The 72089-nt window shown below is 39.4% G+C and overlaps 2 protein-coding genes across 4 annotated transcripts; both read left to right on the top strand.

Moving 5' to 3' along the window:
* Positions 1 to 9376: 9376 nt before the first annotated feature.
* Positions 9377 to 11866, top strand: LOC307124150 (serine/threonine-protein kinase pim-3-like; the record flags this gene model as incomplete). The annotated part of the gene is made up of 8 exons (XM_079813197.1): positions 9377 to 9392; positions 9765 to 9965; positions 10063 to 10344; positions 10519 to 10601; positions 10722 to 10772; positions 10945 to 11317; positions 11486 to 11665; positions 11775 to 11866. 8 exons carry the CDS (start codon positions 9377 to 9379, stop codon positions 11864 to 11866), a joined length of 1278 nt encoding a protein of 425 aa, XP_079669323.1.
* A 19796-nt stretch (positions 11867 to 31662) lies between these two features.
* smad1 (SMAD family member 1) lies at positions 31663 to 55127 on the top strand. Of its 3 annotated transcripts, XM_079813492.1 has the most exons (8): positions 31724 to 31773; positions 33775 to 33836; positions 41526 to 42110; positions 47336 to 47614; positions 48637 to 48753; positions 51179 to 51400; positions 51639 to 51895; positions 53633 to 55127. In XM_079813492.1, the coding sequence occupies exons 3-8, from the start codon at positions 41711 to 41713 to the stop codon at positions 53774 to 53776; spliced, it is 1419 nt and encodes a 472-aa protein (XP_079669618.1). In that variant the 5' UTR covers positions 31724 to 31773; positions 33775 to 33836; positions 41526 to 41710; the 3' UTR covers positions 53777 to 55127. The 3 variants fall into 3 exon arrangements, with proteins under 3 accessions (XP_079669617.1, XP_079669619.1, XP_079669618.1); XM_079813491.1 differs by lacking the exon at positions 33775 to 33836 and having other exon boundaries at positions 31663 to 31773; XM_079813493.1 differs by lacking the exon at positions 33775 to 33836 and having other exon boundaries at positions 31664 to 31773; positions 48667 to 48753.
* Positions 55128 to 72089: the final 16962 nt, after the last annotated feature.

Below are 72089 nucleotides of genomic sequence, written 5' to 3'. Positions count from 1 at the left end.
AGGAGGCTGGCCTGTTCCAATTTTCTTGCCTATAAGAGCTGGTGAGGGTGGCTAAGCTCAGAGTGAAAAAGTGGAGGATAGCCAAAAGGTGGAGCAGGACTCTGAGACGGGACCTTCTAGGAGCTCCTTTGATGTATCACCTCTTGAAATTCTGTACATAAACATAATATAATCAATAGGATTTCTGTACATAAAAGTAAATTCATTACTACGGTCACAGTTTTGCAACAGATGCCCGAAGGCCGTTGCAAAGCCAGGGTGATGACTGACCAAGGTGGTGCCGGAGGGACAAGGGAACTCGATGGAGCCAGAGGGATCAAAGAGTAGCTGAGGGAACGACAAACCCAGGTGGAGCCAAAGAGTTGGAGAGTCGAGGTGGAGTCCTGGTCTTGGAGGGCTGAGGTAGAGTCAGGGGTTCAGGGTCCTTCATGGAGATATGAAACAAACATCACATGTCTATGAAAACATGAACATATGACTAGAAAAAACAACTGCTAGATTATGATGCATAAATGGTTATTTTGTTTTTAGATGTTTTTTAAAAAACGTATCAAATAACCCAATCAATCATATCATTGTAATTGAACTGAAACTGTAAATAAACAGCACCCTACGTAGCTTTGCTAGCAGGTTAATAAACTCAACCAAACGCACCCTATATTAGATTAATCAGTGCAAGTTACCAACTCGCATCAGCACAAAAGGATGCGAATGCGCACGTGAACTTGGCCGTGCTAGTTTTTACACATTTTGAATGCGCTCTTCCCTTAACAACAACGCCCATACACAGGCAAATAAAGCATAAGATAATTTACAAAACTATTACAATTTTGTTCTCATTATAATGTTATGTACATGACAGATTGGCTCTGCACATCTTGCACTTAATTTTACTTTTCCTGATCAAAGTGACTGCGCGTTTTCGAAGGCATAATGAGAAACAACTTTAAATAAAACATAGGTCTACTGTTAAAAAACATGAGAACGAAATAACGTTGCTGCATTAATATCATCAATGCTTTTGAAAGAGAAATAGCCTATCTAAAAAGAATATAACCGTCTCAAATAAAAGGCATTTTTCTATCCTGATATTAGTCCTCTGGCTTGAATGCTCTGTTTCAAGGGGCGTGTCTGATGTGAGACTTCAGTGAAAACGGCCACTGTTGTGATTGGCTGACATCTGTGCATTTGAAATGAGTATTAGATTATGTGGCGGAGGGGGCGTGGTTTAGCGAGGTTTGCAAGGGCTGCTAGAGAGAGAGACGGACTGCATGTGGACCAGAGAGACCTTAGAACAGGAGAAAGATAGCTGAGAAAGTTTTATTGTACTGAGTTGTTGAGAGCGCAAGTTTATTTTCTTTGTATCTGAGAGTTCTGCATAAACACGAGTCCCAGTCACGCTGACCCTGTCGTCTTCCTCCTTATTCTACGAACTTTGTAACATGTGGAACCCCTCTCGAATACTTTTACTACGTTTTTTTTACCATTACAGCTGTCGAGAGGAACGGTTCATGAAAATGTTGATTATAGCATTATATTTAGATCTTTTCCTATCACATGAAAAGCTGCAGTGATGAGGATTGAGTACATAGACAGTCTGTTGATCGCGTGAATGCAGTGATCTCGTCATTGCAACGCGTTTTCTCTCACGAAATGCTTTCACCACAACTAACAGCAAACACAACATCGATATGAATACAGTAAGAGCCACGTTGTTCAGCATAACAGCGCCATTCGTTATAACAGCCGTTTGGGCAAGTGTGCAGATAAACTCGCGACGTGTGATTCACAGCTCCGAACATTATAAAGAGAGTGTTCTTTGATTGCTAATCTACAGTGATGGGAATAACGGCGTTATAGATAAACGGCGTTACTAACGGAATTATTTTTTTCAGTAACGAGTAATCAAACAAATTACTGTTTCTCCTGTTACAACGCCGTTAGCGTTACTGAGAATAAAATGCGGCGTTACTATAATTGAGCTCACTGAAGCGGTTTTCTTTCGAACAGGCTCTCTGTCAGTAGGACTTGCAAAGTTTTTTCTTTCTCTGGTTGGTGTGTGTGTGTGTGTGTGTGTGTGTGCATGCTATGCGTGTTTGGTACCGTCTATGGGTGGTACACTGATGATGATTGGTGGGTGGGAGACAAGGTTGAGGTTGATAGGTTGAGTTCACACACACACACACACACACACACACACACACACACACACACACACACCTATGACACACACGCACACGCATATACACAGTCACACACACCAAGTCCGACGACTTCAAATGTAGCTTTCGCAAACTGGAAGTATAAGCGCTAATTTTCCCTCGTTGAGGTGAAAGGTGTTTATGTTAAATGCGACTTATGCACATGAATAAAGAGTCTCTCTACGTCGGTGGCAAGTAATTCTAATCTAATGAAGCCTCACATCATCACATGCCGCCACAAAATTAGTGGCTAAAAACTCAGGAGATAACGTGAGCTCCACTACCAAAAGGAGTAGTACTGATAATATTTACACAATATTTACACTATAGTAGGTCTACTGATAATATTTACACAATATTTACACTATAGTAGGTCTACTGATAATATTTACAATAATGTATTGAATTTGATGGGTGTCTCTCACATTGTCCCACAGCAACATTACAATAGTGTATATTAATATACAATGTTTTATAATAACAATTTATTCTATTTAGTGTCCAATTCATTCATTTAACATATTTAATATTGGGGGCATCCAAGTTTTGAAAAAAAAAAAAAAAGTAACTCAGTAGTTACTTTCCCTGGTAATTAGTTACTTTTATAATGATGCAACTCAGTTACTAACTCAGTTACTATTTGTAAGAAGTAACTAGTAACTATAACTAATTACTTTTTTAAAGTAACGTGCCCAACACTGCTAATCTAGCATCTAATCACAATTTAAATCACAGATTTGTTTCATGCTACTAAGAGAAACGATGTGAAGTTGATCGTTTAGTCACTGGCTTGATTCACGGATGCATAAACGATTTAGAAAGAAAGTCTGTGTGAACTTGAATGATTAGCTACACATCAGAAATCACTGATCACAGATCAGGTATTAATGAACACTGTTACTCACTGTTTGTGGCGGTGCTGTCGAATCCATATCGTTAAAGCCTGTGCTGACATCGCGAGTAAAATAAACAAAATCCATTTTCTCCAAATTCTCTGGCAAAAGCAGAGGAAGGGCAGGTAACCTTTCCCCATATGACGGCATATAGGGAAGATTCCAGATCGGCTCGTCTGAGCTCTCATTTTCTCTAAGGCAGAGCAGGACAGCCAGAACTCGGTTTACACCTATCACAATTTCTAGCCACTTGGGGACCATATACAGGCTAGGGGAACTCATATTAATGTTAAAAAAATCATCATTTTATGAGTTTTCATGCCATGGGACCTTTAAGGCGGGCGTACACTGTGTGAGTTCGGACACTCGGGAGGCAGTGAGATATTGCACATGTTACGAGTCAGTTGACCAGATAATCGCGTCAAAGCCGCTGGTACACGGAACGAATGTACTGCACCGTGAGCCGGCAGCAGTCGCACAAGCTTTCGCACTAAACACGGAGACTGGAGGTTTCAATGTTTCTGCTATAGGTTCAGAAAAAGAAAAAGAAAGAAAATCTTTCTTCGTAAGTTGAATATGGAAGGCGGTCTGCCGGAAGCTAGATATTTTACTTTATAAGGTTTTAAATATTAATATTTTTCTTACACAAACCCATCGATTCGCTTCGGAAGGCCTTTATTAACCCCCCGGAGCCGTGTGGATTACTTTTATAATGTATGGATACACTTTTTTGGGCTTCAAATTTTGGGCTCCCATTCACTGCCATTTTAATGCTTGAAAGAGCCAGGACATTTTGTAATATAACTCAGATTGTATCCGACTGAAAGAAGGATGTCATATACACCTAGGATGGCTTGAGGGGGAGTAAATCATGGGATCATTTTCATTTTTGGGTGAACTATCCCTTTAATACCGATATTGATACTATTATATTTTTTGTTCATATTTTTAATTAATTTTATTTTCATTTTTTCTGCTTTGATCTGTAGTCTTATTAGTTTTAGTTTTGTTGTGTTGATGTTTATACAGTTTTTATTTTTTTATGGTTTTAGTTTATTTCGATTTTAGATTTCGATTTTCAATTTAATATAAAAGAAAATGAGAAATGTTGCCTTGTCAACTAGCAGAAATAAAAAAAAGTTTTTTTAAAGGGTCATGAAACCCCCCGTTTCAGCAGCAGTCAGTTCTCATCACAGTTTTGAAAAATGCTATAAAAGTGTGGGCGTGGTTTAGCGGGGGAGTGGAGGGGGACGAGGGGAGATTGCACATCAACGGCTTCTGATTCAGACAATTTTATTTCGCTCTCATTAAAAGCATCGAAGCTTCCCACAAATGCATGCTGCAAGTTATCATTAAGTTACATGCAACACAATATACAAATGGTTTTGTAAGCTCACCATTACACAAATACATATATATCCTGTGACACCTATAATTCAATGGACAATTAAATGCGCAGCCATTCGCAATTTGTTCTCTGCATCGAAAATATATATGAACACGCTGTTGCATACCTTTGATAACTTTTGAGGCTTATTTTGTGGAGTTTTTATAAGCCGTTTGGTCGGTTAAATGGCCGTTTACACTCACAGTGTGGATGAATCGCGTTTGTGTGGATCTATTGAAGAGAACGTAGGCAACGCAGAAACTCATACAAAGCGGAAAAAACACTTGTTTTTGATCCATTAATGCATCTCTCACTTATTGTGTGCGATCTCACTGTTTGAAGCACCAGTCAGAAGAAAATGCAAATCAACGTGTGCTGTCATAATTCTCATTGGACAAAGACACCCAGTCTCATGAATAATTATGAGTCATCGATGAGTCATCGCCGTACTATAGTATGAGAAAACGTCACAGCCTATGACGTTGACATGAAGATGAATTTAAACCAGGTTGAAAATAGAGCAAAAAGGTTTAAAATTAACTTGTTTTCTCCCACATTCAAAACTAACAGATGGTAACATTGCCTTCCATGATGTACAACACACATACTTCTGTTAAAATCTCAGAAAATTTGGTTTAGGGTTTCATGACCCTTTAACAGTGGTTTTAGTTTTAGTTAACGATAATAAGGTGGTCAGTTCCCCAGTTCCATGTGGAAAACTACCTTTTCATACAAGATGTTGATTATTGTGATTATTATTTTTTGGTGATGATTTGCATTCTATGCGTGTATCGCCACCTGATTTTCTTATTGTTCTGAGCATTAAAAAAAATCTTAAAGGGGACCTATTATGCAAAATTTGGACATAAATGTGTGTTGGCAGTGTGTGTACACAACCACCCTATAGTGGTAAAAATCCACAAACTCCTTTTTTTTAATCCCCATAAATCATAAGCAGTGTCTCCCAACTACCTGTTTTCAGCCATGGGGCTGGTGTGACGTCTCATCAGCCACAGGCCCCGCCCATGAATGTTGACAGACACTGGCGTTTTAACATAGATTAATTATTATTATTACGTCCAGGGCTGAATGCGGATGTGTGTGTGTGTGTGTGTGTGTGTGTGTGTGTGTGTGTGTGCAAACCAAGCCTGTAGCACTCCTCTCAGAAACTGAAGCCTCCACGCCATGATCGCCCCCCTGGTGGTTGGTCCCAGTATAGCTCCTAAACCCCACCTCTCCATGTATTAGAATGGACGCGAGACACACTAAACAATTAAATTACACTTGAAATAATTGTTTCCTAAAGATGGTTTCTGTCATATCAGGCAGTTTTTATCACGATGATTTCATTTCAAGTGTTCGTTTTTTAAATAAGTTTAGTTTTAGTTCGTTATTTGATGTTATAAAAACGGGGGATGTGACTTCATGATTGACAGCTGAGACTGACGGCTTCTCTGAGTGAAGTAGTCACTAAGGCACTAACAGACTTTTTTCGGGATTTTTGGGAGGAGATTGGAGCTTTAGCTTTCATTTCTACATTTCCATAACTGTTTATTTCACACCAACATAATGAATTGTTCTGCATATGTGAGAATGTGGGCGGGCTTTTGATAATCGCGCCTCTACTTCCTGATCTCTACTGCGCAGACTCGGTCCCAAGATGTCAGCGCCGTGTGCAGCCTCCGAAAGCTTAAACTCTGGTCAGCGGAAGTCAATGAAGTCGCGTCGTCCATATTTTTTTACGGTCTATGGTGCAAACCAATAGGATGTGAAACAACAACAGATTCACGGTGGTAGCTACTTACAACTTTCAGCCTCTTGTGTGTCCTGCCTTTAGAGACTAACTTGATAGCAACCTGTAGACGCAAACCACAGTAAATCACACCTGCCTCACTGTGACATATGTCATTTACTAATATCAATTCTGAGAACATTTCTAAAGGTTGTTTGAATGAAGAGGGAAGAAAATGTCTTACTGGAAATCCATCAGACCTGGCGGTCCCAGCATACACAGAGCCAAATCCGCCACGCCCCAGCAATGGGCCCTTCGCATATGCTTCTGCAACATATAAGATCACAAGAAATGTCTTGAGAAAGACTTATTGCAGTATCTCAATCTATAAAAGAATGCTACTTTAATGCAGATTTTACATCAAAGATCTTGAGAATATTTTACAATGGCAAATCAATTAATAATTGAAAAATAACTTCTTTAATATGAGTCTATTCTGACCTGTGCGGGACCGTTTGGCAGGTCTCTTATATGCGGTGGATGGGCTCCCATCATCTGGGGCTTGCTGGCTGTCGCTCTGCCTCTTCCTCTTCCTGTTAGCCTGATCTTTTGACACAGACGAGGCCAACTTGGAAGGCAGCGGTGCTAAATAGCCAGGTAGCTCTTGTGTCAGTGGCTGGGTTGGGTTTAGCAGAGGTTCCAGATCATGGTCACCACAGCCCTGTGTCCCAACCTCCTGACTAGCCGTCTGGATAAAAGCAGCACTCTTGGATCTGGAGCGACCTGAGGATGAAATATTTCATACATCAAATATACTTAAAGGTTCTATTAGTAATTATACATTTATAATCAATAATCAACGTCAAATTATGTTAAATTCTTTTTAACATAATCTTAACATAAACAAGGTCTTTAATTGCAGTTGAGCAACTTATAATTGTATAATTGCATTATAATAGTGGCAAGAACATTTTGAATTTTGATTTAAGAAAAAAGGCTTGCAGTTTGTTTAATTTACAAGGAATATAATACATGTGATCATTTAGCTGTGAAAAAAATGGGTTTAAATGGCTTAAGTTGCACACATTTCTTTACATCAATTAAGTTAAATCAAACAATGCACAAAATCAATCCATAATATACCAATAATAAACAAATAAAACAATTAAAACACTCACCTTTCGTCCTCGTCTTTCTCCCATGCGAGCCATTGAAAATCCAAACTTCAACAAGAAAATACACAAATAAAAAAAAGAATTAAAAAATAAAACTCTCCTCAGAAATTCCAAGAATATATCAAATAAAACTCTTTCTAAAATAAGAAAAGAATAATAAAATGTGTCTCTTTCAAAGAAAAGAACTCCAAACAAAAACTCTAAAACAAGAAAATATCCTCCGAACTCCTTCAAAAATCACAATCTCTGCAAGGAAAATACTCTCCAAAAGTCTCTAAAGTCGCCTCGTCTCTCAACCAACAGATATCGATGGGTTTGAGTGTATTTATATCCAGTCCAAATTCATTTCACGCGTCGCCATAGTATGGCAACTAAAAGTCGCATTATGCGCATATGCACACCTGACGATCATGCGCTCGAGTACAGCAGCGCGAGCACAATCTTGACTTTTTCCTTTTTCATTCGATGAACAGTTGCGACGTTAACTTATGTTTTTTGATATCAAATTAAAGTTGCCGATATGAGCTTTTAATGAGCAGGTAGTAGCTAATTTGTCCCCTAACTAACGTAAATTAATACGTGATGTCGTTTGTATTCAGATCACATGACTTTGCGTAATGCCCCTACCAAACGGCACATGAAATCACAATTGAATTAAGCTGCTATATATTTACATAAATAGCAATAACTAAATGTGTTCATAACTTTATTTATTAATCTATTTATAACATTTATTAAGAAACTAATCCTGTCCGAATAGTGCTTGTTATGATCCCATCTGATCTAACGTTACTCACCTATAATTGCTGCGGGGGAACGTCATCCTTCACTCATTTATTAAACTAAATTCATATATGGACTTTTTTTCTTTTCGAGATGCTTTATTAATTTGGATTTCATCGATATTTTGGATAAATGTGAAAGTTTCACCTCACCACCCTCAACTGCTAACAGGTTTGATGACGCATGAAGATACTGAAAGCTGATTGGCCTCTTGCCAATGATGGTTATGCGATAAAAGCTAATTAATTATTAAAAATAATAATATAGCTTATAATAAGAAAATCTCTGATATCCTCCCTTAATGCCTTTTGAGAGTAATTTGAAAGTGTCCTGCGAACACATGAGTATTCTCCATTAGCCTGGGCTATGAATAATATTTTGGAAATTAAATGCAATTCCACGAATTATAATTATAATAATTATTCATTTATATAATAAAACATCTAGGAAATAGGTTCTGTATAAACAAATAATCAATGTCTGTCGATGTCCATAAGCAGACATAAAAACTTTCAGTAGGTTATCCAACATAAAAATCACAAGATCACATTCCTAAAAATCACATTATATATATATATATATATATATATATATATATATATATATATATATATATATATATATATATATATATATATATATATATATATATATATATATATATATATATATATATATATATATATATATATATATATATATATATATATATATATATGTATATATATATATATATATATTTTTTTTTAAACACAAAACAATTTAACGTCAAAATTGTTTAACATCTCACGAATGTTAAAGGAAAAAGTCAAGATTGTGCTCGTGCTGAAGCTAAGTTACTCACGATTTGATTCGATATTTAGTTACCATAGCGACGCGTCTAATGAAATTTGAATGATAAACACTCGAACCCATCGATATCTGTTGGTTTGGATGCGAGGCGACTTCAGAGACTCGAGAGTATTTTCTGTGGTGAAATTGTGAATTTTGAAGGAGTTTGGAGGATTTCCGAGAGGAAACTTGTATTTTTTGAAGGCTATTTTATTTAAATGTTATATTCTTTGAGTTTTATATGAACGAGTTATTTTGGAAATAGTTTCGATTGTTTGTTTTTGTTTAAAACTCTCTGGGGAGAGTTTCATTTTTTATTTATTTTTTTATTTATTTATTCTTGTTGGAGTTTGGAGGAGATTTCAATGGCTCGCATGGGTGAAGGACTAGGTGAGTGTTTTAATTATTCAGTTGTTTATTGGTACGTTATGTTGTTACGGTTTGATGTTGTGCATAGTTTGACTTAATTCATGTGTAGAAATGTGTGCAAGTTAAGCCATTTAAACCCAAATATTGCATAGCTAAATGATCACATATATTCATTGTAAATGAAACATTTTTTTTGTCTTTAAAAAAAAATCTAAACAAAATTTGTGAATTATTATTTTTTCCTTGTCACAATTAGGAAACTGCTAATTAAATGCAAGACGCAATAGAAAGTTGAAAAATAAAGGCTAATTTTACAATTATTTGTTGTGACCACTGACAATTGATTACTAATTATAAATATAATGTGACTAATATATAAAAAAAATATTTCAGCCTCAGGCCGCTCCAGATCCAAGAGTGCAGCTTTCACCCAGACGGCTAGTCAGGAGGAGCTACCTGGCTATTTAGCGCCTCTGCCCTCCGAGTTGGCCTTGTCTGTGTCAAAAGATCAGGCTAACAGGAAGAGGCAGAGCGACAGCCAGCAAGCCCCAAATGATGGGAGCCCATCCACCTCTGCCAAACGGTCCCGCACAGGTCAGAATAAGCTTACATTAAAGAAGTAAGCCTAGCCTATTCTTACATAACTAGATTCTTTTAAGTATATTTGATGTATGAAATATTTCATCCTCAGGTCGCTCCAGATCCAAGAGTGCTGCTTTTATCCAGACGGCTAGTCAGGAGGTTGGGACACAGGGCTGTGGTGACCATGATCTGGAACCTCTGCTAAACCCAACCCAGCCACTGACACAAGAGCTACCTGGCTATTTAGCACCGCTGCCTTCCAAGTTGGCCTCGTCTGTGTCAAAAGATCAGGCTAACAGGAAGAGGAAGAGGCAGAGCGACAGCCAGCAAGCCCCAGATGATGGGAGCCCATCCACCGCATATAAGAGACCTGCCAAACGGTCCCGCACAGGTCAGAATAGACTCATATTAAAGAAGTTATTTTTCAATTATTAATTGATTTGCCATTGTAAAATATTCTCAAGATCTTTGATGTAAAATCTGCATTAAAGTAGCATTCTTTTATAGATTGAGATACTGCAATAAGTCTTTCTCAAGACATTTCTTGTGATCTTATATGTTGCAGAAGCATATGCGAAGGGCCCATTGCTGGGGCGTGGCGGATTTGGCTCTGTGTATGCTGGGACCGCCAGGTCTGATGGATTTCCAGTAAGACATTTTCTTCCCTCTTCATTCAAACAACCTTTAGAAATGTTCTCAGAATTGATATTAGTAAATGACATATGTCACAGTGAGGCAGGTGTGATTTACTGTGGTTTGCGTCTACAGGTTGCTATCAAGTTTGTCTCTAAAGGCAGGACACACAAGAGGCTGAAAGTTGTAAGTACCACCTTGAATCCTTTGTTGTTTCACATCCTATTGGTTTACACACACACACACACACACACACACACACACACACACACACACACACACACACACACACACACACACACACACACACACACATCCGCATTAAGCCCTGGATTTAATGCAGCATTTGTCACTACAGGAAGGCCAGGGTCTGCTGCCACTGGAGGTCGCATTGATGACCCAGGTCAATTCAGCCCCTGCCAGCCCCAATGTCCTGCAGCTTGTGGAGTGGTTTGACTATCCCACGCACTACACCATGATCCTGGAGCGGCCTGTTCCTTGTCAAGATCTCCAGAGTTTCAGTGAGGAGAACAGCCCTCTTGATGAGAGCCTGGCCAAGAAAGTGCTGGTGCAGCTCATCACTGCGCTGAAACACTGTGAGAGCCGCGGGGTCCTGCACCGGGACGTCAAGCCACAGAACATCCTGATTTCCACAGCTTCACATGACATCAAGCTGCTGGACTTTGGGTGTGGAGACCTCCTAAAGGACTCAGCCTACAAATCGTTTGCAGGTTGGTTTGCATTACAGAAGGAAAGATCTCACTACATCACTCTGTGTGATGTTCTTATACATGGATATTTTGTGAACCAAAAGGAAACTTAAAGATAATTTGAGGCCTACAATTAGTTTGGACGGGAACCTTTTCAATGAGTGTTTTTTGGTCTTCTTGGGTTTTCAGGCACTCTTCAGTACGCCCCTCCGGAGTGGTTTCGTCAACACCTCTATCATGCCGGACCGGCTACTGTTTGGTCAGTGGGGGTGACTCTCTACAAAATCCTGTGCGGTTTTTTACCCTTCAGAGCTGCGTGGAGGGTCACCTCCAAAAGCAGACTGCACTTCCCTAGAGAGCTGTCTACAGGTAAGCGATAGCAAACATTCAGATAGAAAAACCATACAAAAACCATGGCCAGACAGAGAAGTTTGTTCTGTTGTGTTGCTGAAGGCAAGTACTGTGTTGTGTGTAACAGAGTGCCGTCAGTTGGTTAGCTGGTGTCTTAGTGCAGCGGAGGCAGACCGTCCCAGCTTAGACGACATTGAGCATCATCCCTGGTTACACTGAACAGGTGGCATTACACTTATCTGAAGCACAGCAGTCATGAGTTGGATTGAATTATTAGGGTCAGTCTAGATAACGGTTTTAATTATTTGTATAGGGTGACCAGGAGGACGGCAGAGATGGCTTCCTGACTGTGCACCTACAGAAAAGAGGAGGTAGGGTCTTTCTATGTGGATGCTGGAGGCAGCACCAGGTGAAACCAGAGCCCCGATGGGTTAGAGATCCGCCAGCTGGACAGAGTACAAGTAGCAAAATCTGTATTCCCCCCCCCCCCCAGTTAGAGTGGAAAAAGGGAGAAAACGTTTTCAGTACTACTTGGGACTACATTGGCCCACTTTATAAAAGTATATTTTTAAGTATACTTTAAGTGAAACAGCAGAAAACTAAGTACACAGCTAGTTTGCTCTTCATGGGTTCAATATTTCACTGAGTAACGTTAGGCAGTTTTGATTTATATGCTGTTTAATGGTTGATGATTGCCTTATTTCACATTGCCGTAAGTTGGTGTGACAAACACTCTTTAATATTGCTTTGCACTGACTTTAACTGTTTTGACTGATTCTCGGTTGTCTTCTTAACATACGACACAGGTGGCTGTGCTGCTGGTAGCATGCGCTAAAGTATCCTTGATCACTTGGAGTCTGCTATGTTGAATTACAAAAAATGTCACATCTCTTTAGCCAAACATTCACATAATGAATCTTATAACCTTCCTATTATATCAGATCAAATGTGCATCTATTACTTGAAATGTTATGAACAGCAGCTACGCTAATTATTTTCTGTTTGCTTTTCTGTTTCTACAGTGGGATTGAGCCAGCTCCCGCCTCTTACGAAGATTTCAGATGACCCAACACCTGCGGAGATGACGCCAACTCTGAATCAACATACACAAATGCCAAATATTCGCTATATTGTAATCAATCCAATATGCTTTCCCAGATATATGTTTTGGCCATATACTATGTAACCTAATGGCATTTACAACAGAAAGCGCAAACATAGACACACACACACACACACACACACACACACATTACTAGGGTTGGCCGTCATTACAAAAATCTTATTTCACATATTATTTAATAATTGTATACGATTATGAAGATAGTATATTTCTCAATATAGCTATTTTGGTATCTTTGTTGTTAAAATAAGAATTAAGATGCTAATAACAAATACTAGGACAAATACAATAAGAAAGATTCAAAAGAAAACAATAGGGAATAATGAAATATTAAATAATTGAATAATAAATATAAATAATAAAAAATGTCATAGTATGAAGGTAATATATACTTATTCTTATTAAATCTACTTAAGTTATTGAGTCAAGAGCAGTGAGTGATTTTCTCTTTCTATTGTTGTTTGATGAACATTAACAGCGTAAGCCAGCAGCAGCCATATAGAAGGCTGCTGTCACTTTAAGACCTGACGCACGATATTGACACACATCCCATTTCTCTTGGAGGTCGGAACTGTTTACGTTCACTAAAGACATATCCGTGTTCGCCGCGTCAATATACTCACCAAGACAGGCGAGGCAGTTCTTTTTCAAGGATTTTTCACTCAAAACTATTTTGCACTTATTTTCTAATTTATGAATGATTTGTTAATCACTTGAACTCATATCAAATATTATTAGATATGAATTCTTTCATTCAAAGACACCAGGCGATCCATTCTCTTTTTTTCGACCTCATTATCGTCGGCACCAAGAAAAATTAAATCACATTATGACGTCACAAATCTCTATAATGTATTTAAAGGATTTTAATATTAGACTGCAAAAAATAAAAACATTTGAGTTATTATTAGAGTTACTGTTTATTCTTACCTGTTTGGTACCATTGACTTTTTTTAAGTAATTGAAATTTTATGTTTTTTGTTAGAAATAAATGATTACTCTGTCTCCTACTTTGTCTTTTCCTTATTGCATGGTCAGATTTGTCTGTGCATATTTTGGCATCTTTTCAGCAGTGAGTTCATACATAAAGTGGCTATTGATATTTCATGTTATTGTTACTTTTGATACCAACATAATGTCACCAGATGTCACCAAAGTATGTCAAATGTTGAGGTTTTGCCTGTTTCAACTTACTGGAACAAATATTTGAACTGAAGTAAAAAATAAATATTACATAAAAATAAGCATATTTTACATGAAAAATATGATACTTTTAGAGGTAAATAAATTCAGAAATCTCCAAATAAATGCATAAATTGATAGTTTTTATTTTATCGAAGATAGTGATATGAAGAAAAAAAAAATGGGATTACACCTGAAATATTCATGCCCAAATTTGTCCATGAAGGACCAAATAAGGGCTGCTGGCGTTTGAGGGTTAAATACCACCAACACGACGGATAACCATCCTCATACTTATTGGCCTGATGAGACGCCTGTTGCTGGTGCTGCTGAGATTGAGGAGAAAAAGAGCAAGAGGAACTTCTGGAAGTGGCTCCACTTGCCTTGTCGCAGAGCTGCCAAATATGACCTAGTTCAAGTTGAGAAGGAGTACCAGTGTGAGGCTGGATTATATCGAAAACTCACCAATTGTGGTAAAATCACATGAGCCTGTCCTGATGATACAAGTTTTGATTAATGGCAAAGTCATGGGAACTTCTGTTCTTTTTCCTTTTTAACAAAGAATCACTGTCCCTAATGCTGTCATCACACCAAACACTTTAGAGTGACATTTGTAAGATAACAAAATAAATTAAAGACTTTTGATCACATTATGATCAGAAGAGTGTCATTATCAAACATTGTGTGAGACTTTAAATTCAGAATAAAATCGATTTGCAAGTCCCCTTTATTTATATAGTGTGTTATACAATACATATTGTTTCAAACAGCTTCACAGCAAATCAACAGGAAAAATACAGAATCAATGCAAACTTCAAATATGAGACAATTAAATTCTGCTGTAAAACAGCTCTAAAAATACAACAGTGTCATTATTCAGCTCAAGTCAGTTCAATAAATGTAAAGTTCATCAATTATGAAATGAGTTCAATTCAGCTCTAAGCTGCACTAGAGAAGACAATAGTGTCGTTATTCAGCTCAAGTCAGTTCAATGTAGATTTAGTTTTCTTAAATAACTGCCAATGGTGCAAAATTCATCAATTATCAAACAAAGTAGATTCAGCTATAAATGAGCTCTGCAGAAGACAATACTTTCACCATCCAGCTCAATTTAGTTCAATAATATGAGCCGTTTCATTTAAAAAAAAAAAGATTTTATATTAAGATATAAGTCAAAAATGCTGTTAAATAAAAAAACACTCTAATCTGAGGATACAATACATATTCATTGTATTCATTTGATTCATATTGTAGCTCCAACTTCTGAAGTTCTTCCAGCTGCTGAGGAACAGCTGGAGCAGGACGTCCTCCAACCCACGTCGACGCTCCAGTTAGTTTGGCTGTAGATGAAAACATGGAAAAGCTGGACAAGAATGATAAATATATGAGATTTAGAAAACATTTTTTATAATTATGATATATACAGTATATATAAAATTTGTATTTCATACTAACTGGAATTCTTTTAAAAGAACACATTTCAGGCGTTTAATAAATTTAGCCACGAGCTGGCCGAAGGAGGATTTGGCATTGTGTACACAGGGACTTGAGGTTTACATTTCTTCCACTCACAAAACATTGCAGATCTGTTTAGGATTCCTGATATGACTGACAGCTGTGAACATGCTAAATGTTAATTCTTTGTTTTGTTGATCAGGTGACTGTAAAATATTCAGTGAAGATGCCAAACATGCCATACATCTAAGTGGTGAGAAGGCTGCCCTCTCTGTCACTGTTTTCAATTCATGGGAAACCTCTTCTATATAACCATCATATGTTATGCATTTTAGCCTGGTCAATCCAAACGCCTCTCCTTGGAGATTGGCCTGACATTAATGGCCAGCGTTCCTCACATAATTAAACTGCTAGACTGACAGGACGACACAGACCACTGCATCATGATCATGGAGTGGCTTTCGCCTTGCATGGACCTGTTGAGTTTCATGGACTTCCCTCAGAAGAAGCCTTGAGGAGGAGACAGCACGACGGTTATGTGGCAGGTCATTCATGCCGCTAATTTTTCAGCAAAGCTGACGACAGTGGTCTGTCACACCCACAAGGTGAGACCTTCATCAAAGAACAAAGATGGACAATTTTAAAAAATCATACAAAAAAGATCAATCACTTCAAAGAGAGCAGGTGTAAAGTATAAGTTAATAATCTCTCCCATGGAGTAGACAGAGAACATCAGCAAACAACTCCTGTCACGGCCCCCCTGTTATTCAAGTCAAATTTGCAATACCACCAGATGCAACTTAGCAAATTGTCTCAGAAATGTTCACACAAAATGTATAGTAAATTAAGAAACATTACAAAAATTAAGAAAATTAACAAAAATCTATATAACCTATAATATATACATTATACCACAATTACAGAAAGTGCTTGAGAGAAAAGGGTATTTGTAAAACTAGATCAGTATCCAGTTGAATGAAACTTACACGAGCTGTGCTGTATTAGTTCTATCTCATATTATCTGTGCTATGCAGTGGCATTTAGACAATTTTGGGGGGATTATGTATGGATCTTCCTACTGCAGGTGCAAAAAAAAAAAAAAAAAAATCCAATCAATCAACATCCACGATTTGTTATTCCATAAATTGTTGATAAATGACATAATGCTTTAGTTTTCCTATACAGACCATCTGGAATAATCTTTTGATACACCCACAATTTCAGTTGCATTGGACTATTGTAACATGATATCATAAAATTTCTTTGGTTCTTGTTTTCATAGGAGAATAAATATTTTTGTCTAAAAAATAAGAATCTTATGATGTTGTTTATTGTAGGACTTCTTATTTAATTACACTGTATAATATACAGCACATACATTACACACGTGGTACTTCAATAAGTTATTTGACTTATTGAATATTGAAAAATATATTTAAAATGTATGAACTGGTTTTCACTTGACACTAGAGGGAGCTGTTCACCCAGTTTGTAGGTCTTTAGAACTTCTTGGATATGATGCTGTAAATATAATGTGGTTATATAGTTAATAAATATAGTTCTTTTTTAACTATTGACAAGACTAGTTTTAAAAGATATTTTAGGATAGAACAAGGTGGAGAGTTGTAAAAGCCCAGGAAATACGGCGCATGCAGTAGCCTATGCATCTTTACTGCTTAAAATATAGGGGAGACTGGGTATGGTCCTATCATTTAATCTTTTACCCACATCCTCACAGATTCCATATGAAGGATTGTCAAGACTGTAAACAGGGACATGCCGATTTTATGAAGTTTTCTGGTAAGGATGTACATTTTTTTTGTGGCTATTTTTCATTGTTCTCTGCAAAAACATCAGCATTGATGTAAAGTCATTGCTTAAATGTGGAAACTTTCTATTGTTGTATAATTAAGATATGTTCTCAATTATATCAAAATGTTTATCATTAATATCAGTATTGTGTGGTCAAAAGCATTCCTGCAGAAATGTTTGCAAACGGGGATCTGCATTGGGCAGAGGTTACCATTGGAAAGGTAGCTGGTCGGGGGATTTTGCTTGTGTGTTTTGTTTCGTTGCTCAGGGTCCTGTGTCCTGATTAATTGCCACTGATTGGATAAGGAAGGAGAGAGTGAGAAGGATTGCAAGGGAAAGACAGCTTCAGCATCAACAAAGTGGTGTGGGGTGAATGGGAAAACCAGATACCTACAAGCCCTCCCATAAATTCAATTGTTGGCCTATCTTTGTGACCTTTGACCTACCACTGCTACAGTTACAGCACTGTGGTAACCATGGCAGCTACGATCAATGAAGCAATGAGGATGACATCATTGCAATGTCTTGCGCGCTCTCAATTGATGATTTAGAGGAAAACCCTGTCACTAAGATTGTAACAGGAACACAAAAGTTGTGGTTTCTATGCTTTGATTTTTTGGTTGGTAACACTACATTTTACAGTGTCCTTGTTACATATTTTACATGTTTACCACGGTAAATTATGCATAATTGCATGCAACTAAACCTCAACCAAACCCTGATCCCCCTAACCCTAAGTACATGTTGTTAATTAATATTACTCAGTACTTAAATATATAATTACACTGTAACAATGACACCGTAAAATAAAGTGTAACCCACTATTTTAAGGTGTCTTTATTACAGTGTAACTATTCAGTTAAGTACTGAGTAACACGTACTTACTATATATAGGATTAGGATTTGGGTTTATTTTAGGATTAGTTGCATGTAATTATGCACAATGTATACTGTTACTATAATAAGTACATGTAATGTGTAACAAGGACACTGTAAAATAAAGTGTTAGAGGTTTTTTTCTATATTTAGTATGTTCCGCTATATTTTGTATGTTTTGAATGGGCTGGTGGGATTCCCTGTCTCTTTATGTTTTTAGCTCAAGCTTACCGTGCCATATTTGCATTGTAGAAGTCATGTGTTTAACATGGTTTGCAGATGGAAATGAGTTTAGGGTGGATCTGGTTTTTGTTGTAATATAAGCTTCATGGTGTGAATGCTGAGTTATTCTCTTGCTAAATGTTGTAGTCTTCTCTTCTGTTTTCTTTGGCATTAAAGTGCATATACTATTATTCCTTTCTAAGAAAAGCAAATCAGACATGGAAGCTTTGTTTACAGCCGGAGCTATTTTCACCACACAGAACTCTGTTTAGAATACACCACAGGAAAGGATGATGTCAGAGGACTATCGCTTACAATATCTCCAGATGGATGCAGCACCACGGCTCTCGTCCCTTGAGAAATGACCTTACAATGCTGAATTGAATGAACATCTGTGAGATGAGAATAAAAATATAATTTCATCTTCGTAGTTGCATGATGTAATGCAGGAATTATATTTGCTGATCATGCAAACAATAGCACAACTAACCTGATAAATGAACAGAGAGTGTTACTGTAGTTTTTTAAGCTTTGGTGGTTTTATTCACGTCAATAGCATCTTTTTAGTTTACTATATTATGCCATTGATCATGTGTAGAGTTTATTTGTCCTGTCTGGGGTCCCAGATGAGTCAGTTAACTGGTTGAGAAACTGACCCAGTGATCTGCTCTACTTTCTGACGTCATGTCTTTATTCCTTCAAAAAGACCATCATTAAAGCTCAGAATGAGGGTGCATGTCAACTGCTCAGTTCAGTTAATGTGTGTGTGTGTGTGTGTGTGTGTGTGTGTGTGTGTGTGTGTGTGTGTGTGTGTGTGTGTGTGTGTGTGTGTGTGTGTGTGTGTGTGTGTGTGTGTGTGTGTGTGTGTGTGTGTGTGTGTGTGTGTGTGTGTGTGTGTGTGTGTGTGTGTGTGTGTGTGTTTTTTTCTATCCCGATGGGGACTTGTGTCACTGTGAGGACCTAAATTGAGATCCCCATGAGGAAACAAGCGTATAAATAATACAGAATGAGTTTTTTTTTTTTTTTTTTTTGAAAATGCAAAAATGCAGAAAGTAATGTGTGATGGGTAGGTTTAGGGGTAGTGTAGAATATACAGTTTGTACAGTATAAAAACCATTACATCTATGGAGAGTCCCCACAAAAAATAGCGAATCAGACGCGTTTGTGTGTGTGTGTCACCAGAGAGAAGGGTATGCATACACATTCATGTACAGTCAGTGAAGAAACAATGACTAATTAACATATCTTCTTGAACTATATGAGCTATCATATCAGAAAGTATATTTGTCTCAGGATTCCTTTATGTCCTATACATTGTAAAAAAATTAAAAGAGTGAGAGAGAGACATTGACTTTATAAAATCCTTTAATTACAATCTAAAACAAGTTTACATAGTTATGCAATTACACACACAAGAAAAAAAAAATATATATAAAAAACAATAAAAGAAAGAGAGAGAGAAAGAAAGAGAGAGAGAAGAAAACTCATCACATTAATACACCAGCAGCTGTTGTTGCATGAAATTCACAGTAAAAAAAAATCCAGTGACAATTTTACAGGATAGCAAATTGGTCACTGTATATTTTACAACTTATAAATATTTCATTAAGTGATATAGTGTTAACATCAATCTACTTGAACTATAAAAAGCAGCTTTTTATGTCTTATGTTTAAATGTGTTACCTACCATCATAATAAAGATGGTACTATAGAAAGATGAATCAGAGCTCATTGTAAGTGAGCTTTCAAGAAAGCCTATAGCCAATACTCGTATATAGACAGGGTCTAACACACGAAGACAAAACACCATTAGGGTAACACACATGACATTAAAATAATGTAATAAACATTGAGTAAATTACATAAAATTTAACATAAAACACCTCAATGACCTTTACTGATAATAGCAAAAACAAAACTATTTAAATACAATTTTGTCAGGCACATCTGGCAATGTGTTTTATTGATTTTCACTATAAATTTCCCTTTTTTTGTTTTTCACTGTAGATAATATCCTAGATTTTACTTGCAAAAGCCTTAAATTCAATGGTATTTTACAGTAAAATTACTTAATGCAGTGTTGGAACATTTAAAATGTTCACAGGAGTTTTACATTTTTTCTATTAAAAAGAAATAACAGTGTAAAGTTAAAGTTTATTTGTAATATAATGTATTGTTAAATAATCAAATATGTGCCAACCAATTTCTTTGGATAACAAATCTGAATATTGCAACAATATATCAATGATGTGTTCGCTAAACACTGCTCAATATGCTTTTTATGGCTGAAATGACAAGGACGACCTTGGCAAATGCTTTTACACTAGCGTGGTCCTCAGTATGCAAGCCCTCCACCAAGTGACCATGGCAGCTGTTCCAGCCTCTTGAGCCTTGTGCAAAGCCCCACAATTGTCCTCTTATTCCTCTCTCCACCCTGGGGTAAGGCAGACCACCCTCCTAGCAGCCATGGAGATTGCTGATGCTGGGGAAAAGGGTTAACTCTAGCCAGGCCAGGGTGGGGGGCTTCATCTTACACGCCACCCATTTACAAATAACATATTGTTCATTTGAACAAATGCCAGTCAACAAAGTTGTTATCCTATCAGGGAGGAAAATAGGAGGCATGCAGCTGTCAAGGCCACTGTTCTCTCTCATCTCGTAACCCACATAACTTCAGAACTACTGCTGTTCTTTAGGAACGCAATACCTCAGAGAGAGCTGGAAAAGGTATAACCACAAAAAATTAATTTCAACTTGGCCCTACTTCTGCTTTAAAAAAAAAAAAAAAAAGAGGAGCTAAATCTGGGTTACAGTGAGACACTTGGTACAGTAGCCTACAATAGAAGTGAATGGGGCCAATCTGTAAATATTATACTCAATAGTAGTCAAAAGACTTACATATGCATGTTATCATAACTTTAGTGTGAACAAATTCAACTTTTCTGGATAGTCATACAGCTTTGCTGCCATTATAATGCCTTAAACTACCATACAAATTACAAGAACTTTACAGCTCAAACAATACGTTTTAACAGAAGAATGAATGTAAGTGCATTTTAAAAGTATAAGCTTCACGTTTATGCTTTTAAATCCTCCAAGAAATGCCCTCATTCAATTCTATATGTGATTATTACCATTCACTTGTAGGCTAAGTGTTTCCTTGATTTTTGCTTTTGTTATTGTTATATTTTTTATGTTGTTAACATGCTGTTGATTGAGCTTAAAGGGTTAGTTCACCCAAAAATGAAAATAATGTCATTTATTACTTACCCTCATGCCGTTCCACACCCGTAAGACCTCCGTTCCTCTTCGGAACACACTCATGAAGCTTCGTAGTCTTATGAGTCAGCTTATCAAATCAGCGGTTCGGAGCGCCAAAGTCACGTGATTTTAGCAGTTTGGCGGTTTGACATGCGATCCGAATCATGATTCGACTCTCTGATTCGACATGCTCCGAGGCTTCATGAAGCAGTGTTTTGAAATCGGTTATCACTTTATAAGTCGTTATTTAGGTTTTTTTGGCGCACCAAAAAAAATTATCGTCGCTTTATAATATTAATATTGAACCACTGTACTCACAAGGACTGATTTAAATATGTTTTTAGTACATTAATGGATCTTGAGAGAGGAAATGTCATTGCTGGCTATGCACTGAGCCATCGGATTTCAACTAAAATATCTGTGTTCCGAAGATGAACGGAGGTCTTAAGGGTGTGGAACGGCATAAGGGTGAGTAATAAAATACATTATTTTAATTTTCTGGGTGAACTAACCCTTTAACACGCATTGAACTGCTTTTCAGAATTTTTAAGACATATTATTGAACTGAACTGAATCCACACTGAGCTGACTTAACAGAATAACAACACTATTGTCTTCTGTAGAACTGAACTGAATTTGCTTCATAACTATTAAACTTGCCAACATTCACACTGTTATTGAACTAAATCGAATCAACATTGAAGTAAATTGATCTGAATAATGACACTGTTGTCTTTTTGAGATGCTTTACAGCTGGAATTGTATTTGTTTCATAACTCTGCAAAATTAATACCGTTATTTTCTTGCTTGAATGGTTCCCTGAAGAACGTCTCGGTTACGGATGTAACCCTCGTTCCCTGAGGAGGGAACGGAGACGTAACGTTAGTGACTAACGAATGGGGGTTTCGCTTAGAAGCCTATTAACTTCGAGTTTAGAGAAAACGCCCAATGGCGTGCCAATAACATGGGCATGCGGAATTTGCATACGTAACTCCGCCTCACTGCGTTAGTATATAAGGAAGTACGAGGCAATATCGCATTATGTTACCTGCTTGAGGAGCCAAGACTGAACTCCTGCGTTCCAGGTAGCACAGCTGATGTGGCAAGGGGACGTTACGTCTCCGTTCCCTCCTAAGGCAACGAGGGTTACATCCGTAACCGAGACGTTCCCTTTCGTTCAGTCACTACGACGTAACGTTAGTGACTAACGAATGGGGGTCCCAATATAATCCCGCCACTCAGCTGTCTTCCAGCGTCCTGCGTAAGTGTGAGTACCCTGTCGTAAGGCTAGTACGGACGAAGGACTCCCACTAAAACACAGGAATACCAAGGTACACTGGGAAGCATATCCCAGTGAGGGAATGCCAAAAATGCCTACCCGTGGGGAGGACTTAAGAGACACATATGACCCGCTGAGGGCTGCATATGGAAGATCTCTAGGGTACCAGCCGAAGGTTGATTTTTAACCCTAGGGGTGGCAGGGACACGCCAAGGGAAGAAACCCGCTCACTGCGGAGACTTATGGTGAAATACACATGTGGGGGTCGCCGGAGGGAACCATGCACATGGGGCACCTGGCCAGACATGAGGGTCTGGGCTCGAAAGGGCAGACTGAACTGATGTCGGCGTCGACAGTGCTGGAGGAGCTCAGGGCTCTCGGGGAGCTCACCTGAGGAAATATCGCACGTATCCAGTCCGTGGAGTGGAGTGGCGAGCAAGCGAAGACACCTGAGCCTGGCCCATCACCGGCCCCTCGGGGGGGCGAGTACATAGTCGGACACTGGCTCCACTCGGAGATTGTAGAATCTGGCGAATGTGTTGGGTGTCGCCCAGCCTGCAGCTCTGCAGATGTCTGCTAGCGAGGCGCCATGCGCTAGAGCCCAAGAGGAGGCCACACTCCGGGTGGAGTGTGCCTTCACACCAAGGGGACATGGTCGGCCTTGCTGCTGGTAAGCCAAAGCAATGGTGTCCACTATCCAGTGAGACAGCCTTTGCTTTGAGAGAGCACTTCCCTTCCGCTCTCCACCATAACAGACAAAGAGCTGGTCTGAGGTCCTGAAACACTGCGTCATGTCTACGTAGGCGCGGAGGGCGCGTACTGGACAGAGCAATGCCAAGGCTGGGTTTGCCTCCTCCAAAGGCAGCGCTTGCAGGTTCACCACCTGGTCCTTGAACGGAGTGGTGGGAACCTTGGGCACATATCCAGGCCGGGGTCTCAGGATCACGTGAGAGTTAGCCGGCCCGAATTCCAGGCACGCTTCGTCAACCGAAAATGCCTGCAGGTCCCCGACCCTCTTAACTGAGGCCAATGCGGTCAGCAGAGCCGTCTTCATAGACAGGAACTTAATATCAACCGACCGCAAAGGCTCAAAGGGAGGTCTCTGCAGAGCAGTTAACACTACTGCGAGGTCCCAAGAGGGTACGAGAGGAGAGCGAGGAGGATTCAGTCTCCTGGCTCCCCTCAGGAACCTGATGACCAGGTCGTGCTGACTTACCTTTTTGTTCTCCAAGAGATCGTGGTGGGCAGATATTGCAGCCACATATACTTTGAGGGTGGAGGGAGACAGCCTTCGCTCCAGCCCCTCTTGGAGAAACTCAAGCACGGACCCGATCGGGCATTTCCAGGGGTCTTCTTGGCGGGAAGAGCACCAGGTGACGAAGAGGTTCCACTTCAACGCATAGGCATGCCGAGTGGACTCTGCCCTAGCGGAAGTGATGGTGGCGACCACCGTAGGTGGTAGGCCACTCAAACCTGCCGCGTCCCGTCTAGGAGCCACACGTGGAGGCTCCAGAGGTCGGGACGTGGGTGCCAAAGGGTGCCCCGTCTCTGAGTAAGGAGGTCCGGTCTCAGAGGAATAGGCCAGGGAGGGGCTGTCGCAAGGAGTACGAGTTCGGGGAACCAGGTCCGGCCGTGCCAGTACGGGGCGACCAAAAGGACCTGCTCCTTGTCCTCCCTGATCTTGCACAGGAGCTGTGCGAGTAGGCTCACTGGGGGGAACGCATATTTGCGTAGGCCCCGCGGCCAGCTGTGCGCCAGTGCATCCGTGCCGAGCGTGCCCTCGGTCAGGGAATAATACAGGCTGCAGTGGGAAGAGTCGAGGGAGGCAAACAGATCTACCTGTGCGTCGCCGAACTGTTCCCAAATCAGCTGAACTGTCCGGGGATGGAGTCTCCATTCTCCCGGGAGAGGCTGAAACCGCGAGAGCTCGTCGGGTGCGTGGTTCAGGACTCCCGGAATATGGACAGCACGAAGGGACCTCAGGCGCTTCTGACTCCATAGAATGAGATGGCGGGCGAGTTGAGACATACGGCGGGAGCGTAGACCGCCCTGGTGGTTGATGTACGCTACTACGGCCGTGTTGTCTGTCCGGACAAGTACATGTTGGTCCTTCAGCAGCGCTCGGAAGCGGTGCAGGGCGAAACGTACTGCCAGCAACTCGAGGCAATTGACATGCAGGAGGCGCTGGGGTCCTGTCCAGGAGCCCGCGGCTGCTTGTCCATTGCACATGGCACCCCAGCCCGTGGCAGAGGCATCCGTCGATACGACAACATGCCTGGACACTCGTTCTAAGGGCACACCGGCCCGGAGAAAACTGAGGTTCGACCACGGGGTGAGCGTCTGTAGGCAGGCCCGAGTCACTTGGATCCGGAGCGTGCCAGACTGCCATGCCCATCTCGGGACTCGATCGCGAAGCCAGTGCTGAAGCGGTCTCATATGAAGCAATCCGAGCGGCGTTACCGCGGCTGCAGATGCCATATGCCCCAGGAGCCTCTGAAAAAGTTTCAGTGGAACCGCACTCTTGCTCTCGATTTGACGGAGGCAAGTCAGCAGAGACTGCGCGCGCTCGCTCGAAAGCTGCGCGTACATGGCGACCGAGTCGATCTCCATACCGAGAAAAGAGATCCTCTGCACGGGGCAAAGTTTGCTCTTTTCTAGTGCTGTCAGTTAAACGCGTTATTAACGACGTTAACGCAAACCTATTTTAACGGCGTCAATTTTTTTATCGCGAGATTAACGTTCTTTTTGGTCTAACAAACTTTGTAGTTTTTTCACATGCTGTTGCAACAACTAGTAACGTTAGAAAAACTACAACACCACTCCGGATGTAGCTAGACCGGAAACAAAACATCAGGCACGCTGCGGCTGCCCACACTCGTTTGGGCCATTAAAAGAGTAGACGTGGATGGCAAGCGTGAGACGCCGAAATGAGAAACGTATTAAGCCATGGTTTAACTCAGGGGTCTTCAACTAAAAGTGCTTGTCTTGAGCGCTGCTTTCTGCTCTGATGGTGCATTCACACCAGGCGCGAATGAAGCGTTTTGCGCGAGTGATTTAAGTCAATGCAAAGACGCAAATAGACATTCTGTGGCGCGGATTAAGCGGCGTGCATGTCGCGTCATTCGCGTCCGGTGTGAACGCACCATCAGTCTCTTCTTCACTGCATGCTTGACCGCGCGTCTGGGTCTGAACGTAGTAACTGAGCATTGCAACGTTAACTGTTTCATTACGTCAAAAGGCTTCGCGGTCCGGATTCGGACCGGAGTCCGCTAGTTGGCGACCCCTGGTTTAACTGCACTATAGGCGGAGTCCTAGTTTACCTTGCATGTGCACTTTGTAATTTTATTTTGTATCACCCTGTTTTGATCCCTTAGAAAGGGCTGTTGAAGGGGCTGTTTGTGCAACAAAGTATTTGTTTCACCCTTTTATTGATGGGCAGTGTTACATTGTGTGAGCGATTATTTGCTCCAAGTGTGAATGTTGGTGTGAAATCGAACACTAAAGTATGCCAATGTTGTTTTCAATAAAACAAACATTTGAACAAAGCAAGCCGATCCACTTTTCTATGTTGAGAAGAGCATTAAAATAAGAAAAAATAATGGGACAAAAAGAAATCAAGGGACATTTAGAATAAATAAAAATGTGCGATTAATTGTGAGTTAACTATGACATTAATGCGATTAATCGCGATTAAATATTTTAATCGTTTGACAGCACTACTCTTTTCCCAGTTGACCCGAAGGCCCAGACGGGCTAAGTGGTGGAGAACCAGATCTCTGTGTCCGCAAACCTGCTCTCGAGAGTGGCCCAGTATGAGCCAGTCGTCGAGTTAGTTCAGGATGCGAACCCCGTGCTGCCGAAGGGGCGCAAGGGCTGCCTCGGCGATCTTCGTGAAGACGCGAGGGGACAGAGATAGCCCGAATGGGAGAACCGCATACTGGTATGCCCGCCCCTCGAAAGCAAACCGTAGGAACGGTCTGTGTCGAGGAAGGATGGAGACATGGAAGTAGGCGTCCTTCAGGTCGATCGCTGCAAACCAATCGAGAGGACGAACGCATTCGAAAAGGCGTTTCGCAGTCAACATCTTGAACGGAAGCCGGTGAAGGGATCGGTTCAAGATGCGAAGGTCCAGGATTGGCCGTAACCCACCGGTTTTCTTGGGTACAATGAAGTAGGGGCTGTAGAACCCCGACCTCATTTCGGCTGGAGGGACAGGCTCGATCGCACCTTTCGCCAGTAGAGTGGCAATCTCCGCACGCATGACGGGGGCATGGGCCCCGGTCATGGTATAGCGGACTCCCCTGTAACGGGGAGGAGCCTGCGCGAACTGAATCGCGTAGCCGAGCCTGACTGTCCGGGCAACCCAGCGGGACAGCCCCGGAAGCTGAAGCCAGGCTTCCAGAGACTGCACCAACGGGGTCATACGGACGGCAGACGTACCCCGGCTGCCTCTGCGCGGCCCGGGTGGAGGCTGCTGCTTGGGTGGCGCAGAGGTAGAGGGAGCCGCAGGAGGGCGCCCTCGGCGGCGAGCGGGCTGAGGCACCTGCGCGGGCGGTTGGGTGGAGGCAGCAGCTGACCGCCGGGGCAGGATATGTTTTATTGCCTCAGTCTGCTTCTGGGCGGCCGAGAACTGTTGGGCGAAGCTCTCGACCGCCCCGCCGAATAGCCCATCCTGTGATATGGGGGCGTTGAGGAAACGGGTTCGCTCAGCGTCACGCATATCAGACAGGTTGAGCCATAGGTGTCTCTCCTGGACCACATTTGTGGACATCACCTGACCCAGGGAGTGTGCGGTCACCTTCGTCGCCCGGAGAGCGAGGTCGGTGGCGGCACGCAACTCATTGCTGAGTCCTGGATCAGCCCCTCCCTCGTGCAAATCACACTGCAACTTGGCTTGGTAAGCCTGAAGAGTTGCCATGGTATGCAGAGAAGCGGCGGCCTGCCCCGCAGCTCTATAGGACTTCCCCACCAGGGATGACGAAAACCTACAGGCTTTGGAGGGGTGCTTTGGGTCACCACGCCAGGACTAAGCGCTCTGTGGACACAGTTGCATCGCAACAGAACGTTCGACTGGGGGGACCCCAGTGTACCCATGAGCCGCGGCTCCATCGAGGGAGGTGAAGGCGGAAGAGTTCGCCAAACGTTCAAGGGAAGACAACGGGGACTTCCAGGAACGCGCGAGCTCTTCATGCACCTCGGGGAAGAAAGGTATTGGAGGAGCGGCCGGACGGGTGTCCGGACGCGCCACCCCCAAAAACCAATCATCCAACCGCGAACGCTCGGGCTGAGGCGGAGGGTTCCACTCCAGTCCAAGCGCTGCGGTGGCCCGAGACAGCATGGCTGTCAATTCTGGGTCCGACTCGGGCAATGCTGGCGCACCCGAAGGTGGCAGCACAGCCGAATCATCATCCTCAGATGACTCCAGCCCACCTTGTGATGCGGCGATAGACATCACTTCCTCTTCCGCCGTGCCAAACGCCACAGTCGGGACAGCAGGAGCCGGCCCCGATGTAGACGCCTGAGCACGGACCGGGTCAGGTGCATGAGAGGGGGGTGTGGGCCGAGGAACTAGCGTCGGAGCTTTGTTCCACACCGTCACCCTCAGATCACCCTGGTCACCAGCCAAAGTGCCGCCTCCAGAGGAGACCGCAGATTGGGGGGTGGCGGAGGGGACTCTCGTTCCGGCATCAGCACGGAATTCACGGAGTCTCGATCGAAGCACCGAGATGGCCAGGTTCCCGCAGAGGGAACATGAGTCATCCACAAGCGCTGCCTGAGCGTGCTGAAAGCCCAAACACGTCACGCAGCGCTCGTGCCCGTCAAAAGAAAAAAGCGATCTACCGCACCCAGAAGTGCACGGACGAAACATCCTGAAAAGGACGTGTCACGTGCAAGCTCTTTTGTGAGAGGAAACTTTGCAGTCGATGCCGAAGCGCCCAGGGAAACACACACCAGCTGTCTAGCAGACCACTGCACAGATCAGCAGGCAGGAAGTATGCGATCACTGGAACGCGGTCACACCAACACCGACCGGAAAGCTGCTCGTCTCAAAGAAGCTGACAGAGTCTCAGAAGGCTGTAGGAGTGAAGAGGTAGGTACTCTTGGCTCCGAAAGCAGAAACATAATGCGATATTGCATCGTACTTCCTTATATACTCACGCAGTGAGGCGGAGTTACGTATGCAAATTCCGCATGCCCATGGCATTGGCACGCCATTGGGCGTTTTCTCTAAACTCGAAGTTGATAGGCTTCTAAGCGAAACCCCCATTCGTTAGTCACTAACGTTACGTCGTAGTGACTGAACGAAAGGGAACCTTTAATATTCATGGAACCCTTCCATTACACAAAAGGTTCTTTATAGTGTAAAAAAGGTTTTTTGGATTATTAAAATGTTCCTCACTCTAAGAAAAAAAGGTTCTTTTAAGAACTGATCACTGAAAGGTATCGGGGAACCAAACATGATTTTTATGCTGAGAAACCCCCCTTTTGGATCCTTTGTTTTTAAGAGTGTTTGTAGCTGCTTTGAAACAATCTATATTGTATAAAGAGCTGTGTAATTAAAATTGTGACTTGACTTGACTAACTCAAGCAACAAAAGTACTCATGCACGTGACTTTTTGGTCCGTGGCGTATGAAGGTTCGCAGGATAAATAAAATAAAAGCCCTTGGAGACAGTATTTAAATATTACCACTCCAGACATTATTTCTAGAAGAGCAGGAGCACAGTGTCAATGGAGGCGCCTGTTTGAAATGCGAGCTGCCTGATTCTCTGCCATCATGCTTAGCATTACTGAAAACACCAGTACTGTGCCAAAGACCGCTGATGGCACCAACGCACAAATGAGTATTAAGCGCACAGCTTGGCTCCCCAGAAAGAAGTGAAAATACCACTGATTTAGAGACTGTTTCTTTAGGTCGAGCCTCGCGTTTTGTGCAATACTGTTCTTCGGTAAGCAGACTGTGGGCATAGTCCAGCACTACCTCACATTCCTATGGCACAACCGTCCGGCTCCATTGTGATGAGGGTGAATGAAGGCTCAGTGGCAGAGGTGAGAGGCCCTCCTACGACCTCTCCTCCCTCCACAGCAGTGGGTGATGATACTGCTAAGACAAAAGGACTCAAATTGAAAGTGCACCTGACAGCAGCCCAGTGGGAGACAAGATGAGCATTGTAGTTTGCTCACTCATTAGGAGGCGACTTTATCCTAAAAGCTAGGTGTATGTCATTAAGCAAAAAACATTTACATAAGACATCCATTGTGTTTGAAAATACATGAGTAGTGACTGTCTAGTCCTTTTCATCATTTAAATACAATATACACAGCTGCTAGAAATACTTTGATACTTGTTTAGCATGCTGTGATTGGAAAGCTTTAAGGATGTTATTTTGAGTTAGTCTCATTGAATTTTACATCCATATTGCTACTTATTTCTACTGAAGAAAAGAGAGAATGAATCCAATGCAGTTATAGAAAATCTGCTTATAAGAAGCTATGCAAATAAAGTAAGTATGCAAGTAATGTCTAAGCTGCAGCTTCTTTAATATGAACCTTGCAAGTCACAAATATTTATAAAAGATGGCCATAAAGCCAATAGCAAACCATAGGCTAAATTAAAACGATTATGCGACCAATTTTGGACATATAAGAACTGTTTTATATTTCTGCACACTTCATGAAACGCACTCTCAGCTCGCAGTGTTTTCCCAGATTTCACATTCACGTGCAGCTTACTCGCGCCTCACTCAGACATTCTGTCGCCAAACGCGTGACGTAATCTGCGCTAGCAGCACTCCTACTCTCGATGGTCTCCTTCCGCCGCCGCCGCCACAGATAGTATAGTTCCACGAGCTCTCACAAACTCAGAAACATAATAAACCTATGTAGCTGGAATGTTAAATGAGGAGTGGATTATTTTATTTTAATATATAAATACTTAGACTGATTCTTGACATTAACTGTCAACCTAACATTGAGGAGTTTTATGAAGACTTAAATTAAAATGTATGATTTAGTTGTGCATTTCGTTTGTAAAAAATATAGGCTAATTGACTTTCTACAGGGATGAAGGCCCCCCCCCCCTAATTTTTTTTTATTAGAAGACTTGTGGATTAACACATTAGTGACTGAAGATCTGATTCATAATATAATGCTGCATTGACTTGAAATTTATTTTTATTCAGTATTTAAATTAATAAAATGTAAAACTAAATGTAATAATTGTATTATCAATAAAACATAAATATCACATAAAAAACATTCTAAATTAGGCCTACACAAAACAATTTTAATAGTTTTTATTTTTTAGATTTTTTTGGCACGATACAAACACCATAAATCAATCAACACAATATCTTAGTTAACATAAAGGGTGAATACAGATGGGACACTTTCTGATTATTAAAGGCATTAATCAATGGTCGTAAGCCTAAACGTTGTCTTCAAAATATGCACAGTTAAATGGCATCTGTCATTATGGGATTAACTTAATGCTGATTTTTAGTCCCAGTATCTGTATTCCCTGCACAGTGATCTTTTCCATCAGTTCATGCTGAATGATGTGCTTGAATTAACAGCATCATTGATACGCTCATTGCACCACATGGTTTTCCCATGGTCCTACCCAGGACAGTGCCATGATGGACCGCAGACTAGCCTCCTCGGGCCCTAGAAAGAGTAGGCTGCATTGTTACAATGTTACATAATCCATTCCACAGTACTTTGAAAACGTTGAATGTGTAAAAAAGTAGGACTTGTTAGGACTTGCGCACCGCCCCTTACTACATCCCGCGGCGTGATACGAGTTCAGTGCGGAGGGTGCGGCGGTCCGCGACACACTGACGCCAGGCGAGAGCACAGCGAGAAGCGAGTCTTGTTGTATGAATGCTTTGAAGATCCCGTCGAGGTTGCGCACAAGGTACAGTAAACTTAACTTTTCTATTTAAACGCGTCAACAAACTGTGAAAATACGAACGGCACGTTTGTGAATGCTCCTTAGAGGAACGCGCAATTTATAACTTCTTTACCGAGTGTTTCTCGCGCATTGAGATCAGCAATGATGCATCCAACTTGGTTGTTCTTCATAACAACTCAAGAGAGTAAATCACTCAGTATTTGCTACGGTTCATGTGCTGTGTCTGCACAGTTATGCTGTTTGTAATGCATAAAGTACAATTTTGCTTGACTGTCACATGATGTTTGTGCTGTTGTTGATGTTTTGTTTTTCCATTAGAGGAGCAATCAGTTTTAATAATATAAATATTACCTTTTATGTCTGCTTTTATTGATATACTTTTTAATTCAAATCATTGACCTTGATTATTAAGTCCACACAAATGTGTTTAAATCTGTTTAGTCATTTCTTTATTATTTATACTACATTTCATGATTTACCACCCACTTCTATTTATTGTGATATTTTTTGATTACTCAAAAATGGCAATAAATCATACACATCACTTACAGTGAATATTTGCCCCTGTACATGATGCATGCAGAGACTGTGACCTGAGCCAGATTTCCTGACATCATTGAAGATGACATATCAGATTACTCAAAGGACAAGAATTTGTCCTTGTCCATGATTTGCTTGGATTGTTTTATTCTGACACATTGTGTGTGTGCGTGCGTGTGTGTGTGTGTGTGTGTGTGTGTGTGTGTGTGTGACAGACATAGACAATGTGTGTATATGTGTGTGATTGTCTAATATCAGCATTTAACATACTGTAATGTTTGGGTGAGTTGTCTTGGGACAAAGACCGCTTGGACAGAGATGAGCAATGAACCTCTGTTACATTTTATAAAATTGAGTGTTGCATTTTAAGGCTGGCTAGATATACGTGTGTACAGTACATTGCAAAGCCATTAAAATAATTACATTTACAGAAAACAGATACATCATATTTGTACATTACACTCTTAATACATTACAACAACAACAGCAATAATGAAAACAACTTGGGTAAAGCAGGGGGTCTGCCAATTACATGATACAAATATTATACTTTACAATAAAACAGATGAGACAATGAACTTTAGTTTCTTAATGTTAGCTTTCATTGAATTTTTCACAAAAATGAGTTTGAGATCAAAGAGTAAATACAAAGACCCCTTGCCATACCCAATTAACCAAATCTTAAATGACAGGTTTTTACAGTGACCTACACATTTTCAAAATAAGATTTGATGTTTTTACTTTACATTTTCATATAGCTTCCATGTGTGCATTGGGTCACACTTTAAAAAGTTGTTTTCATTACTATTGTTGTTGTTATTTTAAATAATAATAATAATAATTATTATTATTATTCTACCTATCCACCAGTTGAAAAACATCACAATTGTATACCTTAATATATCTTCACAGACACAAAAAGACGTTTTCATTAGTATTATCATTTTTGTTGTTGTTGCTGTTATAATGAGGAGGAGGCAGATATCCAATAAATAGGCCAAAAAACAAACAAACAAACATCATCCTACCTATCCAGGTGTTATCCATCACAATTGTATATCATAATACATCTGACAGGCATTTTGTTCACAGATTATTATAGTGTCCTTGCTTTCTGTTTGCAAAGTGTAAAGTGAACGTATCCATCTCAGGTCTGTATTTGGACACACCATAGGGGATGTATATTTCTGTATATGAAGATCTACATGCTTTTCCAATCATTTGTTTTCCGTAAGTGAAAAGGTTTCTTGGCTCTGAGAATCTCTGAAGTCTGAGAACAAATGATTAGCCATCAGCATTAGCTGTTGTGCATGAACCTTTGGCCAGTTTGATTTAAATGTGGCATCACAGGGAGTTTGAAGCGCACTTGCTCTTGGTCTGAGTGTCTGTCTCTCTCTCACTCTCGCTTTTCTCTTTATCCCTCCTTCTCCATTTGTCCAACCCCCAACCTTTTTTTTTTATTAGAGAACATCGCAATTGAGCTGGCGCTTAATGGAGGGCCCCAGATCCAGCCCTTGATAAATAATGTAAGTTCTTTATAATGCAGAGTCCCCTGGGACGGCCGAGAGAGCATCATTACTGCCTCCTAAATTGATTAACGGCACTGAACCAGCGCAAAATGATACATGGATATGATGCGGGGGGTCAAGGCTGTCAAAGTTGCGTGATGGGAGCCACATTAGCTCTGCCTGCTGCACCAACCCTCAAGCTAATGCTAATATTTACATGCACTCAGGCCTGGAGTGCACTAGCTGAAACGTGCAATGATTGCATTTTAATGGCCGCCCTGCATTGCAAATGTAGAAACCGAAACTGCCGTTTCGGTCCATTTGTGCAATTTTTCAAGCAGCAAGCTCACAGTTTACTGACATGACCCCTTTACGCTCATCTTACACTCATTTAGTCTCCACCGAATTTTGCATCCCAGGGCCAAGCACTAGGCAGTTGGCCCGCACAGTGAACTTGCCTTTAAGCATTGGTTGTTTTGACTGGGCTCCAAGACAGCCCAAACTAACATTGTCTGAGTCAATACAATGGTATATTGACCTTTTGTGTAAGTGTGTGGTCAGACTAGTGGTCAGATTTTATGAATCCTCAATAATATGTATCAATTCCCATCACTCGGACAGCTTTTGTATGCCGTTGCCTAGATGTTTGAACTGTGGAATTCCTCTCAAAATGACATGGAATTGAATTAAACAAGGCAGCTGGCTAGCAACTTGAAGACCTGTCGGTGGTCATCAAAGCTAACCAGACAGACAAGACGATCTTACCAAAGCCAATGGGCCTGGTCTGAGAACAGTGTCTATGGTTGTTCAAACAGCACCTGCTGTGGGAATACCCGATCTGTGTGGTGTTTGGGTTTGGGAAGGGTGCTTTCAACATGTATGACAGCTTTCCTAAGGGAACAGCTGCATGTGTGTTTGAGTTTGAAGTGGCCTACAGCCTTTGACAATGAGACGCTTGGGCTGCCTGTGATATGTAAAGATAAAGAGGCTCTTGATGTGTCAGGGAGATACTTCTCCCAAACAGTCACACACAGGTGTTGAAGAGTTTCTCTGTCCCAACAAAGTCTTAGTCATCAGAGAGAATCTAGTGTGTCATAACACGTTCCTTGTAATATTGCATTGTCACTTTCAATGATAGTGGCATAGTTGCATTGTCATTTTGATATCATCATCTCATTGCTAGTGACAATTTTACTTTTCTCAACCACTAGGTTGCTAATTTTTCTCTCATAATGGTTATGTCAGTTACTATTGGTTTTATATTGCATGATTTCAATTTTTTCAGGCTGTAAGTGTTATTACCATATTATTACAACATTTACCCATTTAAATGGGTAAATGAGATTGAATGAGATTTCAAATTTTACATGAACTACAGAAAAAAAAACAAGAAAATGCAATATATTTTTTTTAACTCATGAGAAATTGTATCATTTTATCTAGGAATGCTCCGATCGATTGGCCGCAGATCGGTGTCGGCCGATAATCACATTCTATGACTTGATTGGGAGTCACTAAAATAAGCCGATCTCATCGCAAATTGATGATGTCAGACTTTAGCGCCACAGTCATGACAGTGTGGAGTTATTACGCGGTCTCAAGAAACAATGCGTTTTTAAGCCTTGCGATTTTAGAACAAGTGATTTGAAACCACTCATGCGCAGTAAGCAGCGAAACAGTGCTCATTCGATATGCGCCCGCGCTATCTATGAGATGGGTTCTGAGAGTACTTATCTTTCTGGGCTTGAACAATCAAATACACTTATGTGTCAAAATGCCCGTCTTTGCGAGTATCTTCTAAACACAGCTGTTTATGTCTTAAGTAAACGTAAACATTCCGTGTTAAAGTGAAAGCAAGCAAAGCTGCTGCCGTCCTCTGTCTCTCATTGCTCTTAAATCACTTTTGTGAAGATTATGCAATGTTTTTTTTTACATTTGATTACTTTATGCAATTTATGTTGTATTTCTATTTCTAGTGCCTGATGGTTAGTGATCGAGTGTTGATTGATTTAGTACAGCCGCATATGTTTTGGATAAAAGGGGAATAGACTATCTCCCCAAAAAAGCTTGAATTTATAAAGAGAATCCTGCCTTATCTACTTAAGTGTTGGAAGGAAGGACACTATTCCTGATCATCAGACTACTCATTTAGTTCTATTTAGGAGTTGCAGTGTTTCTGTTTGTTTTTGTCCTCCTCAGTCACATATTGACAATGTTTAATTACACCTTATGGGTTGTAATTATGTTCAGTTTGACATTAAGTCTTGTTGGCTATTAATAAGCCAGCGTATCCTGGATGGTGTTTTGCATAAGTCCTGTGTTTAAAGGCCTATTAAAATAGTCATTGTAAAATTAATATTTGTTGTGCTTTGATTCTCAATTAAAACAACAATCTATAGCATTACTTAGGGGTGTAACGGTCCACAAAAATTACGGTTCGGTACGTACCTCGGTTTTGAAGTCACGGTTCGGTACGGATTCGGTACAGCAGTTTTAAAAAATTGCTTTTTATTAATTTTTATTCAGCAGTGGTTTAATGAAAAAAAATTGTGTCTGTCCTTAAATAAATTCAGTTATAACTAAAAGTTTCTTAAAGATAATGCTTTAAACTATATAGGGAGCCCTTACTTACATATTGCTATTAAAGATTAACAACAGAGCCCAAACTATTAGCCTAAATTCATTTGCTATTTATTTTTAGATATAATAATCAACACTCATAAGCTTCACATAAGGCAGTTTTTGCATTAACATCTAAATCTAATTATTATTATTTTTTCTCCAATTCGTTGTTGAAATATAATCATTTAGTGGCTGTAATTTTCATGACAGGTTTATTTAAACATACATTAAATAACCAAGACATCACTAACAGGCTAAGTAGTATATAATGAATATATATAGGCAAATATAACGAATATATAGGCTAATATAGTGCATGTATTCAGTGAAAGAGTTTATCTCTCTAGTGAACTCACAGCTGTGGACACTGAATGACTTCTGAGGTAAACGTGATTCTACATGACATTGTTTACAAGCTGTTTTATTGTCTTTCCGCGGTTGAAACACCGATGGAGCGATTACACAACATATGATACGTTTCAGTAAGTTGTAATGTATCCTCAACATACCTTAAGATATTAATGTATGTTTATTCTTTAGGAAGAGATGATAGCGTTCACTCGCGCACCGCGCGCTGCCGCTTGAAGTTGAACTGATACGCGTCTATCAGTCACGTCACATTATAGAGCGTTAAAACGGCATTTATCGTTTGAATTTCGTGATAAAATGGACTGAATACTCAATATGTTCGTGTGGGAACTCGGATTGAAGTGTGTTCCGCGATTTAAACAAGCTGACTGTTAACTGTTAAAGATTGCATTCATAATCGTTCAGTACACGCGCGCACCGTACCGAAAGACCCTGTACCGAAACGGTTCAATACGAATACGTGTACCGTTACACCCCTAGCATTACTGTAAATAACATATTTGGTATTATTACTTATCTGAAAAAACAAAACAAAAAAACCTGACATTTAATAGAGAGCTTAATTATTATTAAATGTCACCCTGGACCACAAAATTAGTCATAAGTTGCACGGGTATATTTGTGGCAATAGCCAACAATACGTTGTATGGGTCAAAATTATTGATTTTTCTTTATAAGGCCCTCTTTATGGCCTTAACTACTATGTACTTTCATCAAAAATAAGTACAATGTACTTATTGTGTTCATATTGTATTGCTCAACACTTTTGCTGATATTGAGGTGGATACGGGTAAAGTTATGGACATGTGTGGTGGTATGGGTAAGTTTAAGGGTAGGGTTAGGTGTAAGGGAAGTGTCAACAGTGTAATTATAAATGTAATTACAGAAATTAATTACAGACGTAAATACATGCAGGTAATTTTTAAAATGTAAGTACAATGTAAAAACATGTACACAATAAGTGCATTGTATCAAATTATTATTTTAAATGTTAGTACATAGTAGTTAAGGCCACCTAATATAAAGTGGGTCTGATTTTTCTTTTATGCCAAAAATCATTGGGATAATAAATAAAGATCATGTTCCATGAAGATATTTTGTACATTTCCTACCGTAAATATATATAAAATGTATTATTATTATTATTTGTAATATACATTGTTAAGGACTTCATTTGGACAACTTTAAAGGTGATTTTCTCAATAATTTTGCACCCTCAGATTCCAGATTTTCAAATAGTTGCATCTTGGCCAAATATTGTCCTGTCCTAACAAAACAATCTGTAATCTGTTTCGGCTGCAAAAATCCTTATCGGAGCATCCCTAATTTTATATAATATATAATTATACGAAATCCATAAGAACATATAATTTGTGAATTACCAGTATAAAATCATTTTGTATCAAAATAACATTAATGTTACTCTGCAATATATATTTTTTTTCTTGCATAAACTTTCATGCTGCAATGGTTTATCAGTAGGTGTGCATATTCCTGTTCATCATGTTTTTCAAAAGCCCCAAAAGTGTGTGGGATATGGCAAGGGGCTAAATAAAAGGTGTTTTTAAAACAAATCTAACTCAAAGAAGTCTGCATAAGTAAAGCCTCACTTGATACCCCAATCAGAATGGAACTTTTTTAATGGTTGTATCTCAAGGGGGATAAAACTTTTTTTTTTAATCCAAAAAATAAAATATAATAAATGTGTATTTTGATAGTGTTGACACATTTGCACATTTTTTGTATATTAGATTAGTCCTATGAACATTACGCCTATGGTGAGATTGTTGAAATTATCTGTATCACTGATGTTAAAAAAGCATTAAGCAATAGAAGATTCCACACAATTTGATACATTGACAGATCTTGTATGGCATGAAGTCTTTTCAAGCTCACCTGGTCCTTATTCCACAAGAACAGATGGAAAATTCCCCACATATTCTTCTTTAACCCATCTGTTATCTTCCCTCACTTGTCTTCTTAAGAAGAAGCTCAGAAGGAATGAACTTGTCATGAAATAAAAGACTACAGAAATTAGATCCCTTGTGTTAATAAAAGACAAGACCAACAAGAAAAAAAAAAAAAAAGATCCTGCAGGTTATTTGGTGATGCACTTCCTACCCTTTGCTCATCTCCTCCCTGACAACAGCAGAAGGTCCCAGGCTTTTAAATGAGCTTTTGGCTGGGAGATGATGTTAAATATAGGAACAACTTTTTAGCCTCCCTGTTGCTGTGGTCCATGACAACAGCTACTACTCTCTCCTTCCCAGTTAATAAATAGCACCTGTTTTCATTGAATGACTCCAACTCCAGTGTGCAGAGTTCATGCTAGTTTATAAACCAAAGACATTTTGTGATTTTGTTAAGAACCTTTTACTGATAAAAATATGTTTGCAGCAACTCTGTAAAACGTTTAGCCTATTGAATTAGAATATTATTGTTGAAACTGGTCAGGCATTTGTGTTGTGATACTTTGCCCTGATTGTAACCTACATCAGACAAGCTTTCTAAAGTGAAACAGTAGCTGAGGACAGTCACACTCACCGAGGACAACATTATTCTTAGCACTCAGCATAGTTCAAATAGCTGCTCTCTGATGTCACCTTACTTATCTAGTGTTGATGGGCAAGAATAGAGTCAGTGGATAACACTTACCTGCCACTCAGACTCTGATACAACCGAATGTGGATTCATATCAATCATAGGCAAGTCCTTGGCAAAAAAACCCAAACAAAACAACTGTAGTCTTTATGTATGGAAGGTGATGTGGAAAAAATGAATAGGTAGCCTATTGTTTAGAAAGAGTTAGAAAAGTGTTTTGCGACTTAGAACTTCTAAGTTCAGTCATCATGTACTTGATGTGAAAGAGTCTGAATCTTAAAAAATGTATTTCATGCCTCTTGCTTTATTCCAGTGAGGATGCTATGCATAACCATCTGGTAACTTCAAAACAAATTATGCAATCTTGCATTGCACACTCTTATTTCCCTTCCCATTACCATGAATGCTGGTTAATGAATGGCTGCCTTGGGATATCTCTGAATGGAAACTTTTATTCTTATCTCAAATGCGTTTCTTCTCTATTCCTAGTATGTTGACCATGTGTGAACAGTTAACTAGAAGCTAGAATATGCTCCAAAGCCTACAGTGGTGTCTTGAATAGCATCCTGTAATAAGCTGCATCTTTACATATGAGGAAACTGATATGAGTCAGGACATTGTTCAGTGCTATACAGCATCACTCAGCAGTGTGTCACGCCAGTATCGTTTAGCGTGCCGTATGAACACATCCCACTTCCCATATACCGAAAGCCATTTGGAGAACTTACTGTAGAGCAGATGTAATTGGAAGCTCTGCGCTGTGATCTGAACGAAGGCAGCCATTCCGAGAAGATGTCATCATCACAGTGTTCTCAGGGTAGAAGATGTATTGCGTCATTTGTTCTGGATTTGTGGAATTAAGACTGGAATATACTACACAACTTTTCAGATCTGAATAGATTTTAAAACACTCGTACGCTTAGCAACTTTGTAAAAGGTCACAGACTTAGCAGCATCATACGCTAAGTGACTGAGGATCACACACTACCAGACTTTCTGATTGTAGGAACATGTGCCTCGTTGCTCGTTGAATGACAAATGAAAACAATATGTGTTCTAAAATCAGCTCAAAATATCAAACATATTTGATATCCTCTAACCGGATGGAATCATAGATAGCTGACTTGTTGCCTCGCAGACCTATCAGGCATTGACATCGCAAGCTACATTTGTGCATGAAGGTAACTAAAATAAAGAGAGCGTTGGTAATTAACTTAAGTGAATATTTAATTACTACAGCACTAATTTATTCCTAGAAATGAAAAACAAAATTTTTTTAAAAAAAGTTCAAAAACGTACTTTCACACACAAACTGACCACGATGTGCTACTTTCAGATTGCATTTTATTTTTAGTTCAACTGTCACAGAGTTGAACAAACAGGAAAGTGGGATCTTGTTGCCAATGAAGGATACATCTATGCTGCCTTCAAAAATAGACTAGATCATTAGACAGGATGTGATACGATCATAAGATTCGGACGTTCCTTGTTGCTTTCCTACCTCACAGCATTTTTCAGCTTTTGGATGTGCCTATAATCTGAAGCTAAAAACTATCTCTCTGTACATGATTTTCTGTAAGTCTGTTAACTCTGACTACCCAATATCTGCAGACTGGATCTGGCAACTGGCGTCGTCTAGTTCAGACTGCGAATCTGGGCAAAGTCATGTAGTGGGCCCTACTTTATTTTAGGTGGCCTTAAGTACTATGTACTTGCATCAAAAAATAAGTACAATGTACTTAATGTGTTCAAATTGTATTGCAAAACGCCTTTGCTGATATTGAGGTGGGATATGGGTAGAGTTAGGGACAGGTGTGGGGGTATGGGTAAGTTTAAGGGTAGGGTTAGGTGTGAGGGAAGTGTCAACTGTGTAATTACAAATGTAACTACAGAAATTAATTACAGACGTAAATACATGCAGGTATTTTTTTAAATGTAAGTACAATGTAAAAACATGTATGTACACAATAAGTGCAATGTATCAAATTATTAATTAAAATGTTAGTACATAGTAGTTAAGGCCACCTAATATAAAGTGGGTCCATAGTGTCAGTGCTGGATCCTCTTAAACGGATCCCAAAGTAATGTCTGACTTAATTGTCTGTCTCTTTACAGGTGCACTTCACAATCTGACCTAACTGTGAAACAACACAACTTTCAGCAAAACCCTTGTTCATGTGTCGCTGTGGTTGAGTTTTTGATTTTTTTTGAGGAGGCAGAGCAGAGAGTACTTGTTCCTGTGTGGTGGAATCCTACGGAGTAAGTGTGACAACGTTGGCTGGGGCGCACGTGGCGCCACAATGAGCGTCATCTCGCTCTTCTCCTTCACCAGCCCGGCGGTCAAGCGACTGCTGGGCTGGAAACAAGGTGATGAAGAAGAGAAGTGGGCAGAGAAGGCCGTGGATGCACTGGTCAAGAAGCTGAAGAAGAAGAAGGGTGCTATGGAGGAGCTGGAGAGGGCACTCAGCTGCCCCGGTCAGCCAAGCAACTGTGTCACTATCCCTCGTTCACTGGACGGGAGGCTCCAGGTGTCACACCGGAAGGGGCTGCCTCACGTCATCTACTGCAGAGTGTGGCGTTGGCCTGACCTACAGTCACACCATGAGCTCAAGGCCCTGGAGTGCTGCGAGTTCCCCTTTGGATCTAAGCAGAAGGATGTGTGCATCAACCCCTACCACTACAAGAGGGTGGACAGTCCAGGTGAGTGACTACATTTATCTGAGCTGGTTTGATCATGAGCAGTATAGCAGCTGATAGATACATTTGGATTAGTGGTGGGGATTTTGATTTTTTATCTCAGTGACTCAATTATTTTAATCTGTTCCAAAAAGAATCAATCAGTGACCCTTTCTGCAGGTTACATCATTACAGCAATAGTTGGTGGAAAGTCTTTTTTTTTTTTCAACATTGAATCCTTTAAACAATTAAAATATTAAATACAGGCATCCACTATCAACACAAGTCCCATTTACATCAAGGCACAGACAGGGCTCTACACTGAAACCATTTTGTCGCATTTGCGACTGAAAATTACTGCATGATGCGACTGTAAAAAATATTTAGGTGCATCAGTGCGACCCAATCGATTTTCATGAATAGATGTATAATACAATCGGAATAAAAACTCCCAACGTGCATCAACACTAAGCAACAGTTTAGGGCTGCCACTAACGACTATATTTATATCAATTAATCTATCGACTAATTTTTTGATGAATCGATTCATCTATCGACTAATTTATCACAATAATTTTCAACAATTTTACTTAAAAACATTTAATTTAACTTACAATGTTGGCCTTCAGTAGTGTACTATAAAAAAGTATAAATGTAAACAAGCCCTTGACAAAATATAAAAGTAAAAGAGTAAAAATGTAAAAAGGTACAAATTTGTAAACCAACATAACAAAAAAAGAGAATATCAGCAAATACTTCTTATAAAGAATAGTGGCAAAATATCATGGCAAAAAACTGTAAAAATTGAATAATATGACAGAACTTACTATTCATTGTTTTATCATTGTTTTAAAAACTCACTTGGCCGGCATGTTCCTGCCCTGCCCTGCTTCACACAGAATATTAGGTCCGGCCCTTTAAGAGCTGCACGGACCAAATTCATTGTAACACCCGGTTTCTCATTCAACTCTGTATACGTTCACTAAAGACATATCCGACTGTGTTTACCCGAATACTTGCCGGGACATGCATTTTTACATATTTTTTACCATTCAAACCCAATAATCTGAGAAACTGGCGTCGTGATCAGTCTGAGTGAAAGGCGTGTGCGCGGCTGCGCGCGCTTCAGGTCAGAGTCCGGCAGAGTCCTTTCTGTTGCATTCTTTTTCCTGAGTGGCGCGTATATATTTGACTGTTCTGTTTCCATTGTTTAGTGAACGGTGGAAGCTGAGCTCACACACACGTCCTCACTCCTGCTGTCACACATCGACGCAAATTAAGAAATACTGCTTTTATTAGAGTGCTGTCATTTTAAAAAGTACCGGTACTAGTACAATTTCCTGTCGTACCCAACTTACCCAGTCGACTAAAAATATTGACCTTGCCACCAAAAAAAAAAAAAAAAAAAAAAAAAGCCCCTGTAAAAAGCTCTTGGTTTTAATCTTTATCGTACATGATATATAGTTATAGCTGCAGTCAATCACTTTTTTTGTGTGTTCAAAACTTACTAAATTTATATAACGAGCGAGTAAATCATGAACCCATTTTCCAAACCGTGTTTTTGTCTTATCCTGAATCACTACGGTATAATAAGTGTTTATATTCTGACTATTTTAGTCCGGTTTGGGTCGCCAGTTTCTCTTGAAGCCAAATTATCAACTAGCCGCCAGATCTCATTGAGCCCCATGTTAAAATGCCCAACTTTACAGCAGAAAAAAACATGTTTACAGCCTGGTACAAATTGTGGTTTTGGTCTGTACGGCTAATTTTGCCCTTCATGACAACTGTGAGGGGGGTGAATTTTTTTAAAACTCATTCGTTTACATTATATAAAGCCTTAAAGTTCTGCATAATTAAGGGCGTGGCCACTTTGAGTGACAGGTGGATTGTCTGCTGTCTGTTAGTCATCACGTCACTTCAGCTCTGCCGACGTCCCGCCTCTTTGCCCATTTTCTGTTATCCGGGAGTTACACGCTGCCAAGATGGCAACGGTCAACTCGACCCTACTTTACGCTTCAAAACTGCTCTTCAGAATCCTAAGGGTGACGTCACGGACACTACGTCCATATTTTTTTAAAGTCTATGGTTGCACCGAGAGAAGTAGCTCCGGCTACAATGTTCTTCCGCAAGACACATGCAGTTCTGTTTATTAAGCGCTAGAGCGCAAAAAGTTACGGATTGCAGCTTTAAGCAATGTCACATGAGTAGACAGACTCCTGTTGCTCCGAGTACTGGCAAATGTGATACTGATATTGTACAAAAGTCCAATAAACAAGTTGATATTAAGTAACGTTTTATCCACAATACGGTATATTTTTGCTCTATTTCGTGAAAATAGTTTCAAACAATGCCACACCAGAACTGTTGCGCATCTCCAAGCAACAGTGATTTATGAATGAAAGTGCGTTTTGAACGATTGATTGAATGAATGACTCACTCATTAAGACTTGCCGCCACCTACTGGCAGATAAATATCAAAGTTTAAATATCAAACTTTTAAAGTTACATTTTTACATATTTCTAAATTCAAAAACGTATATTTAAAACATTCGTACAACATTATTTACCCATGAGCTGCATTAAACAGTCTGTGTAAATGTGTCTAAATGCCACTAAATGCAGTGCAAAGATGCTGATTTCATTTGATTGTTAACAGTGATTGTGTCTTATTGTTCTAACAATTAACTAGTAATTAACATTTAAAAACAAATTTTCTATTTTAATTCAAGAAATTGACAAAAGATGATGCATACATTTAATAATATATTTTTTTTAAACTCTTATACTGGTAAAAAGGCCCCAGGAAATTAATTTAAAAGGGGCAAATATCGCTGTAATGGGAAAGTTATTGAAATTAAAGTGCTCCTAAAGAAAAATGTTTTTGTGTAGAGCCCTGACTACAGGAACAATATAATTGGAATAATTTTCAGATTTTTTTTGACAAAATAATTGACAGCCAATCAGCATCTGCTCAATCATTTAAAGTAATGGACCACATAACTGCAGCACACTCTTGTAATAAACAGAATGTAACCGTCCATTGTTGTGGACAATAGCTTTATATTGATCCTTTATTATCCTTTATTAACTAACGTGTTTCCATAAAATCTTCAAAATACTCTAGAAAGTTACCCCACAAATGACAACAGCAGATCTTTAATTTCTTATCTATAAATCTCTTCCATTTTGTCAACACTATTTTGTCAAAACACAGACTCGTTCAGAGAAGGTCAACTAATGAAACGCTTCTTCGCAATCTTCCCTCAAATGCTGTTGGCTTGTAAGCAGTCATGTGCTTTAAAATGATGAGTCAGCGCATGTAAAGAAACACGGTTCTTTCTCTTTATAGATTTGTTCTAAAAAAGAAAAGAAAAAAAGCATTCATTTATAATCTAAATATAGGATTCCCACTGGAAATATCAATATATATATTATATATTATATATATATTATATATTTTTATGAATTTTCAGTCATATAGTGTTCTTCCGTTTTAGGTTACTCCTAGTGATTTTAATCTCTATAAAATGTTTGTGAAAATCCTTATTCAGAAATCATGAACAGCTGGAAATATCACTGAAAAATTATGGAAAAGTCATGGATATCTATTACTAAAAGGTGTGGGAGTAAAACCAGTCTGTCAGTGAATCCCATATGGATAGCCCATATGTACCTTTGCTATGCATGTTCCCAAGTTTTCCTTTCCCAAGGTTCCTGCAGATGGTCTCTTTCTTTTTCTGTCCTTCCCCTTCCATATCTCTCCGGCCTCTGCCAGGTGCTGTTCTCATTTGTTTGATCCTGATAACGCTTGAGAGAATCTGGTAGCATTCTTAAAACCTTCAGTGCGGTGTTTGTGTCTTAATGGGAGACAAGAACATTTTCTTTACCTCTGCTTATGGTGAAAGAATGGACTTCAAATGCACAGCCCCCCTTTTTGTTGGCTAAGCAGAAGATGAGGGTCAGCTGACAACACAGAAACAGCTGTCCACAGTATGTGTGTGTGTGTGTGCACATTATGAGAGCAGGAGCAGGAAATTCCAGGCGGAGGCAGAATGAAGGCTTTGTTCAGGGTCTGTGTACACTTTTGTGTGTAGATGTGTGTGTGTGTGTGTGTGTGGCTGACACATTCAAACATGTGGCTGTAAAGAGGAAGAGTTTTACAGGAACTCCTGTCACCCACACAGACAATAGCAGGAAAGAGTGGTTGCCCGCCTTGCACACGCTTGTGTAGTGCAGGCCTGTGGATATCTGGACACCTGTCTTTCCCCTCCTCTCCAGAATGCAGCACGCTGTCCACACCCATTGTTTAACAGTATTCATTGCTATATTGCTAAAATACAAGTTACCAGTCTCACTGGAAACGTCTTGACAGTCAAAAACGATTAGCCTGTCGAAATGAAAAGGCATATGGGCAACATAGGTGTAAATATGTAGCTGAAAATCCACTTCAAAACATCAGTTACCACATTTTATTGCTCTACTGTTTTTAGAGAGCTCGTCTGTGTGTGACAACTCTGAATATGACTCTTGGATGAGATGATAATGTGTATATTTTATGGAAATCCAGAAAATTGTGGACAACAAAATACAAAATATAATCATAAATAATTAAAAGGATAGTTCACCCAAACATGAATATTCAACAAATCATTTGCTCACCATCATGTCCAAATCTGTATTAATTTCTTAATTCTGTGAAATGCAGAAGATATTTTGAAGGTATATGTTTTTGTCCATACAATGAAAGTTGTTTTTGGACCCCATTGACTTTCAATGGATAGACACAAACATTTTTCAAAATATCTTCTTTTCTGTGCCACAGAAGAAAACAAGTCATACAGGTTTGGAACTACATGAGGGTGAGTAAATGATCACAGACTATTCATATTTGGGAGAACTAGCGTTTTAATATTAATTTAGATTTATTTGTGGTTTTGAGTGCGCAGTTCTTTATAGGTACACTACAGAGGATTTACTGTTACATTTTTTTTATTCAAAATTAGTTATTTAGCCAGTACATTAAAAAAATCACCCAAATCACTACAATAGTGGTTATATTCAAGGCTGTTGGGTTTGTTTTGGCAGGACATTTCTGGAATTCATTCATTCTTTTGTGTTTATGTCATGACATGTACATAAACAAAGAAAATAAAATTTGGCCAGTATTGGCAGATTAATTTATATCTCAGTTCGATCACCAAAGTTTGATGTATTCTCATGTGACGTTCATATTTCTACTCTATTCCTAGTTCTGCCACCCGTGCTGGTGCCACGAAACAGTGAGTTCAATGCAAAGCTCTCTATGCTGCCACGCTTCCGTAACCCACTTCACCAGACAGAGCCGCCAATGCCTCAGAACGCCACCTTTCCTGACTCCTTTCCCCAGCAGCCAGCAAATGCCCTACCCTTCACCCCGAACTCCCCAACCAACAGCTACCCCAGCTCGCCCAACAGCGGCACAGGCAGTACAGCCACCTTCCCCCATTCACCATCCAGCTCGGACGCTGGCAGCCCTTTTCAAATGCCAGGTGAGCTGCACTTATGCTAGTCATTCTTTGATGTTGTAGAAAATGTACACAATCAAACCTCCCATCAAGGTTTGGGGTTGGTAAGGTTTTTAAAGAAATGTCTTATGCATTTAAATGCAAGCTGCATTTATTTGATCAAAAATAAAGTAAAAAGGTAATATTGTGAAATATTATTACAATGTAAAATAACACATTTCTGTTATAATGTATTTTAAAATTTCCTGTTAATAAAGCTGAATTTTTGGTGTGAAAAAAATTCAGGATTCTTTGATAAATAGAAGGTCCAAAAGAACAGCATTTAATTGAAACAACTAAATAAATGTCTTTATTGTCACTTTTGATACATTTAATGCATCCTTGTTGATAAAAAAAAATCTTACTGACCCCAAACATTGCCTGTGCCTGTCAAATGTGTCAAATGTAAATAGTAATTATATGATATTTTGATACTTGTGTGATTACCGTAATGCATATAGAATGGTATTGAAATGATACTGTAGGTACTGCAAATAATAACATTAGTAGTTTTAAGGGACAGGATACACATTGTTTACTAACCTGTTTGCTAACCTTACAGACTCTGACATCGTAATTCTAGCAAGATATTTCTTTTTTAATTAATGTACATTTATAACACTTTATTATTTTTCTGACATTAAAAAGGACAAAACTAGTCAACATCTGCTGCGATGGGGTTTCTACTACTTCTAAAGGAGTAAATTTGACATCTTTTTGGACTGCTTTGATCAATCTCTCCCATTTGTTTCCTCATTTGGAAAATCGGAAAAAATTTGGAAACCCAATACTGAATTTTTTCTTTTGATGTTGGCACAAATATGAATTTATAAACTAAGACTTTCTGTGGTCTCCCATGTACTTCTAAGAAGAAAAACTGAAAAGGGTTAATTGTAGGTCTATTTATATTGTATGTATAAGTTATAAGGTGGATTCTGTGGGATAATATTAATGCTTTTATATATCTATATCTGTTTTGCCTGTGTTTTTGGGTGTTGCTTCAAAAGAAACTCCTCCACCTGCTTATATGCCCCCAGAGGAGCCAATGACACAGGACTGTCCACAGCCAATGGACACTAACCTTCTAGTTCCCAACCTGCCATTGGAGATCAGCAACCGACCAGGTACACTCCATTTGCATCATAAAATCACCATAAAAAAAGACAGCACACTAAGCTTCAGCCAAAGATATTGCCTCTTCCTTACAGCCTGACATGGGCTGCTTATAGCTATCAGCAGCTGCCTGCCCACACTGCAGGTGCAGGAAGTCCACACACAAACATACTCTCTCTCTCTCACACACACACACACAAAGTCACAGACATTCCGACTTTTTGTCACTTAAAGGGATAGTTCACCCAAAAATGAAAATTCTGTCATTATTTACTCAACCTCAAGTTGTTCCAAACCTGTTTCTGCTGAACACAAAAGAAGCTATTTTGAAGAATGTAACCAAACAGTTGGTTGACTTCCATAGTATTTTTCCCCCATACTAAAGTCAATGGGGCCCATCAGCTGTTTTTTAGTGATCTATCCTTTTAAATCTGGTTTATCTTGCAGCAAAGTATGTGGCTTGTTTATGAACAAAAAAAAATACAAAAATATTCTTTATTGTTTGATTAATTTCCTGTATATTGTTAAAAAAATGGTTATTCCATATCCTGCTCAATGTTATCCTCAAACTTTGCAAATCGAAATCTAATATAGTCAACATATACACCGATCAGGCATACCATTATGACCACTGACAGGTGTGAATAACAAGTGAATAACACGGCACCTGTTGGTGGGATATATTAGGCAGCAAGTGAACATTTTGTCCTCAAAGTTGATGTGTTAGAAGCAGGAAAAATAGGCAAGCGATTTGAGCGAGTTTGACAAGGGCCAAATTGTCGGGGCTAGATAACTGGGTCAGAGCATCTGCAAAAACAGCAGCTCTTTTGGTGTGTTCCTGGTCTGCAGTGGTCAGTATCTATCAAAAGTGGTCCAAGGAAAGAACAGTGGGGAACCAGTGACAGGGTCATGGGATGTGCTGAACAAACAAGTCCAATCCATGGAGGCCCCACCTCGCAACTTACAGGACTTCGACGGGTCAGGGCTGTTTTGGCAGCAAAAGATCAACACAATATCAGGACATATATTAGGTCATAATGTTATGCCTGATCGGTATATGTAGGCTATACTCTAAATTATGACCAAAAAAGAAAAAAATATCAATGCTACACAGTAAATCAAAAGTAAATTGCACAGTTAACTGTAGACATTTGTCAGTTATAGCAACAACAACAAAAAGTATTTTGTACAGATTGTACAAAAAAAAAAAAACTTTATTACGGTAATTAATAATTTTTTTTACTTTTCCATTTTAATTCTTATGCATGTTTGGAAAAATTGCCTCAAAACAATGTTTAAAATCTGTGTTCATGGCATTTTTAAATATCTCTCTAAAGAAAAGTGCTGCACTTCCAGAATCAATGACTCACCAATTTGTACAGAGCAAAAAATACACAGTTTGCATATAGTGAAACCCAGAATCCCACAGGAGGTGAGGGGTGTGTGCAAGGTGTTGAAATATTTGTGGAAGTTGCTGTACAGTTTGGGGATGCGCGCTCAAGCTGCATCCTGTGCAGTGCTGTAGTGTACACTTCCAGTGTGATCTGGCTAATGGGAAAAGAGTAGACAAAACACACCTGTGGCCTAGTGTCACAGACCAGAGGAAGCTGAGAAGAAATAAGCTGTAGATAAACACATTTCATTCTCTTTGGGATTAGCACAGTAGGAACAGATGAGCTGTGGATATCAGAAAGAGGACATTTTAGTGATTGGTATTTTATGGGACCCCCAACAAGTTAAGTTAACTGTGGTGAGATTTGATTTAGACAGCTATGCCACATGTATTATGCTGATTTGGTTGTATTTTTTGTAGGCCCTTGAATAGTGATTTATAACCAATCACTGCTGCCTGTTATTAAAGTGTTACCATTAATAGCCTAGCAACAGTGACCTCATATAAATACCCTAGTAAAATCGATATGCCCTCCTCTGTAAGCGATGAGATGCAAGTCTAAATCTGTTAATCATATTGCTAAATCACTTTCAAAGACACAGTTCAGAACTAAAGTTGCATTAATATATTGCAAAATAAAATGTTTTGGGGGTTGAGTCAAAAACAAATAAAATAATAATATAAAACTTGTTAACCTGTGAAATTGCCAACCTGTGCCAAAAAGTCTAAAATATAAATGTTAATATTAAAAATATACACTATTTGTCAAAAGTTTGGGGTGGGTTAGATTTTATTAAATGTTTTAATTTAAATGTATATTTTTATTTGGGAAGGATGCATTACATTGATCAAAAATAACAGCGAAGGCATTTACAATGTTACAAAATATTTCTATTTTACATAAATGCTGTTCTTTTGATCAAATTAATGCTACCTTAACCATAAGAGTTAGTAACATTTTAATTTTTACACCATACTGCTATGGTTTGCTATGGGAAGCGCAAATGGGCTTGCATTCATTGAGTTTATAACTTTTTGTGCAGATGTTCAGCCTGTGGCCTATGAGGAACCCAAGCACTGGTGCTCCATTGTGTACTATGAGCTGAATAATCGTGTGGGAGAGGCCTTCCAGGCTTCCTCCACCAGTGTACTGGTGGACGGCTTCACCGACCCCTCGAACAACCGCAACCGCTTCTGCCTGGGTCTGCTGTCGAATGTCAACCGCAACTCGACCATCGAGAACACCCGACGCCACATCGGAAAAGGTTTGTCTTGTTGTCACTGAAATGACTGTATAAATCAACTATTCTAGTGTGTACTGTAGGATATATTGCATATGTAATTGATTGATTATTGATTAGCACAATTATATAGCACTAAAATATGACATTAATGTGATAGTAATGTGATATTGATGACGTGGCCTGTCTCAAAAATTGCTGATAATAAACAAACTATTCTTTATAATGTAAACTCACAATCACTTTTTCATACATTTTGCAGGAGTCCATTTGTACTATGTGGGAGGAGAGGTGTACGCCGAATGTTTGAGCGACAGCAGTATCTTTGTCCAGAGCCGCAACTGCAACTACCACCATGGTTTCCACCCCACCACAGTATGTAAGATCCCCAGTCGCTGCAGCCTAAAGATCTTCAACAACCAGGAGTTTGCTGAGCTCTTGGCTCAGTCCGTCAATCACGGTTTTGAAGCCGTCTATGAACTCACCAAGATGTGCACCATCCGCATGAGCTTTGTAAAGGTAATCTATAAACTAGAGAACTCACCCAGCAATACTTTTATCATTTACTCACCCTAATGTGGTTCTGAACCGGTATGCATTTCCTTCTGTGAAACGCAAAAGATATTTTAAAGAATGTTTCTGAATATTATCAGTGTATTAGCATATTATATTATCAGCATATTATTTGTTTTTCTCCATATATATATATATATATATATATATATATATATATATATATATATACACACACACATATATATATATACTACCGGTATATCATATAGGAATAATAATTATTTTGAAAGAAGTCTCTTATGTTCACCAAGGCTGCATTTATTTGAAGAAAAATGCTGTAAAAATAGTCATACTATTATTATGATTATAATTTAAAATGTTTAACTGTTTGCTATTTTAATATATTTTAAAATGTAATTTATTCCTGTGATGGTAAAGCTGAATTTTCTGCAGCCATTACTCCAGTCTTCAGTGTCACAGGATCCTTCAGAAATCATTCCAATATGCTGATTTCGTGCTCAGTTATTATCAATTTTCATTGGTGCTCAATTATTAGTAAAGGTTCTTATACATTTTTAAAACGGTTCTTGCTGTTATAAATATATAGGGCCTAAAATTAACACTCGCCAAGCACCAAATGTGAGTAAAAATTGGTGTTGGCGAGTATATGAAACCGCTATGGCCGGTAACATTTTTATAAATTCTAACAATGTAAAATTGTGAGAACATGAATGTGAACAAATGTGAATGATGCTCGGGACAGTTGACGGGGCAGTGCTGCATCGTTTAAAGTTTAAGCCTTGCCAATTTAAATATTCAAGCTCAAGAAGACGCGAAAGGGAATCTGATTTGTTACGCGCGCAGTGTGGGAAGTTTTCTGTGCACAAAAATCCGAAGTGTGCGCCCAGATGCAAATACTGCATTGAGCTCTCTTTCACGTCTTCTTGCGCTTGAACAGACATATTCAAACAAAATTATGTCAAAATGCCCATCTTGGCAAGTATCCTTGTAAACATACTAGTCAGTTATGTCTAATGTGTAACTGGACTAATGTGTATTGGATCCGTGCATTGGCTCTTAAAGTGACAGCAGCTTTGTTTTTAATGTTAATCAAACAACAAAAGACAAATAACAATCACTTATTGCTCTTGACTGAATAACTTAACTTTAATAACTTTAACCCTTAAATGCATGAATGTTTTACATATTCAATCATTATTACATATTCAGGTCTTTAGCAACCTGGATCTATATCTTACACGGATTGATCTCTACCTGTTGCAATGATATAAAACTCTTCTGATATTAGAGTAACAATTACAGAAGAATAAAATAAAGCATATTTTGTTACCTTTTGGAGCTTGGAAGGGTTCAGTTTCAAACTATCATTTTCAACATCTTCAAAAGCAATATTTTGAACGCTGACAGCTTCTTCACCAGATCCAGTAAATTTTCTTAAGTCACCGGCCATTGGCAGGTGTGGCCCTGGAAATAGACCATTAAAAGACCACTAAATATAATTTTTTTCCTCCAGGAGTATATATATATATATATATATATATATATATATATACACACTACATACATGTTTTGGGTCCCACTGAGGAACAAAAGACACTGAAAGAAATGCATATATTTTGGAACCACGGGTTTGAGTAAAAAGCAGAATTCAATGAGAATTTCAATTTTTGAGTGTACTTTCCCTTCTTATATTAAATTCTTATATAACTTGTGTTTCAGGGTTGGGGTGCAGAGTACCATCGACAGGATGTGACAAGCACCCCATGCTGGATTGAGATTCATCTTCATGGGCCCCTTCAGTGGCTAGATAAAGTCCTTACCCAGATGGGCTCTCCTCACAACCCCATTTCATCCGTGTCCTAGACCGAGCTGATCATAAGGCAACTGCTGACGTAACCCAGTCAATCTGGGTTCCCACGCAGAAGCTCATTGGTTAAAGGGAGAGGTGGGCGAAGGCAGGAGGGTGGGCTTTGTATTCTACTTGAAGGCAGTTTGTTTGGGGGCATAACATTTGGCTGAAGAGTCCTCAGTTCTCAGCCCATGAGAATCTGGAAGATACTTGACAACTTTGTGTGACCAAGCATGTTTAATGATGAGGCCATCATACTTGGGGCAAGTATCCACCTTTGGTCTTGTTTGTGAGAGAAGTTGGGTTTTAAGCCAACTTTTGTTTTCTTTCTTTTACTTTTGCATTTCTTCTCCTTTTTCCAGTTTACAAATCAGTATTCCATTGGCGAAAAAAGATCTGCATCGTAGCTTAGAGACTAGTACAGTGTTGTACAGAGTAGTATAGCGTGAACACGTCTGGTAGACAAAAAAGTAAGATAACATGCAGAAATATAATGCTTTAAATGAACTGAAGGGCATGAAGCTGTGAGAAAACAATGAGGTTATTAATGCAAAATTTCTCACAGCTGGGAAGAAGAAAAAATGTAGCAAAAAATGTCAAATGTAGAATGAAAAATAAATATATTTGAATACTCAAAACTTTTGAATGGGATAAACGTATGGGGAGTTAGGGCATGTAAGTAGTGGGTAGGGATGCATGAGCAAACTCATGCGTATGCTGCGCTAATTTTACCGCAGTTGTGTTCGACTGATTTCAAAAATGGGTGTGTAAATGTACGTATTAGTAGAGAAAGTGCTGTGCAGTCTGTTTTTTTGCAAGTGTGGTTTGATCCCCAGGATGGTAAATCTTATGAGCAGAGGCAGGCATCGTTTACTTTGTCCATATGTTGTGTACTGCACCACTGTGGTGCACGGAAGAACGTCCTCCTTTCACTGTTATTTTTTTTCTTCTGAAATGCCATGAATAATCTGTTTTCATAAAACACCTTTAGAAAAGTAGGAGAAAAAATATACGTAATGCCTGTGCATTTCCAGCATTTTTAGAGTAAAAAGAGTTACATTTTTTGTTGACAATTATAAATGGCACTAGAGATATTGTTTTGTAAAAAGTAGTTAATTTTTTGGATTAACTTGCTCTCAGTTTTTTATTCATAGTGAAATCCCATCCGCTGTTAAAATGTAAACATTTTTGTATTTTTTGAAGAAAATATATAATGCTGTTCCTTCATATCTGCACTTTCATAAGTGGCTTCTTGTCTCTGTCCTTTTTTTGTGCTGTTCTTGCTTACTTGTACTCTCAGAAAGCAGTTTTATTCCATGAATATCAAAGTCTCTACTGGAAGATTCAATAAAATTGTTTAATTATCACTGTCTTCTTGTCTCCTGATGTTTAGGAAGTTAAGGCAAACTAATCACTATATTACAGTCTCAAATGTGTAACCCATTATTATGGAAATAATGTTTAATAATCAGATATACAGTGACATTAATATAAAATGTAATATATAATGTTTTATCATGTTGAATGTTGATATGTAAATGGAATGGGAATAAAATAACTGTAACTAAATAGACCTGTAAAATACAGGTATCAATTATGATAATTGACAGTAAGGGCTTAAAGTAAAACAATCGTACTAGCTTAAATTTACAGTGAGTAAATTGAGATACAAATGAGATTATTAAATGTAATAGTTTTACTGGAACTAGACAACAGCACACTAGTTTCATATAGCCTATTCGAGCTCTGTCATGTAAAAAGAAAAAGGAAACGTCTCCCTCTAGTGTCATAATCTGATATTTGTATTGAAAAGTTTGCAAACTACTGTGTTGTTGTTGTAGATGAATGCGCCTCACATTTCTGTATCATTATGTGAATGTGATATTAAAGCAGCACTAGGTAACTTTTCAACCTTCATAATATATTTTCAATACTCTTGTGATGATACATCGACTTACAATAGGTTGAATGACACGTCTGCCATAGCCGGGGTCTGTATCGTTTTTAATCGTACTTTTAAACTTCGGGTTTCGGGTAGTAAAAAGAACTACAAAATTCGACTGCTTTACGGCATATACATCACTTCCACCACCACCCCCACTTCCTTAAATTCGGACGTGCGAGCCCAACTATCGTTTGTTTGCCGAATGTTATAGTCATGGCCGAAGCAGCACAGAAAATAAGAAAGCAAAGGTTTTGTCGGAGGAAAGCAAAAAGAGGAAACGAGAAAGTGATCGGATTAAAGGCAGGACGAGGATCAACATTGGGCAGCGTTTGCTCGTTGGCGTGAGCTGAAGGAGGAGGGGCTACATTCTTGCAAGTAAATACGTAAGATGTACAAAATCATATTTTAGGATACCTAACATGTCTGTGATATTGGTTTATTTGTCTTGCCTCAAGCTATAATGAAAATCGATTTTTCAAATTTGCAGATTCATCTAGGGTAGCTTGATATTATAATATTGACGATATATGGTTATTACCTACCACTCAAATATTGAATTGAAGTATCATATAGATTCTGTAAAACGGGAATCAATAGACTAGGCTACTATAATGACGCTGGCTTGTAAACGTGAGCATCGCGCGATCATTTGGCGTTTGAAAATAAAAATAAAACCCACGAAATTATATTCATATGACATGCTGAAACATATGCCACTACCTGGGATGAAGACATTTCACACGCGACGCAAGCAGAACACCTGCATGTGAACTCTGGCAGTGTTCATAGCAGTGCTATCATAGTTGTCATGTCAACAAATGCACGTGCTGCTTTAAGGGTTTAGAGATGTTTTGCTTATGTGTGGGTGTGTCCTCTGCCAATTGGGCATTCGCCTACTGTCCTTAATAGAGTGCCGAAGTAATGACGTCAATTTGTAGGCCAAAACGCGGAAGTGAGTTAGCATTTTAGCCCAATGGGTTCCCTCGCCCTAAAGTCTGGGTTTTTTGAATGGGTTTTTGCTAAATCGCCTGAAATAAGGTCTGTGGTTAACAAAGCCTCTATATATTTTCACGTTTTAATCTATGACATAAAACACACTAGTTATAACCTGCTTGTGATTTTTTAAGACTTTATTGTGTCTTAAAAACAATGGTTGCTAACAAGTTGCTAAAAGGGACTACATCCTTTGGCGGGGACTTTAGACGTCATCGTGACAAACAGGCAATCTCTCACTAGCCCGCGTTTCAGCCTTATGAAGAATTTATGTGGCGTGAATAAATCGCGCTATTCGCGCAAAGTTGGATGCTTGAACATTTGGAGTTTACTCTCTTCACATGTTCGTCTCGTTGAGAAATGGCTGACATGGGCTGTGTTTACACGTCTTTTTGTGTTAAAATCTACTGTTAATGTGTGACAAAACTTAGTTTTAAGACTTTTTCAGTCGATAATGTAGTTGTTTAAAGCTCAAATCTGTGGTTTATTTATAAGAAGAGTGCCTATTTAAACATTTTATCTGGTGTTATCGGAGTTGTGAGCTCCAGTGAGTCAGCGGCGGTCAGCGCTTGTTTAGCCGGCGAGAGTTGACTTTCCTCGGCTAGTCCTTCTGCCGTCTGCCGCTGTCTCTGATGTCTCTGTGGCGTCTCCAGCTATAATTCGTCTTGTGGAGATTTAACGGCCCATATTTGCTCTCATGGATCTATAATTTGTTCCCTGGCAAATCGTTTAGGCTGAGTGCAAAGATAAGTTTTATTACTTGTTTATTTTTAGGCTATAACTGTACGTTACCGTTGTAAGTTAGCCGACTAGCACTGACTTTGAATGTTTGACTGAATTGTTTGCTTTATTTCATGTGTAGCTTATTATACGTTTTGTATTATTGATCATACATAAACTTGCATTTAACAAAAAGAGACTGGGTTGTGTTTCATGTCATTTAATGTTATCACAGTGATAATCATATTGTCTGAAAAAACCATACCTGTCAAGTTTTGGATTTGAAAATAAGAAATTTTTCGGCGCCCACCGCAAGCAGTCCCACCACCCCAACCAAGCTCCAGTATCCCTTACATTTTAAGACAGGTGTTATAGCCCAAATGAAAACACAAAAGGGTATATATAATGAGCATTTATTTAAAGGCTTATTTGCATATTTTCTGTTCATTTAAAATTGCTTGTCTTTAGATTTTATTTTCATTCCACACATTCTTTTCATTTCATATTGCTTTTCTTTTACAGTTTTTCTTTTCTTTTCATTTCACACAACTTTTCTTTACTCTTTTAGTGAGTTATTGTACACATTTGTTGCAGACTTTGCATTTTTTAAGACTGTTTTGGAAGGAGTGTATTTGTGGGCTGGGCCAGAGTGGTTCATTTTACATGAGAGTAGAGCACAAACAGTTCTATTGTCTAATGTCATCCTATTCTCTGTAACAATCTTTCGTACCATGCTAAATACCCTTTCTGAACTTGCATTGCTATGGGCAGGGCTCGAGACATGAACGCTTGTACGCCGGGACAAGTGGATTTTTTGAAGGGGCAAGTGAAAAATAATTTTACTTGCCCAACAGAGAAGTATCATGAGTAAAATGTCAAAACAAAAAAATAACCAGGGAATCACCAAAGTGCAGTAATGATTCTGCATTCAGTTAGTGTAAGTGGCGATCGATAGTGGATAATAATATAAAACGAACTGACAACAATGTTGAGCTGTTGAGGCTCGCGCAGCCTCTCGAAGAGAAAATCGAAAACAAATGAGCGGCGCTCACACAGACACACACAGAAACTCAGTTAACATACACGGTTAAAATTGTGTAGTTATTATATTTATAACATATGATACAGTTAAGCAACATTACACTAACAAGAGTGTTGTTTTCCATCACGACTGGAAATGACACTGATTTCATACGCCAGTTCCATAAACAATTAATTAACATTAAGTAATTTACATTTTATAATTAAATTCGCTGTCCCATTGATCACGGTATTTACACGAGGTTTTTTTTGTCTGTTTTGGCAGGAGAGCCTTAATCCGTCTCTATCGTTGCGTCCATCATCATCCGTCTCTGTTTTGTTTTTTTTCCCGCGTTGTCACTCGTCATCTGACCTCAGTCACACACTAGCCTCGCGACAACTGGCACCTATACTGTAGGCTACTGCAGATGCCAGTTATCGCGAGGCTAGTTACAGAGCTCAGATTGGAAATGTTTTTTGTTTTTTTACTCCGGTATTATTGTTTTTTAATAACGCAGGTTAAAATACGGGAGATTTACAGGAAAATACTAATACGGGAGGACGGCGGGAAAGAAGCGTAAAATACGGGACTTTCCCGGCCAAAACGGGATACTTGACAGGTATGGAAAAAACATTAACAAAAGATAAATCTCAGAGAGGCACGCATAAACAAAATTAGTTTCTAACATTTTTGGAAAAAACGAATGGGCAATATTTCTCATGAAAACGTGGATAAGTGTTCATACACAGCGCAGATCATAATGAGCGAGCGTGCTTTTAAAGAGCACCTATCATGGAATTTTGAAATTTACCTTTCATGTAGTGTGTAACATAGATCTAAGTGAACAAAAACATCCTGTGATAGCTTGAAATATGACAGTGCACCGTATATAGTTATTTTCTTTCAAAAGTAAGAGTCGACTCTGAGTCATTTTTAAGAATCGTTAGAAGACCGAAGCTTTTTCTCTGACTAGATGACGTCAACTTGTCAAGTTATTTCAATGGAGTGCCGAAGTAATGACGTCACTTTGTAGGCCAACCCGGAAGTTAGCGGCGCATGGGTTCCCTCGATCAAAAAGCCATTCATTTTCCCCATAGACTTTTGGAAAATCGCAAAAAATAAGATCTGTGTTCAACAAAGAGTAATGACCCTTACACGTTTTGTCTACCAAGATAATCTTTACAAGTTAATCCAAAATGTATACATTTTGAAGCCCAAATAAAGCCGTCAGATATAAAATGCTAACGGTAGGCTATAAACGGACTACAGCACACCATGGTCGCGGATCAACGTCATCATCAAGCTTCCTCAAACTTTATTTAAAAGCACGCTCGCTCATTATGATCTGCGCTGTGTATGAACACTTATCCACTTTTTCATGAGAAATATTGCCCATTCGTTTTTTCCAAAAATGTTAGAAACTAATTTTGTTTATGCGTGCCTCTCTGAGATTTATCTTTTGTTAATGTTTTTTCAGACAATATGATTATCACTGTGATAACATTAAATGACATGAAACACAACCCAGTCTCTTTTTGTTAAATGCAAGTTTATGTATGATCAATAATACAAAACGTATAATAAGCTACACATGAAATAAAGCAAACAATTCAGTCAAACATTCAAAGTCAGTTCTAGTCGGCTAACTTACAACGGTAACGTACAGTTATAGCCTAAAAATAAACAAGTAATGAAACTTATCTTTGCACTCAGCCTAAACGATTTGCCACGGAACAAATTATAGATCCATGAGAGCAAATATGGGCCGTTAAATCTCCACAAGACTAATTATAGCTGGAGACGCCACAGAGACATCAGAGCCAGCGGCAGACGGCAGAAGGACTAGCCGAGGAAAGTCAACTCTCGCCGGCTAAACAAGCGCTGACCGCCGCTGACTCACTGGAGCTCACAACTCCGATAACACCAGATAAAATGTTTAAATAGGCACTCTTCTTATAAATAAACCACAGATTTGAGCTTTAAACAACTACATTATCGACTGAAAAAGTCTTAAAACTAAGTTTTGTCACACAATAACAGTAGATTTTAACACAAAAAGACGTGTAAACACAGCCCATGTCAGCCATTTCTCAACGAGACAAACATGTGAAGAGAGTAAACTCCAAATGTTCAAGCATCCAACTTTGCGCGAATAGCGCGATTTATTCACACCACATAAGTTCTTCATTTTTCAGGCTGAAATGCAGGCTAGTGAGAGATTGCCTGTTTGTCACGATGACGTCTAAAGTCCCCGCCAAAGGATGTAGTCCCTTTTAGCAACTTGTTAGCAACCATCGTTTTTAAGACACAATAAAGTCTTAAAAAATCACAAGCAGGTTATAACTAGTGTGTTTTATGTCATAGATTAAAACGTGAAAATATATAGAGGCTTTGTTAACCACAGACCTTATTTCAGGCGATTTAGCAAAAACCCATTCAAAAAACCCATAGACTTTAGGGCGAGGGAACCCATAGGGCTAAAATGCTAACTCACTTCCGCGTTTTGGCCTACAAAGTGACGTCATTACTTCGGCACTCTATACGATACGCCCACTTATTGCGCTCCAAGACGCCAGTGAAAACTAGAAAACATCATGGCGACGAGACCCTGTGTTCTGAAGTGCGACTCAAAAGCAAACTTTTTTCATCTGCCCAAGGATGAGCCTTTGAAGACTAAGTGGCTTGAAGACAAACCATACATCGTCGCGATTGTGTGTTTATTAGTCGTCAAATGTATGTTTCGCGATCTCAGGAAGCTTTTATTATGGACTTCTATTATGGCACATGGTTCTTCTTCGTCTGTCTGTACATAGACTACATGTGCACAGAGCGCCCTCCGGCTGCCAGTATGAATTGAAAACAACACATAAGAGACTCAATCGCTCATGATTAGGCTATATCTGCGCATTTTGAGGAAGTATTGAATAAAAAATACTCCTCTGGTTAGAAATTTGACACAGACATATGAGAATCTATCAATATATCTCCTCATCTGCACACTTTTGAACTAAAAGCCCTGAGGGATGTTGATTTGTCGCGAGTCTTCGTGAGGAGAATAGAGGAGTTTTTTTATGAATGAGATCAGCTGAGGCTCATATTACAATCAAACGTACAGACGCGGTTTTCATATTCATAACTCCTGACACATATTAACAAATTACTGTCACTATAAGACTTTGATGGGCGTTCCGTTTCCGAAAATATCTGCACAGACTATACCAATCACAACTGACTGGGTCATCGGACCAATCACCGCAGATTAGCGTCACGTAAAGGCGGGGTTTTGAAAAGTGAATCACTAAAGGAATCATTTGAGAATCGCTGTCAAAACAGGTAAAAATAAATGCATATTATAAGAAAACTAAAGTCTTTTTTGTCATTGCATGCATGCAAAAATGTTGTTGGGGACTTCTAAAACAATATTTGGAACATTTTAAATGCCATGATAAAGGATAAAGTTTGAGGAAGCTTGATGATGACGTTGAACCGCAACCATGGTGTGCTGTAGTCCGTTTATAGCCTACCGTTAGCATTTTATATCTGACGGCTTTATTTGGGCTTCAAAATGTATACATTTTGGATTAACTTGTAAAGATTATCTTGGTAGACAAAACGTGTAAGGGTCATTACTCTTTGTTGAACACAGATCTTATTTTTTGCGATTTTCCAAAAGTCTATGGGGAAAATTAATGGCTTTTTGATCGAGGGAACCCATGCGCCGCTAACTTCCGGGTTGGCCTACAAAGTGACGTCATTACTTCGGCACTCTATAAGGTGTAAATTACAGGTCTACAGGACTTGATTAATGCAAATTCCCATTGTGAAGTTGAGAAGTTTGATGCTTGAAGTCACAGCAATCCTGCATCTAGATGGCAGCAAAGACCTGTCATTATCATTCAAAGCTTCAGGTTAGATGTTCTCCCAAACTTATTTGTTTTAGGCCTATGTCACTGATGATCGTCTTGGAGATTATCATCTATCAGATTTATTGAATGGCTTTGTTGAATTTTCATCTGAACATCAACTTTTATTTTATATTAGCTAATTGTCATTTGGATATAGACTATAGAATTTGTTGTTTATATGTGGAAATTGACAGATAGTAATTCAGATTTGCAGAGTAGCAAATATTGTTTTATTTTTAAGTGAAACATTAAAGTTTCGAACCTTGGGTAAGATAGCCTACCTACCTTAGAATTGGGACAGAAGACTTTAAAGACCTTTAAAGAAGTCAAAGTCTATTGCTATTATGACAATATAAAATATAAACCTACAGTATATATAATACTTATAGTGAAATTTCAAACTGTCAGAAATTCAGTGTCTTTGATTAGGATTTTGTCATTTGATTTGTGTCATTCCTTTTTTTCCAAATTAAATGTCAAAATGGACAAGCTTTAATTTGAGTATTTTACATCTATAAAGTTGAAAAAATCAAAATCAATAAATCAGGTCAGTCAGAGGTATTCTGCGAAACTCAGATAGGATGTTCACCCTTGACTTTTGCACCGTCATTCTGTAGGCTACATGCTAAAGCTATCTGTAAATATGTTATAATTTAGCAATAAAGCACACTGCCCTTTTAGATGTTGCATTTTTACAGAAAGAAGCTTCTCAGAGTGCATTTAATGCTCATATTCACCATGAACTCTCGAATTAAACAAACACATTCTAGATGTAATTAAACTCAATGACCACAAGAGGCTGATATGTCCTAACAAAAGCCTTATTGTGAATATCATTGGCATTCACTGCAGTTTTGAAAAACGAACACAAACATGTGATTTCATCAAGTTTATTGACGTCTTGTGTTATGGACTGTTTCTGTTTTCTTTTTCTTTTCTTTTTTTTAACTATGCAGCTATGTTAAAGTGCATTAATTCGTTATATTAAACAACAGTTACTAAGAACCACAGGAGATACAGTAGAATTTATTTTTGCACAACAGCAGTATTTGTAAAGATGGGTTCTGTTTTGTTTTGTCATCGGTAGTTTAGCCGTGTTTTTCCAGGTATCTGAGTGACACAAACTTGGCTGCTGCTAGTGAAAGGCAAGTGATTCCAGCATGAGGCAGATTGCCAACTTCCAATATGTTTTAAATGTGTGTTTATGTAGTGCTATATCTGTCTGTATCTGTAGTGTGTATCACAGGGCTTTACAAAACCACACCTTTACCACAAGAAACAGAGTCTATTTGATGCTGCAAGCCACTTAGAATCGTGCCACAGCTCAGCTGTTCTGTCATGCTCCACAACACTCCCACTATTCCACTTCTATTATGGGTACGTTCTAATATGCCATCCCAATTGTTGCCAGAAAGGTCCCACCCTTTGACTCCCACCCACACCAATAACTGAGACCGCATATTTAAATAGAGTAACTGGCCAGTTCTTTTTCAGAGCTAAAATTTATGGCATTTAGGCCTCCACTCTGTATTTAAGTTTGACACAATTTACACATTTTACGGCAGCTCGACCATACTTGCTTGATGCGTGAGAACAAACCACATTGGTTCTTATACTGAAAAATGTTTGTCATATAAAGAGTCTCTTCAAAAGACTTGGATTCAACTGCTTTATATGAATTAGCCTACTTTTACAATGTCTTTATGAACTTTTTGAAGCTTGAAAGTTTGATGCAATGGACTTTCAATGGAGGGACAGAAATCGCTCAGGTTTCTTTAAAGGATTAGTTCACCCCGAAATGAAAATTTCCTGATAATTTACTCACCCCAATGCCATCCAATATGTTCATGTCTTTCTTTCTTCAGTCAAAAAGAAATTAATTATTTTGAAGGAAACGTTCCAGGATTGTTCATCATATAATAGTTTTCAGTTGCAACCAAAATGCTGAAGGTCCAAATCAATGCAGTTTCAAAGCGCTTTGATGAATTCCAGAGGCTTTGCGTGATCCCAGATGAGGGATAGGGTCTCATCTAACGAAACGATCGGTCATTCGATCGGTCAACGATCGTTCATTCATCGGAGGTGCTAAGGATGACGTAATCACACGTCGGAACGGTCACGCTAGACGTAGGCAGAAGTACCACCCCTGTGTTTACAAAGCGCTCATGTGAAGACTAATACAAACGCCCTTTAGCAAAAAAAAAAAAACAGGTAAAACTACGATATATCCCTAATTTTGAAGTTGAAAATTGAGTGTTTTTGGTAAAGGGCGTTTGTATTAGTCTTCACGCGAGCGCTTTGTAAACACGGGGCGGTACTTCTGCCTACGTCTAGCGTGACCGTTCTGACATGATTACGTCATCCTTAGCACCTCGCAGAGCTGCACAAGATGAACCATTTAGGTTAAAAAGTATATTCATTTTATTTTATTTTTTTTTAAATGACCGATAGATAAGACCCTATTCCTCATCTGGGATCACACAGATCCTCTGGAATTCATCGAAGCGCTTAGAAACTGCATTGATTTGGACCTTCAGCATTTTGTTTGCAACTGAAAACTATTATATGATGAAAAACCCTGGAATGTTTTCTTCAAAATACTTAATTTCTTTTCGACTGAAAAAAGAAAGACATGAACATCTTGGATGAGATGGGGGTGAGTAAATTATCAGGAAATTTTCATTTTGGGGTGAACTAATCCTTTAAAGCTATCTTAATTTGTGTTACAAAGATGAACAAAAGCCAACAAATGTGGATGAGGCATTGATTTCTTTCCATATAAATTATTACATTTGGTCACCTTTAATCCTGAGAATGACTTGCGTCCTACTTCAGGATGCAAGAATGAACATTAACATTTGTGTCAGCTTGCACATTCTCTTGATGAAAAGAGACCCTTTCCCTTACAATCCTTGTGTGTGGATTGCAGGGCTGGCCTAGTTCCAGTTCATAGGTTTACATGTTGCTTGAACAGAGTTGCGTCTTATGTGTATCAAACAACCTCCTGAGCACCTCCATTTCAAATGTTTCTTAGAGGGAATTTACACTTGGTGTTTTCATGATGGGATAGCAGTCTAAGTAAAACCACATCAATTGACATGGTACTGCTGTAGATGCAGCTTTTATGCAGCAGTTGTTGGCCCTGTTTCGGAAGAGGTTCTGATAATTTCTGACAAAAAAAAAGGTTTCCTGAAAGCTTCCTCTACTGATCTCATTCTTCACCCCTGTACATCCTGGCACATAAAAGTGAATTGAACATCAGAGAAGCATACCGTTCTAGATTAGTTTCATAATCTTTCCTGCTCTTGCATGATAATCCTTGCAGCAGGGTGCTCTGTGAACATATCCTACATCATTACAGCCTTCATATTCGGGCCAGTTTGGCCTCTCCAGTAGTTCCAGTAGGTCTGTGCCTTCTAGGAGCACTATTTAAATGCGCTATTTATATTAGAATCTTAGACATTAAAACAACTTTTCCAAAAGCTAAACTTCTCTTGTTCCGGTGCCATCCATATTTTAACAGAATAATTTTTCAACAGGGATATAATACAACAGTTAAATCCTCCCAGAAGATCATATGAATTTTACAGTATGAGGTCTAAAGTTTCAATACAAGAAATGCAGTCCAGACCTGACCCATTATAGGGATAAATCCATATGTAGCCACTGAAATGGCTAAATGCCATTAATGCCAAAAAAGTGTGGGAAGATGGAGATTTTTCTGTTGCCGCCCCGTCTATGGAACCAATTGGCCTTGGACATCCGCCTTGCACCTTCCATTACCATTTTTAAGTCAAAATTGAAAACGTATCTATATTCCCAGACATTTTAATATTATTATACTTCTGTTTGTTTTGTCTGGCTTCACTGCGTCTATTTTATTCTTGGTTTTAATTAAAAAAAATTTTAAAGTAATGTTTTCTCTCTTTACTCTGTTCAGCACTTTAGATAGTTCTGCTATGTTTAAATGTGCTATATAAATAAAATTGACTTACTTACTTACCAATCAGTCAGTTCAACTCTTTCTTTCAGAGGGGTATACCCTGGAATCTTATTTTTTTTTTTTTTTAATGGAGGAATGTGGATACAGTAAATGGGGTGACCCAATAGGCTGTGATTTAAAAAAAAATATTTTTTCATTAAATGATTTAATTCCTTGATATTCCACAAAAATCTTGCTTGTTAGCCTAAGCAATGTCATTTCCATATTTGTTGCTCATATAGGTTCAGAAAAAATTTGACTTACTGTGGCATTTTATTTTATTTTATATTTTGTAATTTTTTTAAGCAATAATATTTAATGGGAAACTTCATCACTGGCAAAATGAGCTTTAAATAAACTTCGCTGCCTATACAGTAGAAAGGCGAAACAATTTTTGAAATCGGTGCTACCAGAGAAAACAGAAAAAAGGCTGTTGTCTTCCCTTTTGCCAAATATTTAGGAAAACACCCATAATTCATAAACTACTAGTCAAAAGTTTTTAGATACACCGGAAAGAATATTTCTCATGATCCAAAAGAGCACAATGAGATACGCTGCACCTGTCTGCAAGGAGCATAACTAAATAAGTTGCTGATTAAAATTTGACACACATGTTAAAAAAAAAACGTGTTTTCATTTTTCATGGGGACTTTCCATAGACAGAATGATTTTTATACTGTACAAACTGTATATTGTATCCTTTAACCCTAAACCTACCCACCACAGAAAACCTTCTGCATTTTTACATTTTCAAAAAACATAATTTAGAATGATTTATAAGCTGTTTTCCTCATGGGTACAAAAAAAATGTCCCCACAAAGATGGCAATATCCAAAATCCTTGTCTGTGGGGGGACATTTTTTTTGTACCCATGAGGAAAACAGCCTATAAATCATTCTAAATTATGTTTTTTGAAAATGTAAAAATGTCCCCATAAGGCTAGTAATGGCAGTTTTTTTGGTCCACATGGGAAAAACGTTTTTGTTTTTTGTTTTTAATGCAGAATGTTTTCTGTGGTGGATAGGTTTAGGGGTAGGTTTAAGGTAAGGGAATACAATATACAGTTTGTACAGTATAAAAATCATTATGTCTATGGAAATTCCCCATAAAACATGGAAGCGTACATATTACGGTTAAATGTCCACATTAAATGCCTTTTAAGTGTCAAAACAGGATGTACTTTTAGAACTTTCAGGAAATGCTTAAGACCTGTACCACTTTCTTGTATAATTGGGCAGGTGGCCGTTTCAGTCACCGTGCTAAGCTCTCGGAAACAACGTGTTACGTCTCACAGAGTGGGTGCGTGCCGGAGCACAGTCCCCACCAGGAGACTTGCGGCAATAATCATGGAAAGACTTGTGGATGAAAAAGCCTGTTTGAAATCACCCTAAGTGAATGGGACAGCACGAGTAATACAGGGGTCTGTGTGGTTTTATAGTTCAGTGCCTGTGTTCTGAGCGTGCGCTCTTTTCAGCAACGTGGGTGGCGGGTTACACTATCATCCCTCCACCCTCCAACTCCCCTCAGCTCTGTATTGTCATTGGCTCTTTGCAGCCCTTCTAGTCATCACTCAGCTGCTTGGAAAATGGTAATATTGTTTTTGTTTTTTTAATAATGAAAGCCTGAATTCCTAAATAGATGTGCTGAAAAAGTTGTCGTAACTGCAGATGTCCAAATTAGATTTACATATTAATTGTTTTCACTTAACTTAACACCAATAGCAGAATAGCGCAGTGTTACATTAGCACAAGCATCTCGGTGTTATCTGCAGAGGCACTCAGAGAGACACATAAACAGAACTGAGAAATAACTAGAAAGACGGAGTGAAACTTTCCACTGCAGTGTGAGTTTCCTTTTCTCCCCAAGTTCATTTTCACTCCCTCCTCTCCTCTCTTAGCTTCCTCCACTTGTTTGCTTTTTATTTGTAGTGCCAAGCTTGGCGTTAAATCTTATTTTTCGGTAAATAAACCAGGTTCTGGTAGGAATTACATGCAACTTGGTGTGAGGTCTGCTTCGTAAAAAGGGGCCTGGAACCTTTTATCTGAAATGTTTTCTGTTTGTGTCCTTTGTATAGATGCTTTCTGACAGCTTCGAATGAAAAAGAGCAGGTTTTATCGCGTTTCTTGTGGTGAGTTTGTGGAATTTTTCCCCTCTCCAGGCATTGTGGTCAGAGTTATTCGATGAGGCTATATGTTCCCCCATTTCGTTCCTTTGTTCTCGGCTGTCCCGTAAGTAGTTCCAGGGTTTCGAGTGCTCTCTCTTTCTCTGTGAAGGTCCAATGTGACACCTGCTGTGGTGAACATGAATGGAGTAAGGGAGTCTGGATGCAGCTGCCTATTCCCACCATTGCCAGTGGTCTTCCAAGTACCAGCAAGAGCTGGACCGGAGCTACAGCGCACTTGCTTTTTCATCGCTTTCCCTTAATTATTTAAATCAATCTTTCCACAATCTGTACTCTTGAATATAACATTCAGAGAACTTGGGTGAACATATTGAAGATCTATGAGATTAAGGGATTCCATGAAGCCCCTTGGTTAAGGACTAGAAAATATAAATGTCCACCAGAGGTCAGTATTTTATTTAGAAGTACTGATGTCAGGAGCTATTAAGGCATTACATTAATTAAGTAACAATTAAGTAATCTTATGAAGAAAAAAGTAATATGCCTATCCCCTTAAAATTGAAATTATATATATATATATAATATATTCAATTTTTTTTATTTATTTTTCTACTAATGAATAATAAAATAATTACAATAATATTTTTTCAAATACATAAAAAATATAAATCTATAGATTAAAACACACTGAACGTTCTTGTGTGAGGCACCAGCAACATGGCCCTTAGGATTTTGGGTTCAATTCCTGATTTTAGATAGTCTGCAACCAAAGTTAAACCCATAGGCCTACTTAAGTGATACTGTGTCTGTTAAAGCGGTTTCTATACTGGCCTGGTCAGTTTAGAAAGTTTATACTGGAAATACATAGCAGCCCATGACAGTCTATTGCTCTTCTTCCAGCATCTGAAGCCATCGCCAGCGTAGCCCTTCTCACACTGGCAAGTGTACGAGCCTTCAGTGTTCATACAGCTGGCTTGGTGGCTGCAGCGATGGTTGCCTGTCAAACACTCATCTTTATCTGTAACGCATAAGAGAGGAAAACTCAGGTGAGAGCTGTTGATGAACTGGCCTGTCTGTAACAATATAAGGACTTCATAATGTATTTTAGACCGAACATATGTCTACTGATTTTTTGGATCAGGCTCCTTTTGTGGAAATTAATTGTATATAAATGTACTCATTGTGCTCACTTTTTCTAAATCACTTCTAGTGTCTCACAACTTTATCTGCCATTACCTAAAATTACTGTGATTAATTAAAATATCAACATTTGGTGACTAGAATGTTCTTAACACAAATATGATTTCTCCCCTTTATATTATCAAAATTATGACATAATGATAGTTCCCATTCAGTCGGTCACTTCCGGTGCCATGTCGGGACCCTTGAATAGGAATTTCGCCAGAAATCAAACTACTTTGAGTGTAACTAACGAGCCAATGCACATTGCTGCTTTGCACATTGCTCTACCTCGCAGCACGGGTATAAATGAGCAGCAGGTGCTTGCATTTAATCAGCTTTTCGCTTCGGAGCCGAGCGGTGTATATTTCCTGCTCTCAAAGCTTGTGTTAACCTCTCCTCGTCTGGTGTTGGAGTGACGGCGCTGCAGCGGGGTTGTTTTTCTCTTCTCTCTTTCTTTTTCTATTTTGTTTCTATTGAGCAAAAAGAAAAGGCTGTTCTCACAGCTGGTTCGGTGCGCTGTGGAGATCACTGAAAAGCTGTTCTCACGGCTGGTAAGAGGGCACCTTCTATGAAAGAGAGACAGAGCGCGCACGACAGGCTGCACATTCCCTGTCTGTGTCGCCACGACCATTCCCCTACGTGCTTCAGCACCAAGGAGAGCAGTTTCCCTAAAAGAGCTTACACAGGTAGAGCTTGCGTCTTTTTAAAGATGACATTCTACCTGTGTTTTTCTGGATGCGGTTGTTTCTTGTCCTCACGATCACTGTCTCACATGCCTGGGCATATGCATGCTGAGACGGTGTTTGTGGGTAGTTCATGTTTTCGCACGAGAACATGACCATGTCGGCATGCCGGTCGATTCTTCTTTCTCCTGAACACTTGAGTCCCTTCTGCTGTTGGCCAGCCACCGGTTGTGTGTAAAAGCACAGCCGCAGGTCTGCTCGACACTCTGGGCGACCGAGGAGATCAGCGAGAGCTTTCCACCGAGGAAAACCCAGACGGACCTTTAGCTTCTCAGTGTATCGTGTTCCGTTGAGCTGGTTGAGGAGGGGAGGACTTCTCCTTTGGGGATCCAACTCCCTAGAGCCTCTCCCCCTCTAGTGCATCACAAGCTTCTGGATGGAATTGCTGGTCCTTCTTATGGGGGAACCTAGCGTTTCGTTCGGGGCTCCAGCTGAGGATCAGCTGTGAATCGCTGCATCGAAGAGAGGGCTGTTATGCTCTGGAAATGAGGATGATGCTGATCCCATGTGTGCTCATGCTGAATCAGATTCAGAGTTAAAAGCCATGCTTTCCCGGATCTTCCCAGATATGAATGGAAAACTTGGCAGTATGGAACTATATTGGTGTCAAAAAAAAGGAACGCCAAAAGTGCCCTCAGTCTGCTCGTCGCCAAGGGCGTTGCCCCTGCGAAAAATAAAGAACTCTGACACAGCCTGCTCTACTCCCATTAAGTACTCTGTGAAACATCACCCCTGAGACGGGCGACCCGGAGATGACTCGCTGGCATCACAGCCAGTGGTACCCAAATTGTCTAAGTAAAGAGCAGTTCCTCTATCTCTGGGTCCCAATGGGGCTCGGAGAGCTGTGGACATTTCAACACCAGACCACACTCATCCTCCTTCGCCTTCGGTCAAAATACTCATGCAGAAACGCAGTTCGAATGCATCCATCCCCGAGACTGGTTCTGCGTTCGAAGGACGAGCATATCAGTACAAAGTCCTACCCTTCGGGCTGTCCCTGTCTCCCCATGTCTTTTTATGAAGGTCGCGTTCAGTCAATGCTGAACTGCTTGAATATATTTCAAGGCAGGATGGCGGTCCCATTGAAACCTTTTCAGATGCTCCTGGGACATATGGCAGCCTCAGTGGCAGTTACACCGCTTGGTTTGCTTCATATGAGATCGCTTCAGTATTGGCTTCACGGCCGAGTCCCGAGATGGGCATGACAGCGCGGCACTCACCGGGTGAGTACCACACCGGCATGTTTCACCAAACCTTCAGTCTGTGATTAGACCCCTTGTTTCTTCGGGCAGGAGTGCCCTTAGAACAGGTGTCCAGGCATGCTGTGGTATTCACAGATGCTTCCGCCATGGGCTGGGGGGCCACGTACAACATGCATGCAGTGTCAGGGGTTTGAACGGGCCTCCACCTGCATTGGCACATCAACTGCCTCGAGTTGCTAGCAGTACATCTTGCACTGAGCCGCCTCAGAAAGCCGCTACACGGCAAAGATGTATTGGTCCATATGGACAACACTGTGACCTCTACGGACATCAACCGACATGGTGGTCTATGCTCCCGTCACATGTCGCAACTCAGTCTGGACATTGGTTTGGGGATGATACCTGGACGATAAACTCACTGAGACGCCCAGGAGTTGGAAGAACGCTTTCCATACTCGGGAGATTAACTGGGGACCTCTGTCGGAGATGATGTCTTCTGGCAAGCCATAACG

Source organism: Gobio gobio (genome assembly GCF_949357685.1).
Source record: "Gobio gobio genome assembly, chromosome: 3".
Lineage (NCBI taxonomy): Eukaryota > Metazoa > Chordata > Actinopteri > Cypriniformes > Gobionidae > Gobio > Gobio gobio.
Note: the sequence above shows the minus strand (reverse complement) of the source record. Positions and strands in the feature narration are given on the sequence as shown.

What these genes read in the sequence shown, in the direction of transcription:
- smad1 (XM_079813491.1), top strand. Translation starts at nt 41,711, where the DNA reads ATGAGCGTCATCTCGCTCTTCTCCTTCACCAGCCCGGCGGTCAAGCGA. An exon ending in CAGCCCTTTTCAAATGCCAG is followed by an intron (nt 47,615 to 48,636) that starts GTGAGCTGCACT and finishes TTGCTTCAAAAG; the next exon opens with AAACTCCTCCACCTGCTTAT. An exon ending in GGAGATCAGCAACCGACCAG is followed by an intron (nt 48,754 to 51,178) that starts GTACACTCCATT and finishes CTTTTTGTGCAG; the next exon opens with ATGTTCAGCCTGTGGCCTAT.